Source organism: Anabrus simplex, chromosome X (assembly GCF_040414725.1).
Source record: "Anabrus simplex isolate iqAnaSimp1 chromosome X, ASM4041472v1, whole genome shotgun sequence".
Classification (NCBI taxonomy): domain Eukaryota; kingdom Metazoa; phylum Arthropoda; class Insecta; order Orthoptera; family Tettigoniidae; genus Anabrus; species Anabrus simplex.
The window spans coordinates 199,806,591-199,878,679 of NC_090279.1; the positions used below are offsets into that span (position 1 = coordinate 199,806,591).

A 72,089-nucleotide genomic window follows, 5' to 3' on the forward strand; every position below is an offset into this window, starting at 1 on the left:
ATCTTCCCCTTAAGGAACACTGTCATACAGACAAGATCTTTACCGGCATACTCTCACGAATACAGCTTAGCTACTCCAATCTTCCATTATTACTACTGCTTTCGAACACCTTCCTGGTAATTTGAAGAATAATCCCACTCTAGTTTATAAAACTTTACAAGCATTTCTCAGTCCGCACACACAATATACAAATTGCTTTACTGACGGATCTAAGACTTCAGAGGGTACAAGAACTGCCTATTACATCCCTCAACTTAACATACAACAACAATTTACTCTACCAACCAGCGCTTCCATTTACACGGCTGAAACATTCGCTATTTGCCAAACTCTTTTATGTATAAAGCAATATAACATTCCCAATGCCAATGTATGAACCGATTCATTAAATGTCCTCCAAAGTACACAAACTTCACAGGAATCTAACGGTTGGTATAGGCCTATATGGAACATCCCAAAGTTATTACACATCCTCTCCTTAAATCAGCACGATATAATATTAAACTGGATACCTAGTCATTGCAACATAACCCGGTAACAATCAGGTTGATCGTTTAGCAAAGGCAGCAGCCAAAGGTCAAGGACTTGCTTATCAACTCGCCATTCCGCACACGGATTATTCCCTTACTACCAAACAGAATATTCTCCAAAAATAGGTTTCCTTCTGGAAAAAATCCGCAAAAATGAAGGGTAAATCTTATTACCAACCGGAGTTTCAACGAACCCCCTGGTTCACTATGAGCACTTACTCTCGGAGACATATTACTACAATAATCCGCTTAAGATTCAATCATGCACTTACGCCCGAATATAAGTAGGTACCGATTTCATATTAGTGACGCAGATATTTGTTTCTGTCCGCAAGCTAGTGGCACCATTCACCACATAGTATTCCAATGTCGTAGCTATTTTAACCAACGTAATTTTTTTCCAAGCACTAATAGATCAAAACATTCCTCTACCTACAAGAAGTCGTTTCTCTCAATCACACTCCTACGGAGCCTCTAGTGTCCGGCTCCATGGCTAAATGGTTAACGTTCTGGCCTTTGGTCACAGGGGTCCCGGGTTCGATTCCCGGCAGGGTCGGGAATTTTAACCTTAATTGGTTAATTTCGCTGGCACGGGGGCTGGGTGTATGTGTCGTCTTCATCCTAATTTCATCCTCATGACGACGCGCAGGTTGCCTACGGGAGTCAATCAAAAAGACCTGCACCTGGCAAGCTGAACTTGACCTCGGACAATCCCGGCACTAAAAGCCATACGCCATTTCATTTAGAGCCTTTAGTTAATATACTCACTAATTTTCTTGATGAATGTAAAATCGCTTTATAGGTCACAATCACTAAAAGGTGTAGTTATATACTGGTTACCGAGTTCAACTAAGCCCAATAACAGGCAAGAAGAAGAATAAGTTGGCGATTTATGTATTTCCCCCTAATATCATTACATATATTAACAATATTACACATACAACGCACACCCAGGCTATTCACTTAACCTTCGGGTATGAAAAACAACAGTACCGGTACTAACATCAACTAACCGAGTATAGAAGAACTATTACATCCACCTTCGATAACACAAATAGGCGAAACTAAACGGTTTTACAATCGCCAATCGGGTTAGATTAATTTAATCATCAGTTACTAGCACAAACATACTCCTCTGTTTCATCCTTAGCCTCTAAACCCAACTTCCAAGTCTCTTACTTTTCAAGATTACCAACCTACGGATATTATATCAACACAAACAAATGCAATACTAAAAGGTGTAGTTATATACTGGGTACCGAGTTCAACTAAGCACAACAACAGGCAAGAAGAAGAATACGGTGGCGATTTATGTACTTCTTTTTGGTCTTGCGTGGCAAGTGGCAAGTACTTTCTCTTGTAATCATCCTTGACTTCAAAACCGCTGAGGAGAAGAAGAAGATCCTTGACTTCAGCTTCTGCAGTCTCCTCTAGACAGTGATAGCGAGCGGACACGTTGGTGATTCATTGTGACGAGCTGCAGTGGACGGATCGACGTGTACTATCAAGTGTGTGTGAACTTGACAATGACAGCGAACAGTGGGGGTGAGGAGGTTCCTGGCCCTTCAAAGATGGTTGTAGTGCTCGAAGAATTGGTTCGTATGGAAGAAGATGAAGGCAATGATAATGGTGATAAATTTAATAATGAGTTACGGCAAGATAATAACTCGGATGATGTAAATAGTGCTAAATCTCAGAATCCTGTGACACAAGAGACTTACCCCATTTCCAATTATGGCCCCTTTATCATCTTTGTAGAGTCAAATACATCTCAGAACATTGGTAATATGCGCCCCATAACATTGGGACCCGTATTCTACGAGAACAAGATTGCAGGGGTTAAATCTGTGGCGCGTCGCGGTAGAAATAGAGTTCAAGTTGAATTCGTGTATACTGTACAGGCGAATTCATTTCTCAAACATCCTATTTTAGCAGAACTTAATGTCAAGGCTTATATACCAAGCTCTCATGTGTTGCGAGTGGGTATCATACGGGGAGTTGAAAAAAACCTTATCCGATTCCGATTTTCTCAAACATCTAAAATCCACAGTGCCTGCCTTAATCGTAGGATTGTAAGTCAAGAAGGCACCCAGTATGTTCCCACGGAATCCATCAATGTTGTATTTCGAGCACAGAACTTACCACAATATGTCTCTCTCTATCAAGTATATTTAGAGATATTCGCCCCACTTATCCGTAAAAAATGTCAAACATATGGACATATAGATAAAATTGTCGGGCTCGAATGCCTAGGTGTGAACGTTGCGCTTTGAATCGTTCCACAACGGACTGCACGGAAACGCACTTCCAATGTGTTCACTGCCATGGGCCTCATTCAACTGGAAAACTAGAATGCCCTGCACAGCAACAACAAGTGCTCATTAAAAAGATTATGAGTACAGACAATGTACCATTCAAAGAAGCAGCCAAAAAAGTGCAGCCTACTGAATTTAACCCTGTTGTACAATCACAACAATTTCTCCCATTAACTCGGGAGATGACGCACCAAATACAAGATAATCCTAGAAAACGAAAATTCACTCAAGTCATCATGCTGGCACCGAGGCCTGCGCCCTCTCCAGGGTATAACAGGGAAGGGTACTATCATTTGATCAGGACACCGCCTAGCATGTGAATGAACTCTGAATGCCCGCCGAATTCATCCCCTATTCCCATTCCACCACCAGTGTCTACAGTGGACGCACTTGCAACGTCTAGAAGTGACCCAATGGCACCACCGATTACTACTTTTCAATGCCAACGAGACCAGCTTCAAAGTTGCATCCAGCAAACCATCACACAACTCATTCAATTATTGGGTGGCAACCCATCGTTAATGCACGCTATTTATCAGTTAAGAGACAGAGTTCATAATAATCTGCAGTTCTATGATCAAAATAACCCATTAGAATCCTAGGAGTATTGTGAACAAAAGGCATGAACTACGCACGCTTATTAATGAAACGGCACCACATTTTATTGCATTACAAGAAACCTGGTTCAAACCATCTCAACGCATCTCTTATCCCGATTACAATGTCGTTCGCAATGATGGGCCCGGATATGGGGGAGCCGTTTTTTGGTGCACTATTCAATAACGTATAGACTTTTGCTGATCCTTCACTCAATACCCCATACTTATTCAATAGGTATTTACTATAAACACATTTTATTTGTGAATATTTATTGTCCTCCGGACATGTCTATCACAGAAAGGCAATGGGACCCAATTTTTCCAATAATTTGACACCGAGCAATATATTTTTTTTCTCGGGGATTATAAGTTGAACCATACATTGTGGGCCGGGAGTACTGATACACTTAAAGGTACTTATCTCCTGAATGCTGCCAATAAGCATGCACTTTCCATCTTGAATGATGGATCCCCTACTCGCCTTACGGGGCGCAATGCCCCATCCAGTGCAGTTGATCTTAGGAGTATGGTGTCCATTACCACCTGGTATACATTAGCAGACACGCATTCGAGTGATCATTTTCCAATTGTAATCTCATCCCGTATAGACAGACCTAGCACATCTACTCCTAAACTACCATACTGCACCATTCCCGCGTCCAGGTGAGGATACATGAGATCCAGACTAGCTCTTGATATAAATGATTCTATCTGATTAATGTTTCCGGGCTATGAGTTCCGCTTGAGAATGTACGCCGATGGACTATGGTAAATCTCAACCTACGCAGAAGGACGTCTCCTACACGCTATCAGTCGGATACCATACTTGCATGTCGCCAAATTAATCGCAAATATATCAGGTCAATACAGTATTTCAACTGATTCACATGTGTCGCCAACGAAATCGCAAGTAAAAATAAGTTATTATCGTCTTACATCTAGTTCTTATACTAAATAGGCATTAAAAGAATTATGAAGTTTCACTATTCAGCATTTATTGACTGTTCAGTCCAAATACTAAGGAAATGTTACCTAACATCTCGTTGAAAATGTCTCACACAACGTAGGTAGCTTCGTAATGTTGTAAGAATTTCAATCAGTTACTGTTAAGTTGAGATAAAATAAAAAATAAGTTTGGAAAACTTGTAATAAGTAGCTGAAATCTAGGCCATAATTATCGATTCATTAATACCTTGGCCTGTTGAAAATCTAAGTGATATATATAAATAATGTTCCAAGAATCAATTGAAAAATTAAAAATATTAATTAAATAAAACATACTAAATAACGTTGAAAGCATTAGATGCATCTAATTGGTTAAAAATGAAAAGAAAATTACATTCATTAATATATACATCGTTCCAGATTATAGTCTTTTAACAGAATGTGGAACGCAGTGTAAATTGCCAAATAAAGAATTCTTTAAGATTTGGAATCTCTTCTCTCTGAGCTGAATTGCTCCTCAAAGTCATTTAAAGTTCTGTCATTCAATCTTTAACTCAAATATGACTGGTGAAACGAATGTCACTTTGGGCTAAACCTAATATCTGTGTCTATACACAGTAGAAAAACATATGGGAAAGCAATATCTGTTTTCTAAGGACTTCAGTTAAATAATATGCTTGAACGCTCCCTTTATCTTCATGTTTCATAGAATCCGATCTCCATATAAGCAAACTCAGGTCCGCTCTAAGTCGTGATTGATTTCAAAATAATACTATCATATGGCTTATGTGGTTAATTCACATAATTATTACCTTAATCCATGGTTAAAATTTAATTTAAGTGCGTATCTGGCTGAATGTAGCATTGCCAAGTGTATTTAATTAAATTTCTAACAAATTATACCACAAGTGGAAAAACTGGCGTGTTAGAAGACTCTCCCTTCATCTAAAAATCCCTATATGAATGACTAAGTCACCAGTGATATGTCAACATGCTGACATAAAATCAGAAATTAGGTTATCATGTGTGAGAGTACTTGAAAATTGTCATAAATAACTCAGTGAAGGCGTAAATATTATCATTACTAACGTCCTGGCTCATTTCATGATCCTAAATACTCAAAACAACACTGTATTGATGGCATTGAGATCGTATCCTAACCTACTTTGAGTGTATCTGGGAATAAAAATAGCAATTGAAAGCAGTACGTTTCAATATATGTCTTAGAATGCATAATTTGCACATAACATCATCTCACAGAAGACTACTATGAACAACCTCTCAAATAAATATAAATATCACCATCACAACTTAACATCTGCTTATATTATTATTCTTATTCACCATTTACCATTCCAAATATCACATAATATCCATATCAATGCATTACAAGCACCCCATCTCATTAAATACGATGCATATGTGCCATAACCTTCACGTATTATAACATTATTCCTACCGTCATAGTGTCAAAGAAAAGTGTATCATAATACTAAGCTGTACTACACTTTAACACTCCACTGATAATGATTAAAAATATCTATTACCTTCTTCACACCACATTGAAAATGTTGCGAACGGCTTTCACTGGTATATTACGCCTACATGTGGAATTGACAGGAACATCAGATGAATGCCTACATCCATGTAATCTCACTTCGATATATTTATACGCACGCACAATGTCACAAAACATATCAACACATAGCCAAAAATAAAGATTTCTACTTACGAAACACGACTCATAGGGGACTTTGCTTATTGGACCCTGTTTGCCATCTCGCTTCTGGTCATCGGAAATGGTAGGTGTTGGAATGTTGAAGTTTTCTCATAAAAAATAAAATGTCATGTATCATATCTTGTACATATTTTAGGAATACAACATTGAGGTTATGTGTTGGTAATTCATATTAATTTAGTCAAGTGGTTTATCTTCATTTGTTTTATCCTTTGGACATTTTTGAATTGCTATTTGTGTGTGTGTGTGTGTGTGTGTGTGTGTGTGTGTGTGTGTGTGTGTGTGTGTAAGTCAGTTGTAGTCAACAGCTCATAATAAATGGATGTGTCATGAAGCTGGTGTTTCAATGGTATAAGTTTTGTCCTAAACGCGGTGTAAGCGAGCAGAAATGAAGATATTTTCAACAGTAGGCCTCGCTCCATGGTTCTGCTTCAGGTAATTGGGTCCATCTCGTCTCCTCTCAGCTGACTTTCAATCCTCCTGGGTCATCAACGTCGTAAAGCGCCACCATAGTCGAAGTAGTTTTGCCTTGGTCTTTTACAACATCATAGTGGTCTCTCGTACGTTTGGAACAGAATAATACAATGTATTAGTTAGTGTCGTCATCTTGCAATTAATCTTCGTTTTGTAATGCCTATGATATCAGAATAAAATGTGCTCTGGGACGATTAGTCTCAATATAGTAGTTCTAATTATGCTATTATTGGTAAAAACTCTCTCGCTTGCAGAGCGAATGTGATTTTTCCGTGTTTATTAGAAATGCACTTGACAGCTGGTTGGACTCTGCTGTCTACGATGTGCAGTATCAGACAAATATAAGACTTCTAAGTCCAGCCGTGACGTATTGCTGTACCAGACTTGCTAACTCCTTTTGCTGGTCTTTAAATTTCGCGCAGTTAAAATTTAATTTAAGTGCGTATCTGGCTGAATGTAGCATTGCCACTTGTATTTCATTAAATTTCTAACAAATTATACCACAAGTGGAAAAACTGGCGTGTTTGAAGTTGAGCGGGCTGCCGCGGATTTTATCCTCAGTCAATATTTGATCTTTAAATCTGATAAGCTGATTTCTTTCTTTGCTCGACTCTGTCTTGCTTGCGGTAGTGCAGAATGATGAAGACTGTTCTAATGGAAGTCTCTTTTTTTAATAATTGGTTTTAAATAATCTGCTTCTGTCATTCTTTTTTCACAGCCTTCTAAGTATGGTTCTTTCGGTGACTACCTGTTGAAAAGATTATCATTTCGGTTCGTAGCGATGTTAGATGCTTTCACATTGACATTTTAATGGCTTTAACTCCATTTTTGTTCCTACTGATGCAAATATAGAACGGTGAAATGGCACAATATGTCAGTAATGTCCGTTCTTTCCGGCAATTTAATACTAAGTTATATACTACATATCTTGCGGATCGTTTATGTCAAATACCTGCTAACATGTTAACATATCAATCTCTGTATCATATCTTGCAAGATTATATTACCCTTCATCATCCCCTAAAAGAATCACTTTCCCCTACTTATAGGAGGCCACAGCCAATTAAATGGTGGGACGAAGAATGTCATACATTAATATTCAAACTCGTAGACAACTGTTCCAACAATATCGTAAACAACTCACACCTCAAAATTATTTTCGACTTAAACGTCATATAGCGTATAAACGAAAAATATTTCATAAAAAACGTCGCTTGGCCTGGAAAGATTTAATCTCTTCATTAAATCGACAAGTCTCTGCCGCAAAATTGTGGACTGCTATACGGGCATTAACACGAGTTACACTACATATACCTCCGATGACACTCCCTCGACAAGTAATTTCTGACTTTCTTTCGCACGCAACTCCGAACTATGTAGTATATAATTACGTACCTTCACAAGATGCCTTCGATACACGCTACTCTGTTTTATTACAGCCATGTGATTATTAGGAATTGGAGGCGGTCCTTAATTCTTGTACTAATTCTTCTCCGGGCCCTGAATGTCACATACCAGATGATTAAGCTCTTACCGCGTCGAGCAAAGAAAGTATTAATAGACAACTATAATGCTATCTTCCAAACCTTCATTACACCTCCCAACTGGAAAGAATTTTTGCTGGTACCAATTCTTAAAAATAGACAACTACCTTCTGACCTGAACAATTACTGAGGGATTGTGTTAGGATATTGTATCCGAAAAACCTTTTTAAATTTTTTACTTCAGCACCTTACATGGGTAATGGAGTGTTACAACCTTACATCTCAATACCAATGTGCTTTCTCCAAGGGACGAAGCTCACACGATGCCTTCAACACTTTTGTCATTAATTTGTTACTAGCTCGTTATAGGAAACAAAGCACAATTGCTAACTTTCTCGACATTAAACGAGCCTATGGCTCTGTCTCTCTCAACATTCTATGAAATAAACTTGTATCTCTCAAACTTCCTGCGGGGTTATTATCCTACGACAATTGCTTACGTATCAAACACTGTTTGTCAAAACGTCACAACATAGAATACCTCCCCGACAGGCGAGTCTTGGGCTCCCTCAGGGATTTCTCTCTATACATGAGTGATTTTGAAAAGGTTATTTTACGTTCCGCACGTCTACAGGCGTACGCCGATGATTTTCTGACTTATTATTCACATGATAATTTACAAGACCTCCTCTGCGAACCATGTGACCTTGCCGCGGTGGGGAGGCTTGCGTGTCCCAATGATGCAGATAGCCGAGCCGCAGGTGCAACCATATCGGATGGGTATCTGTTGAGAGACCAGACTAACGAATGGTTCATCGAAAGGGGGGTAGCAGCCTTTCGGTAGTTGCAAGGGCGGCAGTCTAGATGATTGACTGATACGGCCTTGTAATAATACTCAACATGGCTTAGCTGTGTTGATACTGCTACACGGCTGAAAGCAACGGGAAAATACAGCCGTAACCACCTCCCGAGGACATGCAGCTCTCTCTGTATGAATGATGTACTGATGATGGCTTCCTCCCGGGTAAAATATTCCGGAGGTAAACTAGTCCCCCATTCGGATCTCCGGGTGGGGACTACACGAGAGGGGGCGATCATCAGGAAGATGGATACTGACATTCTGTGAGTCGGAGCGTGGAATGTTAGAAGTTTGAATCGTTGTGGTAGGTTAGAGAATCTGAAAAGGGAGATGGATAGGCTAAAGTTAGATGTAGTTGGTATAAGTGAAGTACGTTGGCAGGAAGAACAGGATTTTTGGTCAGGCGACTACCGAATTATCAACACGAAATCAAACAGGGGTAATGCAGGAGTTGGTTTAATAATGAATAAGAAAATAGGGCAGCGGATAAGCTACTACGACCAGCATAGTGAAAGAATTATTGTCGCCAAGATAGACACCAAACCAATGCCCACCACAATAGTGCAGGTCTATATGCCCACTAGTTCAGCGGATGATGAAGAAATTGAAAGAATATATGAGGAGATAGAAGATTTAATACAATATGTCAAAGGTGACGAGAATCTAATTGTGATGGGAGACTGGAACGCAGTGGTAGGCCAAGGAAGAGAAGGTAGCACAGTAGGAGAATTTGGATTGGGACAAAGGAACGAAAGAGGAAGTCGGCTGGTTGAATTCTGCACTGACCATAATTTAGTCCTCGCCAATACTTGGTTCAAACACCACAAACGACGGCTGTATACGTGGACGAGACCTGGAGACACTGGAAGGTATCAAATAGACTTCATTATGATTAGGCAGAGATTCAGAAACCAGGTGTTGGATTGCAAAACTTTCCCAGGAGCAGACGTGGACTCTGACCACAACTTGTTGGTCATGAAATGCCATCTGAAATTGAAGAAATTGAAGAAAGGAAAGAATGCAAAAAGATGGGATCTAGACAAGTTGAAAGAAAAGAGTGTGATGGATTGTTTCAAGGAACATGTTGCACAAGGACTAAATGAAAAGGCCGAAGGAAACACAGTAGAGGAAGAGTGGAGAGTCATGAAAAATGAAGTCAGTAGGGCTGCTGAAGAAATGTTAGGAAGGAAGAAAAGATCAACTAGGAATCAGTGGATAACTCAGGAGATACTAGACCTGATTGATGAACGACGAAAATACAAGAATGCTAGAAATGAAGAGGGCAGAAAAGAATACAGGCGATTAAAGAACGAAGTGGATAGAAATTGCAAGGTAGCTAAGGAAGAATGGCTGAAGGAGAAGTGCAAGGATGTCGAAGGCTGTATGGTCCTGGGAAAGGTAGATGCTGCATACAGGAAAATCAAGGAAACCTTTGGAGAAAGGAAATCTATATGCATGAATATTAAGAGCTCAGATGGAAAGCCACTTCTAGGGAAAGAAGACAAAGCAGAAAGATGGCAGGAGCATATCCAACAGTTGTATCAAGGTAACGATGTAGATAATTTCGTTTTGGAACATGAAGAGGCTGTTGATGCTGATGAAATGGGAGACCCAATTTTGAGGTCAGAGTTTGACAGAGCTGTGAGTGACCTAAATAGGGACAAGGCACCTGGAATTGATGATATTCCCGCTGAATTACTGACTGCCTTAGGAGAAACCAGCATGGTAAATTTATTTCATTTAGTGTGCAAGATGTATGAGACAGGAGAAGTCCCATCCGATTTTCAGCAGAATGTTGTTATACCTATTCCCAAGAAAGCCGGTGCTGACAGGTGTGAAAACTACCGCACTATTAGTTTAGTATCTCATGCCGGCAAAATTTTAACACGTATTATTTCCAGAAGAATGGAAAAACAAGTTGAAGCTGAGTTGGGGGAAGATCAATTTGGCTTCAGAAGAAATGTAGGAACACGTGAAGCAATCCTGACTTTACGTCTGATCTTAGAGGATCGAATCAAGAAGGACAAGCCCACGTACATGGCATTCGTAGATCTAGAAAAGGGATTCGATAATGTTGATTGGACCAGGCTATTTATGATTCTGAAGATGATAGGGATCAGATACCGAGAACGAAGAATTATCTACAACCTGTATAAAAATCAGTCTGCAGTGATAAGAATCGAGGGCTTTGAAAAAGAAGCAGCAATCCAGAAAGGAGTGAGGCAAGGCTGCAGTTTGTCCCCTCTCCTTTTCAATGTTTACATAGAACAGGCAGTAAAGGAAATCAAAGAGAAATTTGGAAAGGGAATCACAGTCCAAGGAGAGGAAATCAAAACCTTGAGATTTGCCGATGATATTGTTATTTTATCTGAGACTGCAGAAGATCTCGAGAAGTTGCTGAATGGTGTGGATGAAGTCTTAGGTAAGGAGTACAAGATGAAAATAAATAAGTCCAAAACAAAAGTAATGGAGTGCAGTCGAACGAAGGCAGGTGATGTAGGGAATATTAGATTAGGAAACAAAGACTTAAAGGAAGTAGATGAATATTGTTACTTGGGTAGTAAAATAACCAACGATGGCAGAAGTAAGGAGGACATGAAATGCAGACTAGCGCAAGCAAGGAAGAGCTTTCTTAAGAAAAGAAATTTGCTCACTTCAAACATTGATATCGGAATTAGAAAGATGTTTTTGAAGACTTTTGTGTGGAGCGTGGCATTGTATGGAAGTGAAACATGGACGATAACTAGCTCAGAAAGAAAGAGAATAGAAGCTTTTGAAATGTGGTGTTACATAAGAATGCTGAAGGTGAGATGAATAGATCGAATCACGAATGAAGAGATACTGAATCGAATTGGTGAGAGGAGATCGATTTGGCTAAATTTGACGAGAAGAAGAGATAGAATGATAGGACACATCTTAAGACACCCAGGACTTGTTCAGTTCGTTTTTGAACGAAGTGTAGGTGGCAAGAACGGTAGGGGTAGACCAAGGTATGAATATGACAAACAGATTAGAGCAGATGTAGGATGCAATAGCTACGTAGAAATGAAAAGGTTAGCACAGGATAGGGTGGCATGGAGAGCTGCATCAAACCAGTCTATGGACTGATGACTCAAACACACAATTTACAAGAATGTAAACCGTTTAAAATATCTACTCTATGAGAGGCAATTACGTGGCTGGATGCTCATGGTCTCCATCTTTCCATTTCTAAATGTTGTGCGACGATTTTTACACATCACCGTTCATACGATCGCTCTCCGATTTCCTTTGATGAATATGAAATTCCCGTTGACAATCAATATAAATACTTGGGATTAATTTTAGACAATAAACTCACATGGAGGAAGCATTTTCAATATCCTTGCACGAAAAGTGATACTTACATACAAATACTTAAATCTGTTACTCGCAGACACGGGGGAGCCGACCCGTGCGTTGCTGTATCTTTGTATAAATCCACTATACGAGCGAACTTAGACTATGGTTCACATAATCTATGATATGGGATCGAGTACTAACCTGACGCAACTTAATACATGTCAACATAAAGCTTTACGTATATGTATAGGGGCCCTTAAGACTACACTCATAAATACACTTTTTGTGGAATCTGGAGAACCTCCCTTGCATATTCGCCGACAAATGCTTGCCACGCAATATTTGCTTAAAAAATTTGCCCTTAGTAGCCACCCGTTAATTCCGAAGTTGCAACTCCTCTGTGAATACTTTCCAACCCAGCGTCAAAGATTCCGGCGAATGCCTGCTTTATATTACGCTTACGATATACTAAAGTCGTAGAGATTCTTTATTGCAAATCGTATCATTAATTCCCTACACCTTTCCGTACCTGTACTTTTTACAAGCTCCATATGATAATTCCACATACCAGTAGCTACTCTGAGGCAATAAGCGCTCAAGGACACACTCAATTGTCAGTAAAATAGCCGAGACCTTCTTGTCTTAATAATACCATCGATATATACACTGAATGAGCTAAACATGTGGCTGCCTCTGTGGATCCGTGGTAGAGTGTCGGCCTCCGAATCCCAAGATAGCGGGTTCAAACCCGGCAGAGGTAGTCGGATTTTTGAAGGGCGGAAAAAAGTCCATTCGACACTCCATGTCGTACGATGTCGGCATGTAAAAGATCTCTGGTGATACATTTGGTATTTACCCGACAAAATTAATTAAATCTCAGCCATAGACGCCCAAAAGAGATCCGGTATACTCTGTCTGCCATCTAGCGGACCTAGAGTAAAAAGGAACGTCGAAATTGACGAGCAGGCAGCCAGATGGCGTCAAATTGAAATGTCTGCACACGGTAGCTGAGGCCATACGATTATTATTATTATTAGCTAAACATGCCACTGGAGTCGGAGCAGCATATTTTATACCAGCCATAAATATCACGGAGCAATATGGATTACCCACTGATTGTTCAATATTTACTGCGGAACTAGTTGCTATCCAGCAAGCACTTCTTTTTATTCAACAACATAACTACACACGCGTTACTATATATGCGGATGCTCTGAGTGTTTTGCAATCCTTGGCCTCATATTCACTATCCGCTAATTGGTATGTATATAATGTTACAAATCTCATTTATATCATTGACAAATCTGGAATTTGCTTAACATTAGTATGGCTGCCTGAACGTATAAGGATTCCGGGTAATGAAAAAGCCGATTTTTTAACAAAGCAAGCTTCTCGACTCTCCGTTCCTCCTTCTAGTGATGTAGTTCCTCTTCCAGATTATATTTCCAGGATTAAAGATATTGCTCGTAATGAGTGGCAGGTGGATTGGCAACATACTACCCAAGTCAAAGGTAACTTTATTATCAATTACAACCTGACATTCCAACGAAACCATGTTATATGAGAGGGACATATTCCCGAAGGCATATCACAAATATCATTCGGTTAAGTGTTAATCATGCTCTTACGCCCCAATACAAATTTCGTTTTCCTTTGACTCAGACATCCAACTGCTCGTGTGGTACTAGTGAAGGAGATGCGAATCACTTAATTTTTCAGTGTCCCTTGACTGTTCTTCCACGTTCAACGCTTCTTCGTTATCTTGTGCGTCTTAAACATGTTTTGCCAACCAGTGTTTCTTATTTGTTATATAATCCTTCTGCTGATACAATCAATGTCATAAACAAGTTTCTTGATGATGTAAATATTGTATTATAATACCTTGTGTAGTGCTACTGATGGATTGTTCTAATATACCCCTGCTTCCATTGCTGTTTTTGCCAATATACGTTGAGTGAAGTACGATTTTTATATTTTAGCCGATGAAATGAAATGAAATGAAATGAAATGAAATGAAATGGCGTATGGCTTTTAGTACCGGGAGTGTCCGAGAACATGTTCGGCTCGCCAGGTGCAGGTCTTTTGATTTGACACCCGTAGGCGACCTGCGCGTCATGATGAGTATGAAATGATGATGAAGACGACACATACACCCAGCCCGCATGCCGGCGAAATTAACCAATTAAGGTTAAAATTCCCGACCCTGCCGGGAATCGAACCCGGGACCCCTGTGACCAAAGGGCAGCACGCTAACCAGTTAGCCATGGAGCCGAACATTTTAGCCGATAGTGGTGTGATAGGCTAGGTTAACAAGTGTTTCATAGATTGGTGTGCTACGGTTTTACAAGTGTTATTCCCCAATAAGGGATTTTGGACTGGGCAAAATTTTAAGAGCTCATAATCATCACCAAGCTAAAACGTTGCCTACGACCAAAATACAGTACAGATAATACGCGACACTGAGCGAGATATCGAGGGATAGCTACTGGAGCTCGCTCTAGCGGATAGACCTGAACAGTACTGATTCTCTCATAAGAGCACGTGTATTTTTGTGTGAAGTTTATAGTACTTCATAATCTTCTGACCTGCTCGACGCATATTTTAACTGGCATAGAATGTAATACGCATATTTTATTGTATCGTGCAGCAGTTAACCTTCAATACTGATGTGTTGTAGGTGTGATCTGTGGGTTTTGAAATGTCACAGAAGCGATTTGGATAAGGTGTACAAGAAAGAAAGGACGTTACGCTTATATAAGAATTATAAGATCTGTTCAGATCATTTCCAGGCCAGCGACTTTAGGAATCCTCGACAATACAGCCAAGGGTATGTTACATTTTTGCTCTAATTGTACGTAAGTATTCCTTAAAGCATCACTATCGACAACATTTTCATACTATTCTTTCTTTATCCCTCTTCTCAGATTAAAGCCGGGATTTTATAGATTATCTTTCTGTTAGTAGGCTTCATGTTAGGAGGAAAATTGTCCTGCTATTAAATGTTAATTCGCCGTGCTGCGTGGCTCAGACGGTTAAGGCGCTGGCCTTCTGACCCCAACTTGGCAGGTTCGATCCTGGCTCAGTCCGGTGGTATTTGAAGGTGCTCAAATACGTCAGCCTCGTGTCGGTAGATTTATTGGCACTTAAAAGAACTCCTGCGGGACTAAATTCCGGCACCTTGGCGTCTCTGAAAATCGTAAAAGAGTAGTTATTGGGACGTAAAACAAAAACATTATTATTATTATTATTATTATTATTATTATTATTATTATTATTATTAATAATAATAATTCAATAAATGTTAATTCATTGCATCGTATGTGTAAGGAATGTGCCGATATTTTTATTGACAAGTGTCTTAATGTGATGATACAATGTTTTTAAATGAGAAAAAAGACCAATCCAACCGTAAGAGTTCAGGCATGAATGCTAAAGCTAAAAAAGTAATGCATAAATGAAAGATCAAGCCATTTCACACCAGTCCATTTTACTTCTTGTTTATATGTCTAATTTCAGTCTTTGAATAATAACCTTTTAAATAATTCTTCATTAATTTTTCGAGAATTGCTTTAGCAACTTCGAAGTTAATATCTCAATAACACTTTCTTTCTAGACGCATTTTATTTATCCGTTTCCGTATATACATTTCCATTGATATTTGAATTTAGCGCGGTTTGTTCAGGTCAAGTCACTAGGAGTGCCACCGTCGAATTGTTTCCCATTTCCCAGTTTATTCTCTTTGCAGTTTAGCAAGGCGAAATCCGTAAATGTCGTGTATTATTTCTACTGCATTTGGTACCATGGTACGAGGCAACGGCTAAAAGCAGAAGAAAAGTAGAGGAGGAAGAAGAAGACTTCAGCTTCTGTCGCCGCCTGTGGGCCTCTTCGCTGTGTTGTGTGTTTACAGTTTATTTTGGTGAGTTGTAAGAGTGTATTTATTTGTCTGCTAAAATTCAATTAAATACTTTAAAAAAAGAGTGCTCCCCTATTTTCAACGCAGGCTCCGGTAAAGAAGTAGGGGATTGCTAATACTGTTTCACTAATATTCGTATATTTTCAGAACTCTTTTTTGATTATTCAGTTCCCGAAAATTACATTTTTAATTGATATTATTTGTAATAATTAGTCATATTCAAGTAAGATGATGTATTGATCATTGCTGCCTTTGGTACTAAAAGTGTTAGGGGATAGACTGGTCACTTCACTTGGATTTCTTTTCATTTTCCATTGCAAACTCCATTGGTCTGGACAGGTTAGGATAGGGTATTGACAAGACCCTGGGTGTGGATTGGTTAGGGTAGGATTGGACAAAGCCATTTGTCTGGATAGACTAGTCATATGGGGAGAAACAAAGAGGTCTGAGGTGTGAAGCAAACTTAGGTCTGTGGTTTTTGCCGCTAACTCCACTGGGCTGGTAAGGGTAGAGGTGGATGGGGTGGACAATACGATTGGTCTTGATGGCTTAGAGTAGGGGCTGGACAGGGCCATTGATCTGGATAGGTTAGGGTAGGGCTTGGACCAGGAGGTCAGAGGGGTAAGCCTCCGTGTTAGAGCCACGAAGGGGCCTTAGGCCTCTAGTTTCCTGTGCAAACCCCTCTGGCTTGGTTTGGTTAGCATAGGGCCTGGACTGGAATGGTTAGGGTGGGGGCTGGACAAGACCATTGATCTGAATAGGTTAGGGTAGGGCCTGGACAAAACCAGTGGTATGGTGACAAGCCAGGAGGGTTGAGGGCTTAAGCTCCAATGTTAGAGCCACGAAGGGGCCTTAGGCCTCTAGTTTCCTGTGCAAACCCCTCGGTTTGGACTTGTTAGCATAGGGCGTAGACTAGACCATTGATGTTGACTGGTTAGTGTAGGGGGTGGTCAAGACCTTTGGTCTGGATAGGTGAGGGTAGGGCCTGCACAAAACCAGTGTGATGGGGACAAACAAAGGGGGTCTAGTGGCATTAGCTCCTTGGTTAGCACCACTGCTGATGGTGGGATTCAAACCCACAATTTCCCAAATGCAAGCTCAACCTTCGTAAGTTTAACCGCCGGGCGATTTTGCTTGTTGAAGTACATCTTCAGTGGTGCACCCAGACTCGATCACGGCGATTTGTGATCCACTGGGTATTTCCTGTTTATACGTGTTAGTATTTATTTATCACAATTCTGATCAGAAATATGGAAGGTCTAGAAAAAAATGGTAGACACCATGTACATATAAAATATTCCCTAGACCTACCATAAAATGAGATATTCTTGACAATATTTGCATAGTTTAGAAAATGCTGTACTTAAATAGTACTCTTAGGGCTGGTTGTATAAAATGTTTGAACTTGGGTCAGAGACAACATTGATCTCAGTTTGCGTTAAGCTTTGATTTGTTTGTTGTATAAACGTTAATCTGAGATCAGTTCGCACTGAACTAGGATTAACTTTGACTGGAGAAATTTCTCTGATCAAATTGTTTGATCTCAGTTCAAGGAGTTGTTTTCTATTCGAGATACAAGAACAGCTGATTGAGAACATAATATTACCTGTGTTGTTATGATAAATCATAAGAAAATACAAAAAAAAACCTAATACATTGTTAGCTATAGTTGCTGTCCTTATATAAGCTATATTACGCTTCTTATAATTCAGTGAAACATAATTCTTCAGCATAACCTCTATGAATTTCTTATGATATTGCATTATCTCGTTCATGTTTTCAGATGTCTCACTACTGGGATATAGAGGGTTATTCAGCATATTCTATGGACAGTTCAAGATAGAATGACGTCCCCTCTGAGATAAAGCTATTAACTTCGTTTTGGGGGCCGATGACCTTCGATGTTAGGCCCCTTAAAACAACAAGCATCATTAACTTCATTTTTAAAATGGAACTACACTGTTTTCTACACCTAGCTTTAAATCTACAAACATTATAAGTTCAGCACTGTAGTTATTCCGAAAATCAATCCAAGTACTTCTCGAGAAAATGTAATGTATGCAATCGTGTTTCATTTGACAGCTGGGGACTGTCCTGTTTGATTCACGCTATGTGTGAAACGTGAGCTAGCCATTGACATGCAGAGTTGCTTCACTTTTACCTGACAGCTACGTATTCGCTCTGCTGTGCTCATAAAAGCACTATGACCAAATGTATGATTTAACACCTTTTAATATCGCTGTAGTTAACAAGTATCATAAAGAAAAAAAGGAGTTGCGACGGCCTCTATGTGACAACAGTTTTATCCTGACGTGATATTAAACCTCACAAGACCGAACGAGCCTAGTGCAACAGGGCAGTCACCCCTTCTTAACGCTGATTGATTCTTCAAAGAATGAATAAAAGAAAGAGAATGGCCACAAAGGCCGTGAAAATGAAAGGCTCCTAACTAGGCTTTGCAAATCTAATACAGTCGGGATTAGGAAAAAAAAAGTTGACTAAGCAAAGTCGGAGATCCACTCTCCCTTCACCTGTGTTCACTACAAGAAATCCATATGTAGAAATTCCAGTACAGGCTGCAAACGATGTTCATTTGCTGACAGTCATGGCCAGGTCAATTCATCGTGTATCATCCAAGGAGCAAAGCAATTTCATTTGTTAACAGTCATGGCCAGGTCATCCCACCATTTAAGTAATATCCAATGGGGAAACCTATTTCATTTGTTTGATAAAGATGTTGATTCCCATAGGAAACCTGAAATATTTGTTCCAAATGAGTAAATTTATAATACCATTATAGTTGGTCCGTTATTGGACATTAAAAATTTTCCACCTAACTCATTCCTGGTTGCCTGCGTTTCGCCAAGTTGGGCTCGTCAGTTGGTAAATGGCACACCCACCAAGATGCATGGCTAGTGCATACCGTGGAGGCCACTGCGTAGGCTACTTGGAACGATCGGCAGTGCCAATGCACTATGAGAGACTTTTTGTCATGTTCAAAAATTGATGTCTGCCTGGCCATCAGATGATAAAGATGTTGATTTCCATAGTGCATTGGCACTGCCGGTGGCTGCAAATAGCCTACGCAGTGGCCTCCACGGTATGCACTAGCCATGCATCTTGGTGGGTATAAATTTACTCATTCGGAACAAATATTTCAGGTTCCTTATGGGATTCAACATCTTTATCATCTGATGGCCAGGGGGGCATCAATTTTTTAAAATGAGACAAAGTCTCTCATAGTGTATTGGCACTGCCGGTGGCTCCAAGTAGCCTACGCAGTGGCCTCCACGGTATGCACTAGCCATGCTTCTTGGTGGGTGTGCCATTAACCAACTGATGAGCCCAACTTGGCACACTGGGAAGAAACGCAGGCAACCAGGAAGGAGTTAGCTGGATAATTTATGATGTCCAATAACGGACCAACTATATTGGTATTATTTAATTTGTTTTGCGGTGTTGCAACAACCACGTTCATGAACTCTGATTATATTTGAACCGAACTGCACATGTGTAAACCAAGCTCAGTTTTATACAATGCAACAAAGTCGTAATCTCATTTCATTTTTAGAACTAGGTTCTAAATTGATCTCCGGTCAGATGTCTTTATACAACTGGGCCTTTAAGATATACATATATACTTAATTTCTTACTGTTTGTTCATTCTGTCTATCAATATTTAATTATTCATTCATTCCCTTTACTTCAGCTTCCTGCGCCGCCTTTAGTCCGCTTCGCTGTGTTGTGTGTTTACTGTTCATTTTGGTGAGTTGTAAGAGTGTATTTGTCTACAAAATTCTGTTAAGTTCTGTAAGAAAGAGTGCTCCTATATATTCTATGCAGGCTCTGATAAAGAAGTAGAGGGATGCTAATAATCATAATATTGCTTCAAACATATTCATATATGTTCAGAACTCCATTTTGAAATTGTTCAGGTCCTGAAATTTATGTTTTATAGTGATCTAATGGATAATATTGGTAATAATTAGTCATATTCAAGTAGGAGGATGTATTTATCATTGTTGTCTTTGCTACCAAAGGTGTTAGGGGATAGACTGGTCACTTCACTTGGATTACTTTTAATTTTCCTGTGCGACCTCCATTGGTCTGGACAGATTAGGATAAGGCATTGACAAGACCATGGGTGTGGATTGGTTAGGGTAGGGTAGGGTTGGACAAAACCATTTGTCAGGATAGACCAGTCATATGGGGACATGCAAAGGGGGTCTGGGGGGCATTCCCAGGTTAGTTCCATGAAGCAACCGTAGGTCTCTGGTTTTCACTGCTAACACCACTGGGATGGTTAGGGTAGGGGCTGGACAATATGACTGGTCTTGATATGTTAGGGTAGGGGCTGGACAGGACCATTGATCTGGATAGGTGCCGGTAAGGCCTGGACAAGAGCAGTGGTATGGTGGCAAAGGGGGTTGGAGTGTGTAAGCCCCCATGTTAGAGCCACGAAGGGGACCTAGGCCTCCAGTTTCTGTCCAAACCCCTTTTGTTTGGACTGTTAGATTAAGGCCTAGGCTAGACCATTGATCTGGACTGGTTAGGGTAGGGGCTGGACAAGACCGGTGTAAGTTGACACTCTGCAGCCCAAATTTCATAACACTATAAGGAAGTAAAAACTGTGGAAATGTTACTTGGCTTTCCTTTTAGAGGAGAGATTTGTTTATTGCGATGTCCAGGAACCTTCCATCCCACCCCCCTCCTCTTGTAATAATTACACATACACTACAGGTAGCCATTTCATTAATCAACCATCAAGAACACTCAACTACGAAGCGATATTTGCGAGGACGAGTCAAATTGCATTAAAATGTCCTTAATAATCAACCAATAACAGTCGACAACAAAGTGATCAAATTGAATGCTCTCCTATCGCCTTAGGCGAAATAGAATAGGCTCTTATCGCCCTACAAAATGCTCGAGACATGGTTTTGTCATTGCGATGTCCAGGAACCTTCCATCCCACCCCCCTCCTCTTGTAATAATTACACATACACTACAGGTAGCCATTTCATTAATCAACCATCAAGAACACTCAACTACGAAGTGATATTTGCGAGGACGAGTCAAATTGCATTAAAATGTCCTTAATAATCAACCAATAACAGTCGACAACAAAGTGATCAAATTGAATGCTCTCCTATCGCCTTAGGCGAAATAGAATAGGCTCTTATCGCCCTACAAAATGCTCGAGACATGGTTTTGTCACTAACAGGACCTAACCAACCCAAACCAATGGTATTGCTTTGTCACTAACAGGACCTAACCAACCCAAAGTAATGGTTTTGACACTAGCCGGACCATTGCTTTCTTACTGACCTGAAATATAAATTAATTCATCTTTTACACACTGTCCAGCATAGAATGCGCTGCTATCGCCCTACAGAATGCTAGAGACCTGAAAGCTGTTTTGCGGCCCTAATTTGAGGGTTTACGCCCCCAGACCTCCTATCCGTGGTCTCAGTCCAATGGACTTGTCACTAACCGGACCTAACCAATCCAGACCAGTCGCTTTGTCACTAGCCAGACCTTGTCCAGATCCTATCCTAACCATCTGCACAGCAAGAACCAGTCCAGACCAATCGTGTTTCCACGCAAAACTAGAGGCATAGGCCCGCTTCGCGGCTTCTAACCTGGGGGCATGAGCCCCCAGATCCCCTTTGCTTGTTCCTATATCACTGATCTTGTCCAGGTCCTATACTAACCATCCGCACGGCAAGAACCAGTCCAGACCAAAGGTGTAAAAATAATCACCACCACCCCCTATCGAAGCACCACTCACTCATTAATTCCTAAGTAGAGAGGTTGGCAGCATTGAGCATCGCTTGACAACATCCTTCCTAAGAAGGCCGCGAGCGTGTAAACATACGACAGTCGTTCCGCGTGCACCTGAATGTAGCGAGTATTGTCTGTGAGACGTCAGCTATTGACGACAAGACCATTGGTCTGGATAGGTTAGGGTAGGGCCTGGACAAGACTAGTGCTATAGGGAAAGGGGGTCTGGGGGCTTGCCCCTTGATTAGCACCGCTTCCGACTGGGATTCAAACCCACAATTTTCCAAATGCAAGCTCATGTTGCGTAACTTTAACTGCACAGCGAGGGCGCTTGTTGAAATACATCTTCAATGGTGCACACAGACTCGGTCACGGCGACTTGTGATCCACTGGGCATTTCCTATTTATACATGTTAGTATTTATTTATCACAATTCTGATCGGGAATATGGAAGGTCTAGAGAAAAATGGTAGCCCCATATACACACAAAATATTCCCTAGATCTATCATAAAATGAGATATTATTTACAATATTTACATAGTTTAGAAAATACTTAAATACTTCTCTGCAAGATATACACATAGACTTAATTTCTTAGTGTTAGTTCATTCTGTCTGTTGATAGTTATTCATTCATTCCTATGCTCGCATACTTCCTTTCACTCTACCAAGCATTCACATGTTCACTCACACACTCGCAGACATGAAGCAGTTCCATTAAATTGCATTTGTCTTTCCTTTCTTTCATTTCTTTCTTGGTTCGAATGGGCTTACTTTGGACCACGGTTGTTCAACTGTTGGGCTTTGATCTTTACTCAGTATTCTCGCATTTTCTGCTGGTGTAACTCCTTAAAATTACACTTCACGGATTGGTAGTGATACACATTATCATTGTGTTCCCTTAGTACAGTTCTGCTCAGAGACTCCAACTATTCTTTAAAATCTTGGCTTATACCACCAGTAAACCAAGATTGTGGTGGTGATGATTTTTGTTTTGAGATGAAGTACAACTAGGCAACTAACATCTGTATAACACTAGTCAGGAAAAAAAATGGAAGGAATCCGGCACTTTGAAAATTTAAGGTATCGGCCAAAGAAAGACAGAGGCCACGAAGGGCGTGAACATGAAAGACACGCTAGGCCTCGCAACCTAATACTGGCAGGTTTGGAAAAGAACAAGAGTTGAACAAGGGAGGTCGGATAGAATAGATGAAAGTGAGGAGCCTGGCACAAGTAAGTTGAAGCAGTGCCAGAACTCAGCTTAGGACCCCATGGTTGCTAACCCATGCTCCCAAGTTGAGAACCTCTGGAGCCACTTTTAGTTGCCTCTTACGACAGGCAGGGGATACCGTGAGTGTTATTCTACCCCCACCCACAGGGGGTGGTTAACCAAGATTTTGCTAGTTCATCCCAACAGATTTTTAAGAGCACGTAAAATAAAAAAGTAAAAAGAATGAGGAGGGTTCTAGCTTGCAGAATAGTTGACGCTTTAACTCAATCACTTTCTGCAAAGAAACTTTCGTTTCTCACATTTTCGCTTCTTGTATCCATTCTCCTATGTATCAAAGTCATAACAATGAAAATATCAAGTGAGACTATTGAACATATGGATTCATAGCTGCTTGTAGTAAAGCACTAGCCTACCGTTACGAACAACGAGCTAGAATAACATAGAGGGGCTGTGTGCCCGACATCAACACTACATTAATAATAAGAGCCGCACTGTGATATCAGGATTTCTTCATTTCGATAATTACTTATAAATTGTATAATTTTTAATTTATAAATTGATCTTTTTTCATGAATTATTAAGAAAAGAATATTTATTAGGACAATTTCTCTATGGAATATTGTACAAGTGTTTCCTTGACGACTGCTTTCTATTGTAGAAATAATTTATATATTTTCTCTTGAGTTATTTGTTTGTTTTAATCTTGTCAATCTTATGTTAATTTTAAGGACACTTCATCTAAAGCATTACTTTGTCAATTTTATATATTTTTCATCTAAACAGTGTTATGTGGCTGAAGATGTTGATAATATACGAAACATGTACCACTTTTGACCATTAGAAGTTGCCTTAAGCAATCATTGTATCGACTAGGTGGAAAATAAATAAATACTTAATTGTGAATCTATTGAAGTGCAATACGGACCATGAAGCTGATTTTATGTAATCAACACTCCCTGCGTAAGCAGGTCGATAAGGCACAGCCATGTTAACTGTTGTGAAAACAAAGCGAATTGGCACGAGAATGTTGAGGTGACAGGGAGATCGTGTATGCCAATTTAATTTCCTAAGTTTTCGTAAGTTTTGAGACGTGAAAAGATAGATTCTTGCTTTCAAGAATGCCAGCCGTATGCTCAGCGTACGGTTGTACTAATCGGAGTAATAAAAACCAATGATATGACATGTTTTAAATGAGTATAACTGAATGATAGCCGAGATTCCTTTTTGTAATTTCTGTTTGGAACTAAACCCATTTTATTTTTTACACAATGAAAGTATGGATGGCTACAGTAATTATTTGTCAGATTATGTTTCCGATTTCCTTTAAAGACCAAGGAATTAACGGAACAATGCGTTGGGGGGACAAAAAGAGATAAATAGTACCCCACTCAATACAGTATATTTCGAAGATAAGTGCATGTTTGAAACAAATGACCAACGACGATTACTGGCAAATGCCGTTCCAACCCTATTTAATTTTCATTCACACTTACAAAGACAATGGAGCGCCTACCACCAAAGAAACGTGACCACGAAAAGTCACCTATTTCGGTCAAACGTACACCAAGTATGGTAGATACAGTATTTTACTGCTATTTGTGAAATGTATGCAGCTTTTTTTGTAGATGTCAGTTGCATTGGTATTTCAAACTAGGCTGCACTTCATAATGGTCAGCTTTCAAGGTTACAGTTCAGCTAGTAATCCCAGTATGATATGGTAATGGGAAAAACATGATGTGCCCCCTATATGATTGTAATAATAACAGCATTAAACAGTTCTAGTGGTACAGTAATCATGGGCCACCTCTGTGGTGTAGTGGTTAGCGTGAGTAGCTGCCACCCCCGAAAGTCCGGGTTTGATTCCCGGCTCTGCCATGAAATTTGAAAAGGGGTACTAGGGCTAGAACGAGGTCCACTCAGCCTCGGGAGGTCAATTGAGTAGGGGTGAGTTCAACTCCCACCTCAACCATTCTCGAAGTGGTTTTCCGTGGTTTCCCACTTCTCCTCCAGGTAAATGCCGAGATGGTACCTAACTTAAGGCCACTGCCGCTTCCTTTCCCCTTCCTTGTATATCCCATCCAATCTTCCCATCCCTCACAAAGTCCCTGTTCAGCATAGCAGGTGCGGCCGCCTGGGCGAGGTACTGGCCCTCCTTACCAGTTGTATCGCCAGACCCAACGTCTTATGCTCCAGAACACTGCCCTTGAGGCCCGTGGGCAAAACCAACCCCGGACGGTAAACAGATTAAGAAAGAAAAACAGTACTCATGGGGATGCAATACTTTTAAAAATTTAATCAGAATGAGGTTGTAACCTATTGTAGGTCCCTATCTTCTTCTTCTTTCAAATGGGCCTACTTTGGACTATGCTTGTTCAACTGTTGGGCTTTGATCTTAGCCCAGTATTGTCGCATCTTCTGCTGGTGTACCTTCTTTCTCTCTTCTGTCCAGGGGGGGGGGGGGTACCTTTCCTTCGGATTTTTCTCCTGAAAACCATGGACTTCCTTCAGGGTGCATCTCACAGGCTATCTGTTCTGGAGATCTGTAGGTCCCTATCATTTTAAGGCTGTCTGTCATAAATATTTATGTCCATGGTTTATATTGTAATTTACGCTTCACCACAACAGCCAAGCAGGGTTGTCAAAAACATATCAGATGTAAGACTTTTCAGGCGTTGGCTCTATTAACCAGCGTTTCGTCTTAGGTCTGACACTAGACTCATCAGAGTGGGATGTGTCAGACCCTACCCACTGACGCTGGGGTGTATGCAGGTGAACTTATCAGAAGCCTATATAAAAGGCACAGTCTGATAACTGCATACGGGAGATAAATCTCCACATGGAGTTATTGCCCGCCTAGCAATTCCAAATGGAAAATTCTAAATTCCCTTGGAGGGAATTAGATATTTTTCACCAATAGAGCATGTCAGGAATGTCAAAAACATATCAGATGTAAGGCTTTTCAGGTGTTGGCTCTATTAACCAGCGTTTCGTCTTAGGTCTGTCACTGTGCGATGATTTTGAACTAACCTTCAATCGACTGATCGTGATGTTGGCCTCGTGCCACAATATGATGAAGTGGTGGTATTCCCAGTCTTATGATTTTTAATGCTTTAAGATTTCAGCCAACGGTTTTTAATTCTCCCCCACTGATTCTAAATGCTTATTTTCTACACTTTTCTTTATTCAAGGGCCATGCTCCCTTGTTTGTATGACCATAGGAAACATGGCGGACGTCCGTTCTATTAGCTTCACCCAGGCAGCGCTTCCGCCTCTATGTTATTCTAGCTTGTTGGCTAGGAACAAACGCAAACCAAGAACATAAGCTACAGACCGATTCTAACCATCATTTGTATCAGCTGACTAGTGAACTAAGATTATGAGTGAAGATATTTTATTAGTCATGTGTAAATCTTTATGAAACAGAATCTGCTTAACTAATAATTATTTTTATGAATTCTAATATTATTAGATAATATTATTAGTTTTATGAAACAGGACCCTGGCCTTCTGACTCCAACTTGGCAGGTTCAGTCGTGGCTCAGTCCGGTAGTATTTGAAGGTGCTCAAATATGTCAGCATTGTGTCGGTAGATTTACTGGCACGTAAAATAACTTCCGCGGAACAAAATTCTGGCACCTCGGCGTCTCCGAAAACTGTCAAAAATAGTTAGTGGGACGTAAAAACAATAACATTATTATTATTATTATTATTATTATTATTATTATTATTATTATTATTATTATTATTATTATTATTATTATTATTTCAGTTTCTGTCAGCCAAGTGGTACGAATCTTCTTGTTCTGCCATAAGATGAACAGGCGATTGGTCAGTCTTTTGGGAGGCAATCTTACTTTATGGCCATAGAAAGCTACTCTCCTTTTCCTAGCACAATCGGAGAGCCTCTCTATATGTTCGTAGATCGTGGAATTGTGCCCTCTAGGGAATTCCTCATCTTTCTTTACCGGACCTAAGATCTTCCTGAACCAAGCTCGATAGCTTCAGTCGCTTAAGTGAGGCCAGTATCCAGTATTCAGGAGATAGTAGGTTCGAACCCCACTGTCGGCAGCCCTGAAGATATTTTCCGTGGTTTCCCATTTTCACACCAGGCAAATGCTGGGGCTGTACCTTAATTAAGGCCACGGCCGCTTCCTTCCCAGTCCTAGCCCTTTCCTGTCCCATCTTCGCCATAAGACATATCTGTGTCGGTGCGACGTAAAACCGATAGGGGGAAAAAAAAAAAGTTTTCCTGAGAAATCTCCTCTCTCTGAATTCCAATTTCTCCATCAGACTTCTTTTGTTCAATGAAAGACACTCCATGCCATACAGGACTTCTAGTCATATGATTGACGTGTAGTGCTGTAACGGTTCAAATCCCAGTACAAGCATTCATCTGTATTATCATTATTTTATTCGTATTACTATTATCGTTATTATTATTATTATTTTATCTATGTTATTATTCATCATCATCATCATTTCTCTTTATCCAGCTGTAGCCGGGTAGGGGCAAATATGGTTCCTCTCCACTTTCTTCGGTCTTTCCACCACCACTCCTCCTCCAACACTGTGTCCCAGTCCAGGTTTCTTTCTATAATGCTGCGTTGGATGGTATCCTTCCATCTCAATCGTGATCGTCCACGGCCTCTCCTTGCTTGTGTCTGTATTATTGTTATTGTATATGTATTATTACTATTATTGTAATTATTATTATTATTATTATTATTATTATTGTTTGATTCAATTCTATAATCTGATTTCACGATGTATTAATTAGTGCTTGCTTCATTGTAGTCAATATATTGTGTGTATACTGTATATATTTATGTGTATATTAGCAACAAAATAATGTAGCGTGAAACTTTATGCCTAATAACAGATACAGATATATTATTTGTGATACCACCTTTTAAAACATTGCACCACATGCTGCAATACTGTTACAGTAACTGTCGAGTCATCACTCTGTCATTGTATGCATTTAGCGATGTGATCATATTTAGGTGACTCCAAATTTGCCTTAGGCTATTTCAACATAATATGTAACATATGTAGCTGGGTGGGAGCAACATCATATCTATTTTGAGCTCTGGCGTGGGTGTTATACATGGGCTGTATCTTATAGCAGCAGTCATTTGGATGGTGAGGCCTCAGTCGGTCAGATGAGTTGGAAGGAGAGTGAGGCCACAGATGGTTAGTTGAAGAAGTCAGTTGCATAGATCAGTTGGTTGGGAGGAGATGAATGGAGAGACTTGCCATGAAGTCAATTGGAAGGAGATGAATGGGGAACAATGATATGGATACGTAATCATCAGTGACCAAATGGATTGTATGTTCGGAGTGTGTTTCGTGCATCTGTTCGGTCGAGTTATTTTCAATTCGGTGACAGCCAAATATTGAGTCGTCGTAATGCAGACGAACAGTTATCAGTGAATTACTTGTAAAGTTGATTGTGAAATGTAAATATAATTTCAAGCCATACTATATCTCATTTGTGAAACTAAATTAAGCTTGAGATACCTACAGCTAATAAAAATTCAAAGGAATACGTCATAATAACACTCAGTGTTGAAGGTACTGTAAAGTGAAACATTGAGGGATAAATTTCTTGTGTAACTTTTAAATGTCCGGTCAAGATGATTTCAAATTTTATGCCTAGAGTTTCCTTCAGTTATGTTAGAGTTTTGTATTATCTTTTGAATTATCGCAGTAAATCTCACTCGTTAAAAACCGTTTTTAAAGAATATATATTTTGTTTAGTATGAAATATAATTGATTGTTTCATTTCTATTGTAGCTCAGATAACCTCAAATTTTAATGGGTAAATCGAACGCCAATCTCCTTTTCCCAGAACCTATGTTATGCTGTCAAAGTAAGCTTATTACCTCACACCCTAGAAGTATTCAATACTCTCATCCATATTTAGTTACATGTAGTTGTGACCATTTAAAGTTGTAGTGCTTCAGTTTTTAGGTTGATTGACAGGCATTTCTTGTTATAAGTGTTCTTTGTCAGTCGATAGGTCAGTTCAACTTGTTGACTCTCATGGAATTAATAAGTTCTTGTCATCCCATGACAGCGAGTTCAATAGCTTTGCGGTAACACCAACAGAAACCCCTCTGAAAGGCAGACAAAGGGGAACTCCTTCACCTCTCTGAGCTGAGTAGTAAAAAAGTGATAGACGTTGGAATTGATGCAAAACTATGGAGTCCGCCCAGCAGTGATATTTATTATTTATTTATTTATTTATTTATTTATTTATTTATTTATTTATTTATTTATTTATTGATTTATTCATTCATTCATTCATTCATTCATTCTTGCCGTGCAGTCAGAATACGCCACAGCGATAGAAAAGAGCCTCTCGAAGGGAGTGCGGGCCTGAAGGTGCCCACTGTTCTCATAACAGAGATTGGCCTGAATATGCAAAAATACATTAAAGCTAATAAATGACCTTTCTTTCTTGCCGTAAGCCCTGAGATTAAGGGACCAATTGAGAAAGTGTTAGGTTATCATCCGACGCCATGGCGCTTTCAAACTTCGCGGGCTTCTTTAGTCTGTTTTCTTTTGCAGTGGTTGGTAACATCGGCCAATGCCTGTGATCCTTGGCGGAAGCAATGGATAATGGCACTTTAGGTTATAAAAGTAAATATACTTCGAGGGGCGAGTGGGTTGGACTCTGGCAGGCGTAATGAACATATCTCTCCTCCAGAATCATTTCTAGGTAAGAATAGCAGCATTGGAACTAACATATTATGTAATAATCCCTGCGGGGCGGACTCTGTATTTCTACTGTATGGTTGGTGACACTGAATTGAATCCAGCAGTTAGAAAGTAATAAATATAAATCGCTACCTTCAGTATTAGTAGGGGAGAAAGAGTTAGGTTGTACCCTTGTATAAGCTTACATGGCATGCACTATATACTCTCTCCATCAGAACGGCTTCAGTATTTGGGTGAATCTTGTAAATAAACAAACATCGCTCGGAGGTAGTAGACCCAGAAAGAAATAGTCACTACGGTAGATGTTATGTCTTAAGTTGTTAGCACAATTTTTGTTTATGTTTATGGAGTAGTTGAAATGTAAAACTACACTTTACCCGTATTTAAGATACTAAATTTAATTTGTTTTCAGAGTCAAGATGAACCCTAGTGCTGACTGTTTGCCTGCAGAGGTGCTAGTGATGATATTCTCCTATCTGCCCTGCGAGGACATAGTGAAATCAGTTCAGTTTGTCTGCTCTTGGTGGCAGCATGTGTCCTGGCAGAAACAGCTATGGAAGTACATCACGTACAAGCCGGGTACTACCGACAAGAATGTTACGGAAATTTTGAAACTATCTCCCCAGTTAAAAAATTTGATTCTGAGTAATGCAACTGTCAACAACGATGTCATTCAGTTCATTACTAATTCGTGTCCTAACCTTGAACATCTTCACGTAAATTGGGATTCCATTTACAGTAATTCTGATGTTACAATCACTCGCCCTATGAACCAGATCAAGATGCTGAGTCTCTTCCGGCAAGCAGATTCTAGTCTGGATTTTCCATACCTTGATAGTGCTTTTCCAAATGTAGAAAGTCTAAGTATTGCTCAGCTGAGATTTAATAACAAGGATCTTCAGCATTATTTACAGAAAAAGCAGAATACTCTTCACACATTGAGCATTCCTTGTTGTTCAGTTGATGAACTTTGTGTGCTGCCATGTTTATCTGTGTGTACTAAGTTAAGAAATTTGTCTCTGTACAAGGTGTGTGATAAAGTCTTGTCATGGAAAGAAGTTGGACACTTTCCAAATGTTTCACATCTGACGCTTTACAATTCCGATATTAGTAACGTGAACGACAGTTCACCAGTATTCTGCTCCTTCCCTAATATCACTGCACTGGTGCTGGATTTTTGTGGAGCAAGTGAAAACTTTTTCTGTATAATTTCGCGTACTTGTCCTCAACTTCAGAGACTGAAGTTATGTTGCTGTTACGGGTCGTTTGTACACAAAGAATTACTGAAAAGGGGTACCCTGTATGCTCATTTGGAAAAACTTACTCATCTATACATAAATAATACTACATTTCATACTGATGAAGGTATCAAACACGTCCTCCGGCTGATGCCCCGGCTGATATACCTCGACTTGTTCCAGTGCGAGTCATTGACTACAGGATGCCTTAAATTCATTTGTGGAATTAGTAAGCTGGAAGTATTGAAGCTTGATCTGTACAACAAGCCGGTCTCTGCTGAACTTGAAGCTTGTGATGTGAAGAATGAAAATCTTCAACTTATGTTCTACAACTGTAGAGATGTTTCATATTTGGATGCCATGAGACGACGACATTTAAGGGTGTATACGACGACGTATAGCTTTTGCTGGCTGGAACGTTTAGTTTCTGTACGTCTGTATACGACAGCATGTAGATCTTCCTGGCTCAAACATTGTTGTTTTTGGTGCAGCTAATTGCCAATGCTGGAACTGTACACACAATGAACCATGCTGAAATTCATCCATTAGTAAGTTGGTCACTTTAGTATTTAATAAACTGATTTTTTTTTTCAACTCAATTAGGTTCTTCAGTCTGCCAAAACTAAATGCTCCACTTTAGTCTCCTTTTAAATTTTTTTTGTGGCTATTCCTAGCCTGTTCCAGCGCTTGTAATCCATATACAACTGGACAAGTCTGTTATTTTAATATAATTTTATGTAGTAGATTGTAAGTTTAGAGTTTATTTTGATTGGCATACCTAATATTTTAATCTTGGGTTGTTTGGTATAAACATTTTACCAGGCTATAAAAGAGGACGTGTTTCATAATAACAACTTGATTTAGGTGAAGTCCAAGAAAATATTTTTGAGCTGCTGAACAAGAGAACTTGTAATGTTCTCGAAACATGTATGGTGTTTAATGATGAAACAGATAAATATTTCTTTAAAAATTAAACAGTATTGACAGGGCTGATTTAAATATGTAACTGATTTTAATTGGCTGAATTTGATGAGCAGAAGACATAGAATAATAGGACATATCTTAAAGACATCCAGGACTTATTCAGTTGGTTTTTGAGGGAAGTTTAGGCAGTAAGAACGGAAGGTGTGGACCATTGTATGAATATGACAAGCAGATTAGAGCAGATGTAGGATACAGAAGTCATGCAGAAATGAAAAGGTTAGCACAGGGTAGGCTGGCATGGAGAGCTGCATCAAACCAGTCTGTTGACAGATAACAACATCATTTCAAAATCATCAATTGATTTCAAGCCTAAATTACAGTGTTGTCCAATTTTTCTTCCATCTCTTGGTTTTTAATTATATATTTTTACAATTGATTTTACATCACACCGACACAGATACATCTTATTGCGACGATGGGACAGAAGAGGGCTAGGAGTGGGAAGGAAGCGGCCGTGACCTTAATTAAGATACATTTGACTGGTGTGAAAAAGGGGAAACCACGAAAAACCATCTTCAGGTCTGCCGACAGTGTGGTTCAAACCCACTATCTTCTGTATAATGGACACTGGCCTCATTTAAGCGACTACAGCTATAGACCTCGGTCTCTATCCTATCTGACCTCCCTTGGTCAACTCTTGTTATTTTCCAACCCAGACTGTATTATGTTTGCGAAGCATAGGGTTTGTTACAAGTAATTATTCAAGATTAACCACGTTATAATCTTCAAAACTGTTAATTTACAGTATTTTTAACTTATTTTCCGTGCAGTGTCCTCATTTTAGATGTTATTGTATAACATTTTATGAGATCATTGTTCAACATTTTATTTTATAGTTTATAAGATTAGAAAGGTCCCATATCCAATAACTTTAAGATTGATATAGGCTGATGATGCCCATAAAAAGGGTTGAAACATGTACCTGTGACTTAAGTATTATATATAAATTTTAACCACACACAAGTGGATCTATAAATATTATTATAATATTTGTGGCATAGGATTTGGCCGATTTTTCGAAGTGTCGGAACTCTCCCATTTTTTCTCCGCTGGTTATTGTTGATAGAGGGTAGTTGCCTAGTTGTGCTTCCTCTTAAAACATTAATCACAACAACCACCTGTGCAGAGTACAGTATGCCGATTTCAATGGATGTTACTAAATACTCTTTTGGTACAAAGAAAGTAACATTAGTTGTATCCTATTTACTATTTACCTAATCTCCTTCCCTCACTAATTAAAAAGGATGTGTAAACAATATATTTTCTACAATCAAGTGTTCCGAAGACAATTTTTATAAAATGTTATTACCGTATGTAATTTAGACCAGTTGTACTTTATAAATTAAGGAAATATGTGATTACACGTCTTTTATTATGGTGAGTTTTATAAGTACAGGCTAGAAAACACTTGTTCAAAAACACGCCCCTTTCCGCCATTACACAGCAGAAGACGAGAAAAATTCACTGCAAGATGTTGTGTCGATCACAGCCGTTGTGTCCACACCCTTCGTCATTCTTTACTGGTGCTCACTAGTACTCTGAATCTGGTCGCCTGATCCGCTGTTGGCTGTTAGCTTCCTCCACCGTTAGTTCTGTTCAAAGATCTGTTCTTCATACTGTGTGTGTTACAGTTCATGTTGGTGAGTTGTAGCAGTGTATTTCTTTGTTAAGTTCAGTTAAGTAATAGCCTGTATTTTAGATGACCAACAGACCCAGTCTACGCCGAAAAAGCTACTTTCAGCCGCACACAAATTGGTTGTCAAAGACTTTGCTTAAACATAGTTTTTTGCTAGTTGCTTTACGTCGCACCGGCACAGATAGGTCTTATGGCGACGATAGGACAGGAATGGGCTAGGAGCGGGAAGGAAGTGGCCTTGGCCTTAATTAAGGTACAGCCCCAGCATTTGCCTGGTGTGAAAATGGGAAACCACGGAAAACCATTTTCAGGGCTGCCGACAGTGGGGTTCGAACCTACTATCTCCTGAATACTGGACACTGGCCGCACTTAAGCGACTGCAGCTATCGAGCTCGGTTTTAAACATAGTCTTGTTTGAACTAGGGTTCAGGAATTGCACGGGTGGTAAGATTCCAAATATCTCCTCTTTGGCTACTGGCTAGCCCCAGTTTACAAATGTCTTTGCATTTCGAGAATTTAAAAAAAATTAAATAATTATTATTATTATTATTATTATGAAATGCGCAGAAACGGGCATATAGTTATGTAACATAATATGAATTATAGTACTGTTCTTTGCTGTATTCCATTAATGATTTTGTTCTCCTAGTGTGCACGCTAAAATGGTAACGCTCACATATCCTGTGGTACAGTTCGCATACACACTGCGGTGTTGGGTCATGGTAACCTTACTGCGTACATAAGGTGTGGTGAAATCCATAAACAGCCAATCTGGTCATAGCACTGCGTAGGTCTTTGCTTGTTTCCGTCCAGTTACAATTGATCATTGCATCTGTGTTGTAGAAATCCAACCAAATTTCATTTCTCGTTTGGATTCTATTCTTTAGTAGGGTAACCTCCTGGGGAGTAGAGGCAGCTGTAGTCTCAGTCTCAGATCTTCTATAAGGAAACATTAGTTTGCCAGCTCGTAAGTCAGTCTTGATAGGGTTGTCTTTGAGACACCCAAGACCTTTTGAGAAATCTGGCTTTAACACTTTCAGTAGTTGAAATATCGGACAGTGTTCGTTGTTCCTAGAAAGTTCCATGCCATACGTCAGCACTGGCAATATCTTCGTACAGAAGAGTGTCATGGCAGTTTGAAGGGCTATCTTAGTCCGATCCCGTATTTCCCTCTGATGGCTGCAGCCGCTCTTTCTCTTATGTGGATTCGGAATGATAACCAGTCGGTTGTAGGGAGATACCCAGGTATCTGAAGTAGTTTACTATTTTTAGGTGGTCTGAACCTTAGAAAAGTTTGTCATTTTCAGATATTCTTCCACCTTTCTTGAATACCATTTGAACCGTCTTGTTTTAATTTAAAATCATTTGATTATCTTCAACCCAGGAATGTAACCAGGTCAAAGTATCTTGAAGACCCCGTCTGTCATGGGAGACGATTACAATGTCGTCTGCATATAGATACATTGATACCGAATTTTGTTTTACAATGTCTGTGATGTCTGCTGTTGCCAGTGTGAATAAGAGTGGACTTACTGGATCACCTTGTAAGATGCCGTTTGTTTGGACTATGGGCGGTGATGACGTTATACAAAAATTAAATATCTCTGCCAAATGTGGTTGAGTGTGCGCAGTATCGTAGCTAGGATCCACAGATTGCTTTGTGGGGGGGGGTGTTAAAATATAAGTAAGTTAGCTCGTGTCCTCAGGCTCATCTCCAGTGGAGGTGAGCTGCATGTACCATTGTAACCAAATACCGGCCCTTCTGCCATTCTTAAGTTTCTGTCAGTACCGATACCGGGAGTCGAAGCTGGGCCTCCGCGGATGGCAGCTAATAGTGCTAACCGTTACACTACGGCGGCGGACAAAAATGTCAGAACATAATGAAGGTGCGTGCGTGGTGTGCGCGTGCATGTGTGTCATTATAAGGACACTTATTCTTTTTCTTCTGCTTCAATTGCCATATTCTGTCCCCCATACGTTGGCAATCACTCTGGAGAAAGCACCCTTTTCTGTAGCTTACTTGAAGAATTGTTTGATGTTTGCAAACCTAGTCTTTGTTGTTTCGGAGCCATGGCATCGGTGGTCTACCAGCTCCTTGCTTGCCTTCTAATTGTCCATGTAATATGAGGTGTACAAGTCCGTACTTTCTACTCGTACAACACGGCCTAAATAAGCTGCTCACGCTCGTCTCTAAGTCTCCTTAACACTTCATTATTGGTTACAAAATCTGTCCACTGTATTCTGAGCATTCTCCTGTCTTAACAGCATTTCAAAGGCCTCTAATCGGTTCATGGAGGAAGCTTTTACAGTCCAAGTCTCTACTCCATAAAGCAGTGTTGACCAGACAGAACGTCTCAACAGCTTTTGCCGTAGTTTGAGGTTTAGATTATCATCACAAAAGAATTACCTCATCTTTTGAAAATCTCAATACGGCATCTGATCTCTTTATCAGGGTCCAGATTGTCTGTTATGATGATCCCAAGGTATGTGAACTGAATTTTTCGTTCAGTGTTTTGATTACTTAATGAACTGGAGGCACCTTCATGGTTGCTACTGCTAAATACCATGAACTTGTTTTTTGTGGTATTCATGCTTAAGACCGTATCTTAATCCACCGAGATGAATTCTACCGAGCAATCCTTGAAGACCTTCAACGGTATCGCATATAATTAGGTTGTCATCTGCATATCTAATATTATTTATGATGACTCCATTTACTTTCACACCTAGCTCAATATCGTGCAACGCTTCTTTGAAGGACAAAAGTTCAGTTTTACTGCAACACTTTTCAGCACTGGCATTTGTTTCTTTCTTGCCGACATCTCGCTGTAGATGTGATCATGCGGTGCACAAGGCTGCAAACTTTTGAACTTATGAACTCATGATGGCTATTGACAAAACCATTGGTCGGGATTGGTTAGGTCCGGCTAGTGAGAAAACAATTGGTCAGGATTAGTTCCATTAAGTTTGTAACAAAAGCATTGGACTGGGATCAAGCAAAGTGGCTGTTAGGCTTCTAGCATTCCGTTCCGTGAGAGCAGCGCATTCAAAATGTTGAAGTAATTTATCATGCTGGCTAGAGACAAGGGTATTGGTCTGTATTGTACATTGTTTCGTTACGGATTGCATTTAGTTGTGTTTTTATTGTGCACAGGTTGGTAGCGGAATGCATTTAACTTGATTGCTCAGGTCGCCTACAGGCGTTAAATCAAAAGACCTGCACCTGCTGGGGATGATGACATATCTGATTGTATCTCAGCCAGTGGAAATGCTACAGTGCGCTTGAGCAATGAATAATGGTGTGTAATAAATTCATAGAGTTAGTAAATAATATGCTAGAGGTAGCAGCGGCGCCACCATCTGCGAGAGAATCACTGTAGAGAGGGGAGCATGTTGAAATCGCAGCTGTTTGGCAATAAGCTCACTTCGTTGTACTCATCAGTGTAAATAAGGGATTTTTAAAACTGTGTGGATATTAATATGGTTTAAAATTCTTACGTGTAAACATACTCAGATACTACAGTATACTTGTGATACTTCTCTCTAGTAAAAAAGAAATCCCAGAAAGCATAAATACAGGAGAAATGCATGTTAAAAGAGGTCAGTGTTCAGGTGCAGTTAAGTAACACAAAACCAATATACACTGACTGAGCAAATGTCATGGGATAGCGGAGCACTGATGCGCAGGTGTGTTGTCTGCGCACCACACGCCCCGTGTGCCAGCGGCAGTTGTATAGGAGACCTTGTGAGCAGTGGCTGTGTGTGTGACAGGTGTAACATGGAACGTCATCGTGAGCTGACACCGTTCGAATGGGGTATGGTGAAAATAATAAATTCTGGGGTATGGTGGTCGGTGCGCGACGGATAGGAAGTGCGATTTCGGAAGTGGTGCAGGAATTCGGCTTCATACAATCAACCATGTCCATGGTGTATCGTGAATGGTTGAATGCGGGTGTCACCGTCCACAACAGACAAACAACCGGCCGTCCAGCCGCCCTCGATGACCGTGACCGGCGACATCTGAGACAGATTGTCAGTAGTGACAGATGGGCAACCGTGCAGCAAAACATGGCTCAATTCAACACAGGCTGTACTAGACACGTCTCCCAGTGGACAATCCGTAGGAACATGGGTTCTATGGGGTATGGGAGCCAGCGCCGCACACGGGTGCCACTGTTAACCCAACGTCATCGGACACAATGACGGACGCGCATTTGTCGCCAGTCACCAGGGATGGACACTGGAACAATGGCGTGACGTGATATGGTCGGACGAATCACAATTTCAACTGCACCATGCCGATGGGAGGCATCGTGTATGGCGCAGACCACATGAAGCGATGGATCCCACCTGCCTCGAAGGTGTGATCCAGGGTGCTGGTGTCCCTGTTATGGTCTGGGATGCATTTTCCTGTTATGGAATGGGTCCCCTAGTTGAATGGTACACGGTATGTTGAACTGCTCGGAGACCATCTCCACCCATTTTTGGCCTTCCAGCGCCCAGGCGGTTCTGCGGTGTTTCAAGATGATAACGTGCCGCCACATCACTCCCACGTTGCCCGGGAATGGTTCCAGGAACATGCAGCGGAAGTCCAACAACTGCCATGACCACCCAGGAGCCCTGATATGAACCCTATCGAGTGTATCTGGGATGTCCTGGAATGCAGGCTCCATGCCATGGTTCCTGCACCCACGAACAGACCAGCATTGGTGGCCTCTCTGCAAACGATTCGGTGTCAGCTGTGTCCAGAGGACTACCAGGGACTTGTCGACTCACTTCCACGGCGTCTCACCGCAGTTCGCAGGACCAGAGGAGGTGACTATCCCATAACATTTGCTAAGTCAGTGTACAGCTCTCATTATGTCTTCTAACAACACACGTGTAGAAGGAGGGGATGTATTTTGCTATCTTTAGTGTAAATGGCCAGGACTTTGGTATAATTCTGCCTAACGACCGAAAATGTGCTCTCTCATACGAAGCGAATGAGCGAGTTTTTAGGCTTAAAACACGTTGGCAAGATTTTGGGGTAAAGTAGGAAAAAAAATATTGTCATCGCCGGTTTAGCCGCTGGCTTTCTGACCCCAGCTTGACAGGTTGGACACACTGATACTTGAAGGTGCTCAGATATGTCAACTTCTTGTAGATAGATTTACAGGCACATGAAAGAACTCTTGTGGGAAAAAATTCCAATACCTCAGCGTCTCCAAAAACCGTGTAAGTAGTTAGTGGGACGTAAAGCCATTATTAATGTTGTCTGTTTTCTAAACGTGATTACAAGAGGAAATATGACACTCCGTTGTGGTTTCAGTCTATTATGGAGTTTTCATTTAGCTTTTCCTCAAGTGTGTGATTTGCTTTAAGATTTTAACATGTGAAATGATTTTCGTTAATGGAAAGGGAGAGTGGTAAATTATACGATTGAAGAGAACTGAAAAAATGCTTGCAATATATTTACAATTTGCTTTACATTGCACTGACACAGATAGGCCTTATGGCGACGATGGGATAGGAAAGGACTAGGAGTGGGATGGAAGCACCCATGGGCTTAAAAAGTAAGATCCATTACAACGGTTTTCAAATGGATATTACAAGTAAATTTGATATCAACCTGTGTTCCATACTTCACTTTCTGAATCTTGCTGTGTTGGTTGTTTCCTGTTGTCAGAAAATCATTCAGCAATGGTCTTGAAATTATCCCAGTGTTCTGAGGGAATTATTTCAAGCATTTCATTGGTATGGAAATGAATGTTGATTGCTGCCAGTCACATGAGATTTCTCGTGCACTGTATATTGTGTTTAAGAACTTGTCTGTCTGATCAGGCCCTGGTGTTTTATTATTGGGAGTTAAAGCTAGAGTCTGCAGCAGTTCGTCCCTCATTATTTCTGGGCCATCAGTAGTACTGAATTTCATACTCTTGCCTCTTACCACCCCCGAACTGTTGATTTATGCATTTCTGATTTCCTGCTCATCCAGAATGGGTATGTTGCATTGTCTAGAAGAATGAAAATGAAAACCTATAACCTGTTTTCCAGTCAACGACTGGGTCGGGGATGGGATGAAGAAGCCCCCAACTTGCGGCGAGGATAGGAATTGTGCCGGCTGCCGAGGCCTGTCGCACTGTCTAGAAGAATGCAATTTGAAATTATCATGTTTTTTACTTCAGTCAGTTCTTTGCACATTTCTACCATCCATTTTTCTTTAGGTATTTTGACTTGTTCTTCTAATTTCTCTTTGTATCTGCTCAGTAATCCTCTACATTGTATTCTGCTAGTCATCTTTGTTCCATCAGCTTCAGTATCTCATCGATTTCTTCCTCTTCTATATCTCTGTTGTCCTTAAGTGTTCTCTATGAGCACCAACCAATGTGTTTTTCAGTACTTCCCACTGGGTTTGGCGTTATCAGCATTTGTGACTAAGCCATTCCCTATCGTTAATAAGAAATGGTGGAATGAAGACACCAGTTGCACTGCGGCATGCAACCAATATCACATACAGTAATCACCCCTCTCTATGCTAGTTACGTCCACTAGCTTTTTTTTTTTTCCGAGCATTGTTAAGGGACAATCCCGAAAATTAGACGGGGACTGTCATTAAAATTTAGTTCTGTATTTAAACAGTTACAGTATATACAGAAAAATAATTGTCTACAGATATTTAATTCATCTCCTGATCTCTGGCCTTACACAAACATTCATGTTTTCTTAGAAAACTGTCCTATGATCTCTTCTGAAGCCCGTGAACCAGTCAGTATATACAGATCTTAACTCATTATTCCAGCAGTGCCTTGTCTTTTACAGTAGCATATGCTAATGCTGCTACTTGAACGTATTCCAGTGTGCATCTAAAACCTCTTTCTGCGAAGCATTTTAACCGGTAGGAAAGATTCTTTTACATCTGCAAACTAAATATCGTGGGAAGACTAGATGGTTTGTCTACTACTGTTTCCTCTAATGTTCCCTGTCATTTACACAACAGAATGTGATCCTTAAGTATTTAAGAGTTTAGCTGGACTTCTCAGGCTCTCATCACCTCGTAAAGCACTTGAAATAGTTCGCTCAGTATCTTCCTCCATCCATTATCGGCCTATCCCCTTCCGCTTGTATGTCCATACCATCTGTAGCGTGTCAAGAATGAAATACTAATGTGCTATGTGAAATAATTTGGTTGCTATATTATAGCCTTATAAAGAGAACTGCTAATACTTCTGGGTGGAGTAGCCCCAAATACTGAAATATAAAAATGCGCGCTATGTGAGAGCTGTGACAAAGGCTATGCTCTACCTTCTCTTCTGCGATGTACCTTACCCTTCAGACTACGAGCAGCCACGCTTCCAGGAAAAAAAATGGCCACTACTGTGGACGCTGTACCTTAAGTTGCAAGCAAAATATTTGTATATGGAGACAAGTTTTGTAATACAAACTGTATACCTTACAGTATTCTTCCTTTGATTCCGCCACTCAAACTGTAAGTCTCAAACAAATGATAAATGTAGTAGCACTGAGACTATTGACCACACTGAACACCGACAGAAATGTCACACATGCACGGTGGCTGCTCACTACAACTTCTGTCTAGTTCAGGTGGAAAAGCCCCATGGGTTCAATCAAGCAGTCGATCAATGATCAGCATCCAGGCTATTGTCTAGGTGGCAGATTCCCTGTAGATTCTTTCCCTTGCTTTTTTCTTAAACATTTTCCAATAACCTGAAAATTTATCAAACACTAGCAAATGTACCCGTGCTTCGCTACGGTATTCTACATTGTATACGGATATCGACGTAAATACTGTGCGTTCATCAAATGAGATTGTTTTAAAATTGCATGTCTCTTAGCCTTATCCGAGAAATAGCATGGGGAGGTCCACATACGTTGTTTCCAATGTAAAGTGAGGGTTGCGGAGTTGTGATGATAGCGGCAGGCTCACTTGCCTACTGCCATTCACAATCGAGTTGGCAAGTTTACATTATAATTGCAGGCCCCAATGCCTACTGCGCGGTCACAATCGTTTTGGGGAGTTTTAGTTACAATGGCAGACCCATTTCCTACTTTCAGACAGGTTACAGTTGAGGAGTTTTTATTATAATACCAGGCAACTTCCCTACCACCAGTCAAAATTGAGTTGTGCAGTTATCATTATAATGACAGTCCCTTTTTACTGCTGCTAGCCAGCTTACTGCCAGTCACACAGAATTAGTGAGTTTCCATGAAAATAGCAGGCCACTATGCCTAATGCTAGTCAAATTTTAGATTGGAACATTTGTTTATAATGGCGGGCACCCTGGCCTAGAGCCAAACACAATAGAGTAGGGGACTTTCGAACAAAACTGCATGATCCCTTGCCTTCTGCAAGACAAATCGAAAAGTGAATTATTCATTAAAATGGTAGGCCCTCCTTACTAATGCCAGTTACACAGGAGTTGGAGAAGGACCCCATTCCTACTGCCAGCAGTCAAAGTCGTTGTAGGGAGTACTGATTACAATAGCAGACACATCCTTTCTCGATCGCTACAAATCGACATCAATGAATATATACAGATGGACATCCGAAAGTATATGAATGTTTACAATATTGCGGACCTTCATTTACAGATTAACTGCTGCTAAACGGTACGTCATATCGACAAAGGATCGTACCGTAAGGAGCAGTATTTAGCGATCTAAATTGCTGGTCCTATGATATTTTCTCGCATCTAATCTATTCATGGGTCAGATTGAATCAGAAACGTTGAATAGGTTGAAATTTGTGTAAGAATATCTTACATTGCATTACTTTTCGGATAATTATGTGACATAGCATTTGGCTCATATATGGGTACTGGGCGGGCCAATGTTCGTGTAGAGTTTGATCATACTATCTTTCCTGTAAGTGATTGAAATGATGCACATGTGAAGAAAAGGTTTGGAAATTAATTTCCATTAAGGCAGGTAGATTTCCATTAAGTTTTGTTGTGTGTATTTTGAGGGAGTGCAAAATCACGGTTTCGGTTTCGTATAAACCCCCAATTAGTTCAGGGATTTAGAAACAATATTTGCCCTAAAACCTCCCCAAAGGCCAGGTGGATTCTAAATATGAAGTTTGGTGGAAATATATCCAGTAGTTTTCAAGTTAGAGAAAGACAAACAGACCAACAAACAAACAAACAAACTAACTAACTAACAGACACCAAGGAAACCTACCCTCGGACAGATGGATGCTATATATAAAGTTTGGTTCAAATATCTTGTTAGTTTTCAAGTTGTAAGAAGTACGCTTTACACGCACCCGCTCTTGCGTTAAGTCCGCTGGGATTTGTACCGAAAAACGGTCCGTTAATGATATCTCCCTTACTAAATCCTGTTATCGAAATGATGCACATGAGAAAAAAAGGTTTAGAAATTAATTTTCATTAAGGCAGGTTGAATTCCATTAAGTTCGGTTGTGTATACTTTGAGGGAGTGCAAAATCACGGTTTCGGTTTCGTAAAAATCCCCACTCAGTTCAGGGATTTAGAAACGATATTTGCGCTAAAACCTACCCAAGGACAGGTGGATACTAAATATGAAGTTTGGTGGAAATATATATATTTAGTAGTTTTCAAATTATAGAAGGACAGACAAACAGACAAACAGACAAAGAGACAAAAAGACAAACAAACAGACAGACACCAAAGCCAAAAATGATGCAGATGGTCATTATTACACCTGAAACGGATAACTGTACGGAAATTTCGCCAAAATAATCAATGTACAGACAAACGGTCGTTACGATTTTATTTTTTGCGCTAAAACCTACCCAAGGACAGGTGGATTCTAAATATGAAGTTTGGTGGAAATATATCCAGTAGTTTTCAAGTTATAGAAGGACAGACAAACAGACAAACAGACAAACAAACAGACAAACAGACACCAAAGCTAAAAATGATGCAGATGGTCATTATTACACCTGAAGCGGATAACTGTACGGAAATTTCGCCAAAATAATCAATGTACAGACACACGGTCGTTACGATTTTATTTATATATATATGACGGATAAGCATGGGCACGTTGAAAAGTGCAGACTTCCACTTCGAGATTCATATCTCCTAAACGGTTTATGATATTAAGAAACGGTTTGCGCCATCAGACGCCTCATTTATCGCTCTAAATCTTTGTTTCTAAACCATATCCTCGTATCTCCCATATTAAGGGGGTAAATTGAGTTCAAATATTGGATAGGGTGAAATTTGGGTGCATTTTTAACATTTTACATTACAATTTGCCTACTTATGTATAAGCTAGAATCATGAAATTTGGTACACATATGTCCCTTAATGGTGCCAATGTGCACACCTAGCGCGATCATCCTATCATTCTTATAAGTGTGTCAAACATTGAAATTTACTTGTAAAAATCACCAAATTTACGAACAATCCAGAAATACGGCCAAATTTAACGTATAAGGGAGAGTGATACGACAAAATGTCACAGGACCAAAGTTGTAGATCACTCCGAATTGAAGGGACATTGTGCCATCCGTTTTGTGATACGACTTACCGTTTAGCCAAAAAATAGCTCAAAAGGAATGTCTGCACAGTCATTAAAATTGCCTCCATATTTCGATATCTTTGGGGGTAAAAAGTGAAAAATTTGAACATCTTGGAATTTTCCCGTCGGTTAGGGACCAAAAGCTATATATTCACCAAATTTCAATTGTCTACCTCGTCTGGCAGGTTGTGCCGCCATCTTGATTTGGGGGGATAGGGGATAAAAATGAGGAAATTCCCGAAAATTTTTAAGCCCACGAAACCTATAGGTTATCGTTTTGGATATACTATACGACTGTGTTCTTATGCTGAGCCCAAAATTTGAGCCCCCCCAGCGTGCCCCCTTCAGGGAATTTTGAGAATTTCGGATTTTTCTAGGGATCTTGGGGTCATCAGTTTCCCTCGTACCAAGTTTCAAATTTCTGAGATTTCTGGAAGTACCTCATTAATTCACGTCTTTTTTCATTTTTAAATATTTATATATACATCGCTCCAGCCCGACTTGCTTTTATATATATAGATGACGGATAAGCATGAGCACGTTGAAAAGTGCAGACTTCCACTTCGAGATTCATATCTCCTAAACGGTTTATGATATTAAGAAACGGTTTGCGCCATCAGACGCCTCATTTATCGCTCTAAATCTTTCTTTTTAAACCATATCCTCGTATCTCCCATATTAAGGGGGTAAATTGAGTTCAAATATTGGATATGGTGAAATTTGGGTGCATTTTTAACATTTTACATTACAATTTGCCTACTTATGTATAAGCTAGAATCATGAAATTTCGTACACATATGTCTCTTAATGGTGCCAATGTGCACACCTAGCGCGATCATCCTATCATTCTTATAAGTGTGTCAAACATTGAAATTTACTTGTAAAAATCACCAAATTTACGAACAATCCAGAAATACGGCCAAATTTAACGTATAAGGGAGAGAGATACGACAAAATGTCACAGGACCAAAGTTGTAGATCACTCCGAATTGAAGGGACATTGTGCCATCCGTTTTGTGATACGACTTACCGTTTAGCCAAAAAATAGCTCAAAAGGAATGTCTGCACAATCACATATTTCGATATCTTTGGGGGTAAAAAGTGAAAAATTTGAACATCTTGGAATTTTCCCGTCGGTTAGGGACCAAAAGCTATATATTCACCAAATTTCAATTGTCTACCTCGTCTGGCAGGTTGTGCCGCCATCTTGATTTGGGGGGATAGGGGATAAAAATGAGGAAATTCCCGAAAATTTTTAAGCCCACGAAACCTATAGGTTATCGTTTTGGATATACTATACGACTGTGTTCTTATGCTGAGCCCAAAATTTGAGCCCCCCCAGCGTGCCCCCTTCAGGGAATTTTGAGAATTTCGGATTTTTCTAGGGATCTTGGGGTCATCAGTTTCCCTCGTACCAAGTTTCAAATTTCTGAGATTTCTGGAAGTACCTCATTAATTCACGTCTTTTTTCATTTTTAAATATTTATATATACATCGCTCCAGCCCGACTTGCTTTTATATATATAGATGACGGATAAGCATGAGCACGTTGAAAAGTGCAGACTTCCACTTCGAGATTCATATCTCCTAAACGGTTTATGATATTAAGAAACGGTTTGCGCCATCAGACGCCTCATTTATCGCTCTAAATCTTTCTTTTTAAACCATATCCTCGTATCTCCCATATTAAGGGGGTAAATTGAGTTCAAATATTGGATATGGTGAAATTTGGGTGCATTTTTAACATTTTACATTACAATTTGCCTACTTATGTATAAGCTAGAATCATGAAATTTCGTACACATATGTCTCTTAATGGTGCCAATGTGCACACCTAGCGCGATCATCCTATCATTCTTATAAGTGTGTCAAACATTGAAATTTACTTGTAAAAATCACCAAATTTACGAACAATCCAGAAATACGGCCAAATTTAACGTATAAGGGAGAGAGATACGACAAAATGTCACAGGACCAAAGTTGTAGATCACTCCGAATTGAAGGGACATTGTGCCATCCGTTTTGTGATACGACTTACCGTTTAGCCAAAAAATAGCTCAAAAGGAATGTCTGCACAATCACATATTTCGATATCTTTGGGGGTAAAAAGTGAAAAATTTGAACATCTTGGAATTTTCCCGTCGGTTAGGGACCAAAAGCTATATATTCACCAAATTTCAATTGTCTACCTCGTCTGGCAGGTTGTGCCGCCATCTTGATTTGGGGGGATAGGGGATAAAAATGAGGAAATTCCCGAAAATTTTTAAGCCCACGAAACCTATAGGTTATCGTTTTGGATATACTATACGACTGTGTTCTTATGCTGAGCCCAAAATTTGAGCCCCCCCAGCGTGCCCCCTTCAGGGAATTTTGAGAATTTCGGATTTTTCTAGGGATCTTGGGGTCATCAGTTTCCCTCGTACCAAGTTTCAAATTTCTGAGATTTCTGGAAGTGCCTCATTAATTCACGTCTTTTTTCATTTTTAAATATTTATATATACATCGCTCCAGCCCGACTTGCTTTTATATATATAGATGACGGATAAGCATGAGCACGTTGAAAAGTGCAGACTTCCACTTCGAGATTCATATCTCCTAAACGGTTTATGATATTAAGAAACGGTTTGCGCCATCAGACGCCTCATTTATCGCTCTAAATCTTTCTTTTTAAACCATATCCTCGTATCTCCCATATTAAGGGGGTAAATTGAGTTCAAATATTGGATAGGGTGAAATTTGGGTGCATTTTTAACATTTTACATTACAATTTGCCTACTTATGTATAAGCTAGAATCATGAAATTTCGTACACATATGTCTCTTAATGGTGCCAATGTGCACACCTAGCGCGATCATCCTATCATTCTTATAAGTGTGTCAAACATTGAAATTTACTTGTAAAAATCACCAAATTTACGAACAATCCAGAAATACGGCCAAATTTAACGTATAAGGGAGAGAGATACGACAAAATGTCACAGGACCAAAGTTGTAGATCACTCCGAATTGAAGGGACATTGTGCCATCCGTTTTGTGATACGACTTACCGTTTAGCCAAAAAATAGCTCAAAAGGAATGTCTGCACAGTCATTAAAATTGCCTCCATATTTCGATATCTTTGGGGGTAAAAAGTGAAAAATTTGAACATCTTGGAATTTTCCCGTCGGTTAGGGACCAAAAGCTATATATTCACCAAATTTCAATTGTCTACCTCGTCTGGCAGGTTGTGCCGCCATCTTGATTTGGGGGGATAGGGGATAAAAATGAGGAAATTCCCGAAAATTTTTAAGCCCACGAAACCTATAGGTTATCGTTTTGGATATACTATACGACTGTGTTCTTATGCTGAGCCCAAAATTTGAGCCCCCCCAGCGTGCCCCCTTCAGGGAATTTTGAGAATTTCGGATTTTTCTAGGGATCTTGGGGTCATCAGTTTCCCTCGTACCAAGTTTCAAATTTCTGAGATTTCTGGAAGTGCCTCATTAATTCACGTCTTTTTTCATTTTTAAATATTTATATATACATCGCTCCAGCCCGACTTGCTTTTATATATATAGATTTCCCTGCCGTAACTATTTATGTATATATTTCACCTTTTTTGTTTGTGCGATTTCAACATTTGTGACTAAGCCATTCCCTGAGTTAATCACGAATTGTGGAATGAAGACACCGGTCACATAATCACCCCACTCTATGCTAGTTACATTCACTAGCTCCTTTTTTTGTTGGGAGCATTGTTAACCCTAAAACCAGCAGGCGTCAATGAATCGATGGTTTGCCCATTTCTGTAGTGGCAGAGTTGATTCTTCGACGCATTTTTATTTCTTCACTTAGTAGTACTATTCCGCTAACAGATGGTGTGATGTCTTGTCGTGTGATTCTTATTTTCATTATAGAAACAATCTCATTGTATGTTTCCTTGGAAACCAATGAGCGACTCGCTGCAATACGAACCAAAACATTGTGTAATGGTGCTGTACTTGTTATCGCTACCGGTCTTATTTTGAGGCTGTAATTATACATATTGGCGAGCTAAAAGTGCAAATTTTGTTGTTATTTCCGTCTACAATATTTTTCATTTTAGTTAGCTTGTACTATATGTAGCATAGCTGCTGTAATAACATTTATTATAACAATATCTTGTGTAGGTTATAGACCGGCCGACACATGTGGGGAAAATATTTTTTTCTTACCAATCAAATATTATTTCATAGACTTGAAACTTTCACACGTTTTATGTATATATATGTGCATCATTTTGTATATTATATTGGATTTTGTGTTTTCATGTTTCATCCCGTATTTTACGTTGTTAGAATTTTGATATACCGGGCGAGTTGGCCGTGCGTGTAGAGGCGCGCGGCTGTGAGCTTGCATCCGGGAGATAGTAGGTTCGAATCCCACTATCGGCAGCCCTGAAGATGGTTTTCCGTGGTTTCCCATTTTCACACCAGGCAAATGCTGGGGCTGTACCTTAATTAAGGCCACGGCCGCTTCCTTCCAACTCCTAGGCCTTTCCTATCCCATCGTCGCCATAAGACCTATCTGTGTCGGTGCGACGTAAAGCCCCTAGCAAAAAAAAAAAGAATTTTGATATTGTTAGAATTTTGATATTGCTCATGAAATAATAATTCCACCGTTTTCAAGTCTCAATTTCTTTTTCTTATCAAGTCTCACATAAAAGTTAACATTACCATCTGAATCTTTGGCTTATTAACTTTCCAACGATATGTAACAGTGCCATGGAACATCGTGTACAATAGGATGAAAATAAGAATCCTCTTGGTAGGTAAATATCACACAAAATGTCTGCCGGTACAGAATTTAACTTTGCCGGTTTTAGAGTTAAAGGGCAGTCTGAATTTGTCCATGTTGAAAATTAGATGGGGAGTAATTTCCGATAGATTAATATTTTTTTCTTGCCACGTTGCGGATGGTATGGACTTACAAGCGGAAGGCGGTAGGCGAATAATGGATGGAGGAAGATACTGACCAAACTATTTCAAATGCTTTACGAGATGATGTGAGCCTCAAAAGTGCAGCTAGACTCTTAAAACACTTAAGGATCATATTCTATTGTGTCAATGACCGGGAACATTAGGGTAAATAGTAGTAGACAAACCACCTCGTCTTCCCACAGTATTTAGTTTGCAGAAGTAAAAGAATCTTTCCTACAGGCTAAAATGCTTTGCAGAAAGAGGGAATAGTAATATCAAACTGCATCTTTTTAATAAGGCTGTAGGTTACATTAACTTTAAAACTGTGTTTTATTTTGTGCACCGGTGTCTTTTAGGATACTCTGTCCCTCAGGGTAGCTTCAATACTTGGATCAACTTCAATTGAGGAAGAGTTCCCTCCTTTTCAATACTTTATTTAGCTTATATTTATTTAGGACTAACACATTATATTAGTTTAGGACATATTTCGCCTCATATATGAGACATCTTCAGCTAACAAATTATCTGGAAATTAATATAGCAAAAACATGTAAATAACACTTTTAAAAATCATTTTAAAACTTCTTTTCTAACTGGTTATCGTTTAATTTTCTGGGAAGAAACCTTTCTGTTGTATTGTAGAATGTTGAAAATATCATGAGTACTAACCTCCCCACTGGTCCTATAAGTTCTTGTTGTTGGGTAGCTGGCAGATGCTAGACTACTTGTGTGGAACAGCTGACCTGTTGAAAGCGGCAGGGGTAGTGTTGTGGTAGGAGCTTGGAACTTGTAGGAAGTTTCTACAGTATGTCATTTAGTGACTTTTCTAGTTCCTTTTTCATCTAGGAGTATGGTTATTGTTAGAGCCCTGCACGGATGCGGATGTCCACGAAGTTAGTGTCTTGGCGGATACAAATTGTATGGCAGTGCGGATAGTTTTGCTGATAAAAATGAAACATCTACAACCGGTTTTTCAGTCAGTGACTGAGTCAGGGATGTAATGAATGAAGCCCCCATCTAGCGGCGAGGATAGGAAATGTGCCGGCTGCCAAAACCTGTCGCACTCCTCTTCGGCAATGATTAATGACTGACAAAAGAAATGATGGTGGAGAGTGTTGCTGGAAAGAAAGATGACGGGGAAAACCGGAGTACCCAGAGAAAACCTGTCAAGCCTCCACTTTGTCCAGCACAAATCTCACATGTAGCGACCGGGATTTGAATCACAGAACCCAGCGGTGAGAGTCCGACGCGCTGCCGCCTGAGCCACGGAGGGGCTAATTTTGCTGATAATTATTGATTTTCACTCAGGTATACTCTCACTTTTGCTTTTGGTTAGGTGATGCTTGACAGGTATGGGATAATGGTGATATGTAAAGAACCCTAAGACCATAAAGCCGTAAATCTGACCTAAGCCTAACTGGCTCCTGCACGCAGTTAATGGAAGGAAGGAACAAAGATCAATACGTCGGTAGTTGTCGCAAGAGAAACTCCCTCATAACCCTGTGACTAAGGTTTCTGGTGCCAGGTGTCAGGCCTATTGTGTTATGTTAACAGATCTATCCATTTCATTACCTGGGTGTAATATACTGTACTTAAATATTTGCACTATCCGCGGATAACCATTCTGGGAAGCGGGTGGGAATGAAGGAAGTGCAGGTGTGCATATAATTTTGTATATCCACGCAAGGCTCTAGTTATGGTTTATGTTTGTTTTAAAAACTATTCAATATTTGGTGGAATCTTGTAAATGTATAAACATCACCTGCATGTAGTAGCCAGGGAAAAATTAGCCACTGCAGATGTTTGCCTTAAGTTGCATGCACAATATTTATATATATTTTGTTTGTTTATTTAATTTATTTATGAAGGCAGCGATATCTTTATTGAGTAGTCGAGGAAATATAAAACTACACGTGTCCAATATTTAAGATGCTCAATTTAATTTATTTCCAGGTTTAGGATGAGCCCTTGTGCTGACTGTTTGCCTGCAGAGGTGCTAGTGAAGATATTCTCCTACCTGCCCTGCGAGGACTTGGTGGACTCAGTTCAGTTTGTCTGCACTTGGTGGCAGCAGGTGTCCTGGGTGAAGCAACTATGGAAGTTCGTTGTGTACCAGCCAGATGGCGGGTACAAGAATGTTATACAAATGTTGAAACTATCTCCCCAGTTGCGAATTTTGAATCTGATATTTGCAACAGTCGACAATGATCTCATTCACTTTATTACTGATTCATGCCCTAACCTTGAACATCTTCACATAACGTGGGACTCCATCTACAATAACTCTGATGTGGCAATCACTCGTCCTGTGAGCCAGATCAAGATGCTACGTCTGTCTTGGTGTAAGGGTCCCAGTCTGGATTTTCCATACCTTGATAGTGCTTTTCCAAATTTGGAAAGTCTAAGTATTGCTCAGCTGAGATTTAATAACAAGGCTTTTGAGCATTATTTACAGAAAAAGCAGAATACTCTTCACACATTGAGCATTCCTTGTTGTACGGCTGATGACCTTTCTGTGCTTCCCTGTTTATCTGCATGTACAAACTTGAGAAATTTATGTCTGTACAAGGTGTGTAATAAAGTCTGGTCTTGGAAAGGCGCTGGATATTTTCCAAATATTTCACGTCTGACACTTTACTGTGGTGATATGAGTAATGTGAATGATAGTTCACCATTATTCGGCTCCTTCCCTAATATCACTGAACTGGTGCTGGAATTTTGTGAACCAAGTAAAAAATTTTTCTCTATAATTTCCCGTAATTGTCCTCAACTTCAGAAGCTGATGTTAACTCTTGGGAACGGACTATTTGCAGAGGAAGGGTTACTGATAAGGGATACCCTACGTGCTCTTCATTTGGAAAGACTTGCACATTTATATATAGACGGTAATGAATTTCTTACTGATGAAGGTATCAAACACATCCTCTGGCTGATGCCTGGGCTGATATACCTCGACTTGTACCACTGTAAGTTGTTGACTACAGGATGCCTTAAATTCATTTGTGGAATGAATAAGTTGGAAGTGTTAAAGTTTGATCTGAGCAACAAACCACTCCTTGAACTTAAAGCTTGTGATGTGAAGAATAAAAATCTTCAACTTATGGTCTACAACTGTCCAGATGATTCATGTTTGGATACTTTGAGACAGCAACATTTAAGGGTATGTGTGACGAACTATAGCATTTGCCGGTTATTTTTTGATGATACAAGATCTTCCTGGTTCATACATTGTTGTTTTTGGTGCAGCTAATTACTAATTCTGCAGCTCTGCACACAATGGGCCGGTTGCAGAAACGATGCCTAGTTTTAAGCCTTGGACAATGTCTAAGCTAAGCAGGATTTTTCGTTCTTTATCATTAACAATATTCAGCCGGTGTTTTGTTAGACTTCATTTAAAAGTTTCAGTATTGGGTTGAAAATGGAAATAGAAATCTTTTCCATGCCACCCTTTGCTTGTCTTAACCAGTTAATTTCGTTGGTATGCGCAACAACGTTAAGTCAGCTGTAGTCTTCCTTCACATTACTCAAATATTGTTAAGGATGAGCATGACTTGCCCGCAAATAAGAATATCGCTTTCGGAGGAAATTAAATCTCATAATATTATTGACGCTAAAGCTACATGCCACCATATGAGGAATTTTAGCTTTGATTATTGTGTTACGGTGAGTGGAATCTAAATAGCTTTGGCGAAGGGAAGGTGAAACTATACCACTGTCTAACCTAATGAATTGTGCTGTCCATACAGATGCAGCTTGCGTTCTGAAGATCGTCGCAGAAGAATCCACGTACACACAACCTACGTTTTAATGTTGCTGTTATATATGCTTAGCAATAAGTATAACCGAATCCCTTCCGGTTGATGTATGTGACAGCCCTCTGATGATCGAGACAAGTTATTCCGATGTGGATGTTGTCGAAGTGACCAAAAAATCCAGGGAAATTATCCCAAATATAAAACTTATCAGTTGCTAAGAATTATTGTCAAGTTGACAGTTACTGGATTGTCCCTTGTGTCAGTCTCAAGAACAGGTCCCTAATATTATCTCTTGAAAAGCAAAATCATATTTTAAACTGTACCTCTTCATACACTTCTAGTTAATCGCAGCAGACAACTCGCAGAGTGGCTGTCGGACTAACCTTTCTTCCCCAAATCGTCTCAACATGATAATACAAATATTATATGTTTCATGGTACATAACCTCTAATTGTGATTCTCTCCTAAAATTTGAGTTTAAACAGGGTTATTGGCAGTGATTAAACATGACCAGTTGAACATCGGTTTTAGACAGTCTCTAAGTGCTAAATAACATCTCTGCAATGCGGCGGCCATGCTTAGACATTGTTTAACCGTAAACACCGTTTCTTCAATCGGCCCAATGAGCCATGAGATTTATCCATTAGTAATTTGATCACTTCAGTATTTGTAATATTTAACAACCTTTTTTCTTTTCGTCTCAGTTTATAACTGTTAGGTTGTACAGTCTCCCAAAACTAAATTTGAAAAAAAAAATTAATTCAAATAGAATCACATGTTTTGTTCTTAAAGAACTTCATCAGATTGTATCAAATCACACTCAGAAATGTTTGGAAATGTATAAACATTTTTTGTGTATGTTTAAATCCTTTACTTAGGTTGTTTATTTTTTCAGATATAATTCCTCTTTTTCAGATAAATTATAAATTTATTTAATAAGTCTTAACATCCACAAGTTGCCATAAATAGGCCTACCTTAGGTTTTTATTCCAGAAATTATATAACATTGCTTTGTACAAAATTGTTTAATTTAAAACATGAACACTCAAATTATATAGGTAAGTTAATAATATAATAGCTTATTTTCTTGTCTTTGAAGTTACACTATAAAACATTCACTGAGAATTACGAACTTCTGTGGCTGTGAATACCTCGTACTGATACGCAGTAATGGCAGTGTTCAGTGCTGTTAGTATATACAGTAAAACCTTGTTAAGAAGTTTCTGCAGGGGACAACAAATAAGAACTTGTCAAGCAAGAAAACGTACTACTTATTATACAAATAAAAAGTACATAACAGGATTTGGAAAAACTGGATATGATTTCTTCCTACATGAGGGAACAGTACAACAGATACAGTGACAACTATATCTACAATTTCTAAGGATTAGAGGAAAGATTTAAGAGGTGTGAAAAACACAAGAGATCATATATGAAAAACACCGGACAACAAATATTAAAGTGTGTGCACGGGGGCCAATAAAAATATCAAACTATTATTGCAGATCACACTCTTTCTAAAAGAAATGTTACTCATCATCATCATCATCAATGTTCCACTCCAGTCGCCTGGGTGTGGTTAACAAGCCTCCTTCCACTTTTCCTGCTCCATTACTTCTGCCACATTCAATCCAGCTTCTCTAAAGTCCTTCCAAATCTGATCCATCCACCTTTGTCTCGGTCTTCCAACTGGTCTCTTTACCTTAACTTCTCTTTCCAATCCCCTTCTTGCTATCCATTCTTTTTACATGTCCGAACCATCTCAGTCTTGCTTTCTGTATCTTCTGTACTTGTTTTGAACGTAACTCACTCACTTGATTAAATAACATTTATTACACTTATGACACTTATATAACACATAAATACATAATATTGGATATTGATGGGCAGATGCCCTCGATAATAGTCAATCACATGTTCCCGTCTCCTCTCGCACGAGGCACCCAAGCATAACAGTCTCTCATCCCCTTCCGTCCACACCACTTCCGGCTGAGGGCCTTCAAATAAATACACACTGAAGGGTGCTGCTATCTGTCCTAAAGTGGTAGCGAGTAACTAGGTGGTCTAGCCATAGCTAGGCCGGAACAGTACTATTGGTTCTATATTCAGCTCTTCTCTGATTTTAATATTTTGAATTCTATCTCTTCTTGCCTTGTTCTTAAAACTTTCATTTCTACTGCTTGGATCTTACTATCTTGTCTCTTATTAGTTACCAGCGTTTCTAGTCCGTATGTTACAGTTGGTATGAAATACTGTTTATATAATGTTAATTTTGTTCCCTTTGGTACTTTGTCATCCCATAGAAGCTCTCTGGCTTGATAAAACATTATACCTTTACTTAGTCTTATTAATTTCAGGGTTGATTTCATTACTTATATGAATAATGCTACCCAGATATGTAAACTGTTCTACATTCTCTAACCGTTCTCCATCTATTTTCACTTGGCTTCTCTTTTCCACAGTGCATGACAACAGTTTTCGTTTTACTAATTACTTCCTTTTCTCCCTTTCCTCAAATCACCACATTATCTGCAAATACCAAAGCATTCACTTCATCACTACTGATACTCTGTTTTACACGTTACTACAAGCCTTTATTTCGGAGCAGTGGGTTATTAAAACATTGTTTTCTGGTCACACTCTTAGACATTGAATTGGAGGTTACACTCGATCGTGTGCGACCGAAAAGAATGATATTGGCCGCCATGTTTAATAAGCTTCGATCAACTCGAGTGATCGAGTCGAAACTTGAGGGTGCATTTTCAATATTCGCAACCTCTGCACACACGGATGCAAGTCCTCCTTCTGACAGATTTTAATTTTGTCTTCATTAGTAAGGAATTTCGACTTTTTTAGTATCCACAACTGGACTATCACAAGACAAATGTGCATCACGCTAGACAATTTCCACCGGGGGAGTTGGCCGTGCGGATCAGGGCCACGCCGCTGTGAGCTTGCATCCAGGCGATAGTGTTTTCGAACCCCACTGTCGGCAGCCTTGAAAGTTGTTTTCTGTGGTTTCCCATTTTCACACCAGGCAAATGTGTGGTTGTACCTTAACTAAGGCCGCTTCCCTCCCATTCCTAGGCCTTTCCTATCCCATTGTTGCCAGAAGACTGTGTCAGTAATACCTAAAGCAAATTGTAAAAAACAAAACAAAAAAACAATATCCAGATATAGGCTACCATATTATACGACAAACTATTCACTACTCTTCACTGTACCATTCAACACAAAATTAATTTCTGACTTCTTAATGGAATGCAAAATACAAGCACACATGGGCTCACTGTATTATTCAGCAATCTCACTGCTAACCGGCATGCAAAACTGAACATTCCTGAAACTAATGGCTTGCTCACTTAAGCTGCAACTTATCCTGTGTTCAGGAATTTAAGGCATTTTTCCATATTCACGCAACTGTGGCAGCTGCTCTTACCCAAGTAGGAAATCACGTTTCTTTCACAAGGGATGACAAATAACATTTTCAGGGCTAGGAAAACTGTCATCGTACTAAGCTGTACCAAATAGCGAAAATTTGTAATGCAATAAGCGAGGAATTTTTCTATAAAGTTAATACAATGAGAATTGGGACTTCAAATTTACAAAATGCTAAGCGGGAAAATGTGTTAATGAGGAACGCACTAACAAGGTTTCACTGTATATTACATCCTTCAAAATTTCAATTTCTCAAACTATACTTTTTTTATTTATAGCCATTCCAGGTCAGTGGCTTTCAGTTTAGTTATATCCTTCCACCACAACAGTGAGTCAAATTCTCCAGTAATTACAAAGTGTAACCTTTTCAGCAAAATTGTGACAGATAATCGGGGATTGACTCTGTTATGACTCTTTGAGACTTGGTGTGTCATGTTGAAACCGTAGTTTCACTCGGGTAACATCCTCAGATATAAGGCTGAATATTGTATTATTAATATTTTGTAGTAATATTTATAATAAATATGCTTGTGGAAACAACAGGCGTACTGCATTTTTCGTAATATAAGGAGCAGTCAAATGAAAACCGAACACCTGCTGTAACACACATTCTGCGTGAAGCGTGGCAACACAGCTGTCACGTATCGATACTGGCATCGCTCTGGTAGGAGAAGCGCATAGTGACAAAGCACAGGTGCACACAGTTGTTGGGTTATGTGTTTGTTGGTGCACGGACTGGTTTAGTGTGTTCGTCTAGCTGTAGAAATGTAGGCAAGCGAAGAAGAGCAGAGAAATGTTCGTTATCTGGTGGCCAAGGGTGCTGGAGTACATGAAATTCGTCGCATTTCTGCTGTGTACGGCGAAGACTGACGAGTGTGGATTAGTGGCATAGGAGATTCCGAGAATGGCGCACATCCCTGCAAGACGATGCGCTCCCAGGACAGGCCCATCGAGCCATTACTCCTGATGTGATAGGGCGGATGATGGCCTTATCCGGGAACACCTACGAATAACGGAGGAAAAATTTGTGTTCAAGTATGCATTGGCCATGGTTCCGAGGATGCCATTATTAAAGACCACTTGCATTTCTGTAAAATTTGCGCGCATTGGGTTCCGCATCAACTGCCGGAGGGACAAAAGTTTGAAAGATTGACAGAATGGCGTCATGAGAGATCTGCAGCAGTACAACGAGGAAGCGTATGGCTTTCTGTCCCGTATTGTCACAGGGGACGAAATGCGGTGCCACCCTATCGAGACTGAAAGCAATCAGCATAGCCAACAATGGAAACATTGCAGTTCTTCCCTCGCCTAAGAAATACAGAGCTGTTTACACAACTTCCGGTAAACTCATCATGACCTCCTTCTTTGACTGCATACGCCTTCTTGTTGTCGACTTCGACGAGCGTGTAACCACTGTCAGTGCGCAGCGCAATTTCTGGCGATCTGAAGAAAGACATTCGTAGACATCGGCTTCATTGGGACGAGGAAATGCAAGAGTAGGTACAGTTGTGGATCCGTTAACAACCTGCCTCTTTCTACAAAACTGGAAGAGATCATTTCGTCTTCCCAAGGGATAAATGTATTAATGCTATTGGTAATTACTTTTGAATAAAACTATTGCATGGTCATGTTGTAGCGGCTGTTCGGTTTTCGTTTGACTGCCCCCATTATTTGCCATGTTTGTTTTTATTTTATTTTTTCAATTTTTTAATACTGTTTTCTTGTTATTTATTTACAAAATCTGTTTTTTATAATGGTGGTGTGTAAAAGTCACCTGTAAATGGAAATGTTTGTTGGTGGTATAGGCACTGTAAAATTCAGAAGAAGTAGAAGGTAAGTCACTTAAAAGAAGCAAGGTGCAATCTTCTGAACAGCAGCATAGCAATTGAATTTTGATACATTTCAATACAGAACATTATGAAATTTTATATTTCTATTAAGTATCAATACATGTTTTGTTTGTAAGTTCGTGTTCCCTAAGTACACCTATACCATGTATCTGGGATTAAATTGAAATAATAAATAAGGTAATTCAACCTATTCAATACAAATAAATACAAAATGTAGTGTTACATTCCTATTTAATTATAAGTGGAAGCGGTACCGGTTTCGACCCCAATCCGGGTCATCAGCCGAATAAAATGCAAAAAGCAATGCATAGGTAAGAAAGAAATGAAAGATCAAGTCTCCACAAAAACAGTTGAAAAGGCAATGTAAAACTGGGATAGGTACTGTAAAATTCAGAAGAAGTAGAAGGTAAGTCACTTTAAAGAAGCAAGACGCAATCTTCTGAACAGCAGCCATAGCAATTTAATTGCGATACATTTCAATACGGAACATTATGAAATTTTTATCTTTAAATGTATCTGGGATATTTTCATTAATCCTCGTGTTTATCTATGCAGACAGCAACGACCCCGAATATTCCAGATTAATTACGATTTCCTGTATATTGTACGTAGAGCAGGATGCCTTACCTACTGTCAACCAATGTGATCACTGCATTGAAACTTCTTTTATTGACAAATCGTGAATCCTTCCTCCTCATTCTCTCAAAACTCCTCAAACACTTTCTTGGGGTTGGGTGGAAAGACTGTATTGAGACTTTATGGAAAGATTTATGCCCATGGATACTGTAGGTCACTGCTCTGGACAAATGATAGCTACTGAGTAAAGACATACGTACGCTTTTGTGCATAAGCTGTTTTCTGTCTGAACACCTTGGACAAACCCCCGGGTGAGTTTTTGGTGTTTAGGATTTTTTCTAGAGATCTATAGATTTTTACACTGTCCAGTTCCTTGGCAATTCAGTCAATTAGTTTGTTGCTTAGAACTTATATTGACTGCTTCACTGTTATTTTAAATTCATATTCATTCTTTATCACCATATTTTGAATTTGTCACTGGATGAGTTTTGGACTTTTAAATTTAAATTGTCGGCTTCATTTCATGCCATTAGGGGCCGATGATCTAGATGTTAGGCCCCTTTAAACAACAAGCATGATCGTCGTCATCGAATATAGATTGGTGGTGGTGATTATTGTTTTAGGAGGAAGTACAACTGGTCAAACATCCTCTATTAACACTAATCAGAGGGAAAAAATGGAAAGCATCCGCCACTTTAAAAATGAAGGCATCGGCCAAAGAAACAGAAGGGCGTGAAATTGAAAGGCTCTCAAAGTTGAATACAGATGGTAAGTTATGTGTTCCTTTCATTGCTTCCATATTTCTTTACATGACTCAGTTTTTCAATAAAGAGGAAGAAGATTCTCTTTCAACATCTCCAGGGACCAGGTTTATCGTAAAGGAAATCATTTGTTCCTCTGTTAAACAGAATCTATAGACCATCACTTCCATTGCTGCTACTGCATTTACACTGGATCCAGTGCCACTGTAACAGTACATTCGCAGATAGGTCAGCAAGGCCGGTCAGAAAATGAGATGCAGGTCCATGAGGTGATGTAGGGCGAGTTACTGCAAGTCAGAATGTAGTTCCAATGAGTGTTTTCTCTGGAACTTCAGCTGTAGTAAGGATGGCAAATAAAATTGGGTTCCAAAACAGAGTTTCTGGTCAACAATGGTATTTTACATCACTGATGAAACAAAAAGACGGAGAGAAATGCAAACGTGATAAAAGAACAAGAAGCCACGGGGAATTAACTAAGAAATTTGATTATAAAAACTTCACAAATTATTTCAGATTAAATTGCGATCAGTTCAAAGATGTTCATGATCTCAAGAATTAAATAGACCTTGCAAACGCACATGGCTTCAATTAGATTTTCTTCCATTTTAGATATGCAACATAATATGAACATAAAATTGCCACGAACCTTGCAGGAGACTGGTCCACAGAGTCACTTGGGGGCAGCAAGAGCATCATGTCACGCTGCGCTCTAACGTGCGTGGGTCCAATCAGTTCTATGGTTTATTGTCACCTCACGGACATTGTCTCATTTTGCAGCACCCTAGGCTCGGGTACTGAGATCAGAGGGGCGCCAATGAGCAGGTGAAAGTCATCTGGATCACTTTATGGAGCAACCATCAAGTGAGAGCTGAGACTTTCCTCAATCTGTGCTGAAATAGTACACAATTCTTCAAATGTCATTAGGGCACTTCCTGAAGCCTCCCAGAGACTAGGCAGTATAATGTGCCAGGTTATATTTCCATGCCTAAGGAACTCTACTGTGTTTCTTCAGAGAAATCACTTGAGCAAAACAATTTGCAACTCCTGCAGTTTGCGATTGGCTCCTTACAAAGTTGGTATCATTATCGCTGCAGATAAGAGTTCTTGGCTCGTTGAGCTGTAAACCTCAAACTGTCAAGAATGCATCTATGGAGAGATCACTTGGTGGCCAGACAAATCAATAATTCAGTATAACACTTAATAGTCAGCTGAGTTCTAGTGTTCTCTATCTTTCTAAGAAATTGACCACCACAGTCAATACCTACATTGGAGAATGGACTATTTTCTTGCACCCTGACCACAGAAAGCTGTCCCATCATGTTCCTCATCTTTCTCAATGGTATGCGATAGGTTGGGGATGTCTGAATGAAGAAGCTGGAGATGTTCTGCCATCACCACAAGGTTTTTAGATTGGTGCTTTCACACTCGATAATTATAGACATAATAAGCTTTTGTCGTGTCAGAAAACAGGTGAAAACGGAGACACTGGCTATTAAGTAATATGAGGTTGCCAGCCATTAAGTATTTATGTAGGTGGTTATCTTTATAAATGTAGTATAGCCTCCTTTATATGGTACTGTATTTTTTTTTTAAACATATAGAAGATATTTTCTTTCCAATAAACACATGCTTTTGGATTATCCGTGTTTTCCATGCCGTTCATACTGGTCATTAGCCTGTATGATCAAGGGTATACTCTACTTGTATATTTTGTTCTGTTTTTCTACATATAGCTGTGATATGATATTTCCAAAATGATTTATTATCTCTTTCTACCCCTAGATACTGAACGGTTTGTTTAAAGATGATTTCCTGTTTACCAAATCTAATGGGTGATTGATCATAATTATATATATATATATATTTTTTTTTTTTTTGTAAATTATATTCTGAAATATTACCCAGGTACCAATTCACAATCCTTAAAGATCACAGCATGATAGTCCGGCTCCATGGCTAAGTGGTTAGCGTGCTGCCCTTTGCTCACAGGGGTCCCAGGTTCGATTCCCGGCAGGGTCGGGAATTTTAACCATCATTGGTTAATTTCGCTGGCACAGGGGCTGGCTGTATGTGTTGTCTTCATCATCATTTAATCCTCATCTCGACACGCAGGTCGCCTACGGGAGTCAAATCGAAAGACCTGCTTCTGGTGAGCCAAACATGTCCTCAGACACTCCCGGCACTAAAAGCCATATGACATTTCATTTTTTACAGCATGATAGATGCTCTATATATTTTATTAGTACAGTATATATATTGCTGGCGAAGTCTAGAAATCAACATATTATTGCCACTTTTTTTACATATAAAAGTTTCTTACGACAACGTGAATATTTGTATCATACTCCATAAACTAAGGAATATGGATTTCCCTTCCACATTGATTAATACACTGAGTGGCCAAAAGTCACGGGAAGACACTGAATGTGATGTTGATAACGAGTTGCTCCTCCACAAGCCCTCCATACGGCGAGGCATGGACTCTACAAGGTGTTGGAATCGTTCTGGAGGAATCTGGATGCACGCATCTTGCACTGCTACCTACAATTGGTCTTGTTTAGTTGGTGCGGGAATAATGGCGCGTACACCAGCATCGACAGCATCCCATAAATGCTTGACTGGATGAAGATTGGGGGATCTGGAGGACCTATCCATGGTCGTAACAACACTGGAGTGCTCCTCCAACCATCTGCATGCCACCATAGAGCGGTAACATGGCACATTGTCCTGTTGAAATATGTCATCTCCATCAGGGTACTCTAGGGCCAGAAAGTGATGCAGATGGTCTAAAAGAAATTCCACATAACGTGCACCTGTCTGCACTCCCTGCAGTCGGACAATGGGGCCTAATTACGACCATGAGAATGTAACCCAGAACTGAGCCACCTCTCACCTTGACACAATCTTGTTGACACGTTTCATGGGGCATACGCCACACTCTCACGCGCCCATCAGCTCGATAGCACTGGAACTGAAATTCATCTGTCCATAACACACGCCGCCACTTCTCCATGGTCTATTGCCAAAACACGCGGGCCCATTGTACGTCGTCGAACTCTGTGTCATTGTGTCAGCAAAGGGACAGAAGTTGGTCATCAGCCAATGCAGTTCAGTTGTCTCCTTACAGTCCTTGTAGAAATGGGTTTCTGACTCCCAACATTCAACTGTGCGGTGATCTGACTTGCACTAGCCCGTCCAGCACCCAGTGTGGTTCTGCGGAGGTGACATGATGTCCATCTGTTAAACACCTGTGGTGTTCCCGTGGGGGGGTTTACGTGGGTGGTAAGATTCTCCCTGCGATGCTGAAGATCCACCAACTGACCAAATTTGCGTTTAAGCTCTGTAATGTTATGACCCGTGCACCTACGATTATCGTACGTTCAAACTCTGTTAACTCGCGACATGTTGCCATCTTCACGACACTGCTGTATGTGACCGACTGCTCAACTACACTGCAACTCTCAGGGATATACACGGTACATTTTCTAATGGGACACCCCTTCCCGTGACTTTTGGCCCCTCAGTGTATAGAACACATATCACTTATTTCAAAAATTCATGAAGCAAGCCTTAGGCCTGTATTACGTTGTTAAAGAACTGTTGTTCAAATAACTTGTATGTATGTTCAGTCCGTCAGCGCTTCCGCTGGTGGGATCCTCAACAGCTCTGACATCAGCTGTCCTAGATGGTCTAGGCATCACTGAAGAGGCGTACTAGGGAAATGAGGAGTGAGGTAGTTTCCCGTTGCTTTCCTCACCGAACCAGAGTTGCTATTATATATCAGTCTCCCAAGCCCACTGAAATGCATCAACCGACCCTATGAGTAACATTTTCACACCATTCATAGCAGGGACTACTGGCTGCATAAGGAACTGGCATTACTAGCATCGCTCATACCTCAGTCACTTTCATATTGTCAAAGCCAAGGATAAGACAGACAGATCTATGAAAGTAACAAAATTGCTCTAGCCTATACCAGAAGACATAGTGCACTGTAAACACTAGGCCCTGCCAGCAAAGGCCTTCAAATAACTTGCATAAAAGAAATGTGATATCTTTGATAATGAAATGGAAGTGGCATACCGGTATGGCTTTTAGTGCCGGGAGTGTCTGAGGACAAGTTACGTTCGCCAGATGCAGGTATTTTTTTATTTGATGCTTGTGGGCGACTTGCACTTCATAATGAGGATGAAATGATGATGAAGACGACACATACACCCAGCTCCCTGCCAGCGGAATAAACCAATTATGGTTAAAATTCCTGTCCCCGCCGGGAATTGAACCCGGGTCCCCTGTGACCAGATGCCAGCACGCTAACCATTTAGCCATGGAGCTGGACAATCTTCGTTAAAAGAACTGGGATGGAACAAAAAAAATGTTTCTAAATATTTGCGGTTAAGAAAATACAGAGATTTAGTGAGTGGTATTAGTCACATCATTAAGAGCTAGAAAAACACCACTCAACTAATGTCATTCCAAATCATCTCTACACTGACAGCTCGGAACATGCCGCTTAATCGAGCAGCTTTTCTCCTTACTTACTCCCAAGTCTTCCCAACCAACATTTCGCAACATGCTGTTAACACTACTCTTTTGTTGGAAATCCTCCACAACAAATTGTGCTGCTTTTCTTTGGATTTTTCCAGTTCTCGAATCAAGTAATTCCGGTGATGGTCCCATACACACTAATTGTGATCTTACCAGTGACTGATTTTGCCTCCACCTTACATCCTTACTACAACCTCCAAATACCCTCATAACCACGTGAAGACTTCTGTAACCTTTATCTACAATCTCGTTAATGTGTTTACCCCAGTGAAGATCTTTCCTGATATTAACATCGGGCATTTACAGTGTTCCTCATGAGATACTTTCACTCCATTAACACAGTAAGTAAAACTGAGAGGACCTTTCTTCTTGGTGATACTTACAACCTGACCTTTAAGCCCGTTCACCATCTTAACATTCATTGTTTGCTGTCCATCTCTCAACTTTTTCGAGATCTTCTTTTAATTGCTCATAATCTTTAATCCATAATTATTACTCTACACAGCACAACATCATCCGCTAAAGAGCCTTATCTGTGATTCCAGTGACTCCACTACTGTACACGGGTTATACTTATCCCCCTCCAAATGATCTGCGATTATATTTATCCACAAACGCCAATTCAATACTGAACCCATAGTGTTTGATAATTATGAAATTCCAATATGCACATGCCATAAGTATCTTTGTGTCATGATCGATCGCAATTTAACTTTCAAGCAACATCTAAATAGCCTACGACATAGCACTGCTGCATATATAAAAATATTGAAGGTCATCACACGTCGATCTTGGGGATCTGACCCTGCTACAGCTAAGTTGCTCTTTCGCTCCACAATACGCTCAAAGTTTGACTATTGTGCATATGTCATTGATCTTGCATCCCAGTCTTCTCTGCAGTCTGTGAATACCAAACAGTATCAAGCACTACGTGTCTGTTTTGGGGTATTACCAACCACTCCAACCAACGCACTCTTAGTAGAGGCTGGAGAAGCTCCACTACATCTTCGACGTAGGCTTCTCTCCACCACGTATCTCTTAAAACGATTTGCGGTTGTAACGAATACCTTGATACCAAACTGCAACTACAATCTACTTATTTTCATCAATCTCCAATGAGGAATAGTAGAGTTCCCGCCTTACGATGGGCATATCAAACTGTATATACATTTCAGGCCTCCATTATCAAAAACCCTGTCGCTCCATATTACACTGTATCCAGAGGTACCAACTATTACGGATTGCCCGTAATTATTACGGATTTCACCTCACGATTACGGAGTTACTGTCAAAGGGGAAATAATTACGGAAAAGCTGACATTATCACGAAATAATTTTTGATGGAAACAAAAGAAAAGGAAAAATGTTGAGTCCTTTCAAGCCTTTCTTCTAAATCGACTTTATTTCAATGCTTGTGAGTTGGCAACGATACTTATTCGATCGTGACTTCCTTTTGCTACCCATAAGCGTTGTAAAATTAATTGTGAATGAAGGAGCTCAGGAGCTGCTCTTCTCCACTACAAATCCTTCAGTAATGTTGTATTTGCTGTGTTCAGTGTATCTGACAGTTGACAGAAAGATCTGCACTGCACTGGTATCGCTTATGGTTCAGAAAACGAAAATGTCATCACAGTTGGAAGGATGCTTCAAGAAAAACTACACTCAAAAGCAGCTGCTGCGTGAGAAACGAGCTACAAGGAATGTTTTATCACCGAACCAACAGGTTGCGTGCAAATGTTATTGTGTAATATGATATACTTTTCGATAGATTGCTAGAGGGAAGGGCAAAAGGGGTGTGTCATTATCAAGAAGGAAGGCGTATGTTTTGGACTTGAATCGAAATTTTTCTTGGGGGCGGAGGGCAATTACTGATAATCCACTTCAAAGTTGGCACCTCTGTGTATCATATGACGTACTTCACTATGTTCCTTCCATCATTATATCTCGAGGTTCTTGCTGCGACATGTTACCATATCGGCTTCGATTATTCCACTCGTCTTCCAAAAAATTACGTATCTCTAATAGGCTACCAGTACTGGACAAAACTTTTACACTGATGGCTCAAAAAATCCTTGTGGTGTTGGAGCAGCCTTTTGTCATGAACAATCTAAACATAATACCAATATAATGGTCCGTCATTGGACATTATAAATTTTCCAGCTAACTCATTCTTGGTTGCCTGCGTTTCGCCCTTGTGTGCTAAGTTAGGCTCGTCAGTTGGGACTTAGCACACCACCCAAGACGCAAGGCTAGTGCATACCGTTGAGGCCACTGCATAGGCTATTTGAAGCCACCAGCAGTGCCAATGCACTATGAGAGCTATGTCTCATTTCCAAAAAATAGATGCCTGCCTGGCCATCAAATGATGTAGATGTTGATTCCCATAGGGAACCTAAGAATGAGTTAGCTGGAAAATTTATAATGTCCAATAACGGACCATTATATTGGTATTATAAATTTACTCATTCAGGACAAATATTTTAGGTTCCCAATGGGAATCAACATCTACATCATTTGATGGCCAGGCAGGCATCTATTTTTTGGAAATGAGACATAGCTCTCATAGTGCATTGGCACTGCTGGTGGCTTCAAATAGCCTATGCAGTGGCCTCCACGGTATGCACTAGCCTTGCGTCTTGGGTGGTGTGCTAAGTCCCAACTGACGAGCCTAACTTAGCACACGAGGGCGAAACGCAGGCAACCAAGAATGAGTTAGCTGGAAAATTTATAATGTCCAATAACGGACCATTATATTGGTATTATAAATTTACTCATTCAGGACAAATATTTTAGGTTCCCTATGGGAATCAACATCTACATCAATCTAAACATGGCGAGTCGTTTCATTTATCCTCTTATTTTTCCATCTTTTCTGCTGAATTATTTGCCATTATTGTAGATAAAAACGTATACATTCAACCCGCAACCATATACACTGATTCTCTCGGTGTATTAAATTCTTAAAGGCCAACCAAATATACCCTAAACTGGTATTTATATAACGTGAAACACCTCTTATATAATTTAAATCAATTAGGATTTACTATAATGCTTGTTTGGATTCCTGCCCATAAAGGCATACCTGGAAATGAACAGGCAGATCGGTTAGCTAAGGATGCATTTCTTTTAACCACACCTCCGCTCATTGCTGCTCCTGCATCAGATTTCTGTACCCTGCCAAAACAAAAAAGTGCATGGTTCATGGCAAGTGTTACGGAACGAATCTGCAGTGTACAAGGGAGCTTTTTATTATAGTCTGCAACCTATCTTACCATCAAAACATTGGTATGATATTGCTACATATACACGTCGACACATTATTAATATAATACGGCTCCGATTTAACCATGCTTTAACCCTCGAGTATAAATTTCGATTTCAACTACTTGATCATTCCCAGTAGTGATGGGTAGCTCGTGAATGAGTCGTTCAAAATGAACGCTTTACTCATATGAAGTGTGAACTAACCACTCAATTTCAATGAACTGGTAGTTCAAACACTTCACATGATTCACAGTTCAAAAACTTCATACCATTCACAGCTCATTCGATTTGTCTGTCACTCGCTCACTCTCTTTGTTCCCTCCTCTAACTAGCTACGTCATTCATTTCGTCCTTTACTGTCAGTCCCATCCTACCTGTCAACTGTGTTATTACACCATTGAAGATATATAGCCTACGAAGCCACTGACAATCAGACAGAGTGAGCACAGCAGACATGCAAATAAAATACTTGCCTTGTGAATCTGGAAGTAAAAAGTGTGCTGAATCCACAGCCGAAAGAGTATCTTCCTTGCAGGAGTGTTCATCTCATACACAACACTTTTGACGCAGTGACCAGTCTTTCACTGCTCATTTTCTCAGTACAATATTTGAAAACTTTAAACACTTCGCAGGCTTGAGTTATGCTTGCAATGCCGTCTGCAGAAGCGATTGTATTGAAAATGGATGGGTGAACTTCAATTAAAAATGAGAAGTACTTGTTAGTGACAGCACACTATATAAAAGATGGTGGTGGTGGTGATTGTTATTTTAAGAGGAAGTACAACTAGACAACCATCCTCTATTAAAACTAAACAGAGAGAAAAAAACGAAGGGATCCGACACTTCGAAAAATGAAGGTATCGGCCAAAGGAAGACTAAGGCCATGAAGGGCTTGAAAATGAAGGACTCCTTAGGCCTCGAGTACTCTAATAATGTCGGGGTCAGAAAAGAAGACGAGTTGACCACGGGAATTCGGATAGGGTGGATGAAAGTGAGGAGCCTGGCACAAGTAAGTGGAAACAATGCCACAACTCAGCTAAGGGCTCCGTAGTCGCCAACCCACGCTACAAAGTTCAGAGCCCCTGGGGCCGCTTCTATAATAATAATAATGTTATTTGTTTTACGTCCCACTAACTACTTTTTAAGGTCTTCGGAGACGCCGAGGTGCCGGAATTTGGTCCCGCACGAGTTCTTTTACGTGCCAGTAAATCTACCGACACGGGGCTGTTGTATTTGAGCACCTTCAAATACTACCGGACTGAGCCAGGATCGAACCTGCCAAGTTGGGGTTAGAAGGCCAGCGCCTTAACCGTCTGAGCCACTCAGCCCGGCGTGGCCGCTTCTAGTCACCTCTTACGACAGGCAGGGGGATACCGTGGGTGTTATTCTACTACCCCCGCCCACTGGAGGATAACTATATGAAGGATTCATCAGAGTAGATAAATAGATATTTATGGCAGTGGTAGTCATATTCATTCTATTTCGGAATGTATTTTAAGAGGAAAAAAATATATGATATGATGAATAACGTTGGTAACCCTGGTGTTTTCTGTCAGAGTACAGCTAAAACAGGTATCACGTGGCAGATAAGGACACCGTTGAGTGCATCATGCGAATAAGATGACCCTAGATTAAATGTATTTCCTTCGTTATATCTTTTATCTTTTCCCTGTCCCTATCAACCATCATCTAGATGTCCAACTCGTTGGCTGAACGGTCAGCGTACTGGCCTTCGGATCAGAGGGTCCCGGGTTCGATTCCCGGCCGGGTCGGGGATTTTAACCTTAATTGGTTAATTCCAGTGGCACGGGGGCTGGGTGTATGTGTTGTCTTCATCATCATTTCATCCTCATCACGACGCGCAGGTCAAATAGAAAGACCTGCATCTGGCGAGCCGAACCCGTCCTGGGATATCCCGGCACTAAAAGCCATACGACATTTCATTTCATTTTTCATCATCTAGATGCTGTAACCAAGCAAGCTATTTGGTCCATAATTACATAGCTCTGCCATCTGTTGGTAATGTTATTAAGTATCATGAAGCTTTATTGAGTGAGTGAGATACTGTGAACGAAGTCGCTGCTGAACGACATACTCAGCAGCTTCATCAGGCTTGATTACTTCATGAACTACTTCATTTGATCGGTTCACAGTAAAGAGTGTGAATGAGTGAAGTAGTTCATAGGAATGAGCTGGTTCGACTCATCGCTAATTCCCAGTGTGTATGTAGTTTCTCCGATGGAGATGCCAATCATTTTATAATTTCAATGCCCTGCATATGACTCTGCACGTCACCCCTTCTATTCATGCTTAATCAGTCTAAAACATCCTCTTCCGACGAATGTGGCTTGTCTCTTGCATAAACCCTTTCCTGCGCTCCTAGCGGCGCTTAATGCAGTACATATTTGGATGATACACATATACAGTTATAATGTCTTATTTGTAGTTCGATAGTTAATCCAGTATTCCTTTCTATTCTTTTTTGTCCAGCATGTGTTGCATGTGTATAAAAAACAAATACCCCATACTTCTTCATACTTGTCTTAATTGTTAATGGTAACCACCCCCCACCACCAATGGCTAAACTCTTATTCAGTCACTTTTACATTTCACTGAACATGTTCACTTGTTTGGTCATCTATGTTATTTCATTTGTTCAGAAGTCTCAAACCAACCATTACTAGTCGTTTCATTTTTACGCAGTCTCTCAGTCTTTCCACTTGTTTTGGTATTTCCTTCATAGCTTTATCGTGTTGTGTTACACTTCCTTTTGACGTATCCCAATAGTTCCAGTCCCTCGTTTATTTTTACCAACCCTTATATGTTGATCCGGTCATGTTTGTCTCGTATTAAGCCGCCGAGAAGGGTTGCTCTGGCGTGAAGATTTGCATCTTGTGTCCTAGTGCTTTTCCTGTGTATACATTGTATAGGTTAGTTAGGATTCCCTTCACAAGTTTGTCAATGTGCACCTTATAGTGACTTCCTTATGTTGTAACAGAAGTTATCTGGTAACATCGCTTTTATGTGTCTATCTACCCACAGTATAGTAATTGAGTTGTTGTTGTTTGAGTCATCAGTCCATAGACTGGTTTGATGCAGCCCTCCATGCCACTCTATCCTGTGCTAACCTTTTCATTTCTACGTAACTATTGCATCCTACATCTGTTCTAATCTGCTTGTCATATTCATACCTTGGTCTACCCCTACCGTTCTTACCACCTACACTTCCTTCAAAAACCAACTGAACAAGTCCTGGGTGTCTTAAGATGTGTCCTATCATTCTATCTCTTCTTCTCGTCAAATTTAGCCAAATCGATCTCCTCTCACCAATTTGTTTCAGTATCTCTTCATTCGTGATTTGATCTATCCATCTCACCTTCAGCATGCTTCTGTAACACCACATTTCAAAAGCTTTTATTCTCTTTCTTTCTGAGCTAGTTATCGTCCATGTTTCACTTCCATACAATGCCATGCTCCACACGAAAGTCTTCAAAAACGTCTTTCTAATTCTGATATCAATGTTTGAAGAGAGCAAATTTCTTTTCTTAAGAAAGCTCTTCCTTGCTTGTGCTAGTCTGCATTTTATGTCCTCCTTACTTCTGCCATCATTAGTTATTTTACTACTCAAGTAGCAATATTCATCTACTTCCTTTAAGACTTCATTTCCTAATCTAATATTTCCTACATCACCTGCCTTCGTTCGACTGCACTCCATTACTTTTGTTTTGGACTTATTTATTTTCATCTTGTACTCCTTACCCAAGACTTCATTCATACCATTCAGCAACTTCTCAAGATCTTCTGCAGTCTCAGATAAAATATCAATATCATCGGCAAATCTCAAGGTTTTGATTTCCTCTCCTTGGACTGTGATTCCCTTTCCAAATTTCTCTTTGATTTCCTTTACTGCCTGTTCTATGTAAACATTGAAAAGGAGAGGGGACAAACTGCAGCCTTGCCTCACTCCTTTCTGGATTGCTGCTTCTTTTTCAAAGCCCTCGAGTCTTATCACTGCAGACTGATTTTTATACTGATTGTAGATAATTCTCCGTTCTCGGTATCTGATCCCTATCATCTTCAGAATCATAAATAGCTTGGTCCAATCAACATTATCAAATGCCTTTTCTAGATCTACGAATGCCATGTACGTGGGCTTGTCCTTCTTGATTCGATCCTCTTAAGATCAGACGTAAAGTGAGGATTGCTTCACGTGTTCCTACATTTCTTCTGAAGCCAAATTGATCTTCTCCCAACTCGGCTTCAACTTGTTTTTCCATTCTTCTGTAAATAATACGTGTTAAAATTTTGCCGGCATGAGATACTGAACTAATGGTGCGGCAGTTTTCACACCTGTCAGCACCGGCTTTCTTGGGAATAGGTATAATAACATTCTTCCGAAAATCGGATGGGACTTCTCCTGTCTCATACATCTTGCACACTAAATGAAATAACCTTCCAATGCTGGTTTCTCCTAAGGCAGTCAGTAATTCAGAGGTAATGTCATCAACAATTCCAGGTGCCTTGTTCCTATTGAGGTCACTCACAGCTCTATCAAACTCTGACCTCAAAATTGGGTCTCCCATTTCATCAGCATCAACAGCCTCTTCATGTTCCAGAACCAAATTATCTACACCTTTACCTTGATACAACTGTTGGATATGCTCCTGCCATCTTTCTGCTT

The 72,089-nt window shown here is 40.0% G+C and overlaps 1 protein-coding gene across 3 annotated transcripts; it reads left to right on the forward strand.

The window, feature by feature from the left end:
- Nucleotides 1-16,067: 16,067 nt before the first annotated feature.
- Nucleotides 16,068-58,445, forward strand: LOC137503057 (F-box/LRR-repeat protein 2-like). 3 transcript variants are annotated; one of them, XM_068230476.1, is made up of 2 exons: nucleotides 16,068-16,181; nucleotides 51,170-58,445. In XM_068230476.1, the coding sequence occupies exon 2, from the start codon at nucleotides 51,177-51,179 to the stop codon at nucleotides 52,464-52,466; it is 1,290 nt and encodes a 429-aa protein (XP_068086577.1). In that variant the 5' UTR covers nucleotides 16,068-16,181; nucleotides 51,170-51,176; the 3' UTR covers nucleotides 52,467-58,445. The 3 variants fall into 3 exon arrangements, with proteins under 3 accessions (XP_068086577.1, XP_068086576.1, XP_068086575.1); XM_068230475.1 differs by lacking the exon at nucleotides 16,068-16,181 and adding an exon at nucleotides 31,093-31,702; XM_068230474.1 differs by lacking the exon at nucleotides 16,068-16,181 and adding an exon at nucleotides 38,412-38,589.
- The last annotated feature ends 13,644 nt before the right edge of the window (nucleotides 58,446-72,089 follow it).

Bases quoted from the DNA above. Each gene is read 5' to 3' on its own strand.
- LOC137503057 (XM_068230474.1), top strand. From the start codon at position 38,435: ATGCAGGCTCCATGCCATGGTTCCTGCACCCACGAACAGACCAGCATT. The intron at 38,590-51,169 runs GTGACTATCCCA...ATTTATTTCCAG, and splicing joins AGTTCGCAGGACCAGAGGAG to GTTTAGGATGAGCCCTTGTG.